Below are 61,534 nucleotides of genomic sequence, written 5' to 3'. Positions count from 1 at the left end.
GTCTTCAAAGGCCAGGTTGACGATCTGGTCACAGCAGGGGTTGCAGTAAAGGTGTCCGCAGGAGAGGCGCTTCAGACGCACCTCGTAGGAGACGCAGCACTGGCAGTGAGGAGTGTCTGGACACAGCGACAGGGAGCCCGTCAGGGAGCTGCTCTCCAGGCTCCCAGCCTGTATGGAGCTCTGCTTGGTGGGTGACCTGGAGAGAAACGTGCAGGACAGCTGAAAAGGTGTGATCAGGTACTTTGAAATTCAGCTTATTACAAGAAATGTTGGCTACACAATATGGATTCTGTGAATCTTATAATCATAAACTATTAGATTTCTCATCCATGTTATGTAATAATAGAAGATTACAAGTCTGACAGCCTGAAAATGTCTCAAAAAGGAATGTTTGGATCTCTTAAGCACATCTCCTGATCTGACAGGCTAAATGTTCCATGATTCCTCTTTTGTTCTCCTATGAAGATGAGAATCATGAAGAAAGCAGACAGATGTGAGTTCAAGTAAGGAAACCTTCGGATTAGTATCGGGGGAGTGGGCGACCTCCTGCTCTGCCTGCTGAATGCTCACCGTCTGTCAAGATGAGCTGCCCCAGGCACATCTGACAGGACGTCCATTTTTGATGAGGATGAGGATGATGATGACGATTGCATTTATTTTGTGGAGGATTTGGTTTTGATACACAGGCATGTCAATAGTTAAAAAAACAATTAATCCGTGAGTACAAATTATAAGGGGGGGGGGGGGGGGGTGAATATGAAAAATGTGTAAACAATGCGTCACACATATAAATACGTGTATAGATATATAAAATATATATGTGTGCGTGTGTGTGTGTCAGAAGGAGAGAAGAGAGAAAGATCCCTGAGTGAATTCACAGTATGAATCAAGGATTATACCCTGTTGATGTTAAAAGCGGCTTAATGAGCGCAGAATCACAGACACGCAGCTGCAATATTCTTGGAATATTCAGACCTGGAGGAAAATATCTTGATGTAATTGTCACTCACCTTGACGACGATGAATCTTTGAAGCAATCGATGCTGAGCGCAGCGAGGATCCTCCACAGCAGATCCATGCTGGGTCCTCTCATGATATAATCCACATTTCAGGGCTCTGAAATCTCAGTTGACTCATTCGGACATGACACCAGTGGGACCGAACAGCGTCTGCGGGAGGATTGGAGGGTGGGGGGGGGGGGGGACCAAAGCATGTATCCAACCTTCACCGCGTTTTTAAAATATGCAAATGAGAACAAATCATGACTATCATCACCGTCACTGTCTGCAAGAGCGCTCAGAAAGATAAAAACAGCATTTTAAATTCGTTTTCATTTTCCTTTTAGCCATTTCTTATATGTGAGGGTCCCATTGCAAATGAAAAAGGACACTTTCTAAGTCACTGGGAAATTTAAACACTAAATTATCTAAATGAGCGGATCTTATGTGTTTGTTTTTAGTTTGACTTTTGTGCCTCTGAGCGTCATAGTTTCACTTTTTTTGCACTGGAATAAATACAGTATATATTTTATTGGCCCCGAATCTGGTCCCTGAAATTTCAATGTCTTAATCAAACAAGGTATTTGTTTAAAAAATTAGATCTAAAAATTCGGTGCCTTTGTTTTTGAATGTTAAGATTATGAATAATAATTTTGTATAAAAGTATAAAATACCATCTCAAAAGATCCGACACAACATCCGGGAAACTCCCCCAGGATGACAAATCGAGTCTGAGCGAATCGAACCGTTATCCAATAACGGCAGGCCCTCGGCAGTCACGTGACAAGAGCGTCACTCGGTCAGTGGCGCAAAACTCGAATAGGTGTGTTTGAGTAGGAGGCGTTTATATGTACTTTTTAAGGGTAAAATTGAATTTAAGAAAGAAAGCAGTATTACACATTTTTCCGATGTTTATTACCACACAAAAGCGTGTGTTTAATCACTTCGTTCTTTGCCAGTAAGTTTCAATCTGCGACAACAAACATCTTGGGGCGCATTACCTTAAAATATCTGCCGCCACTTCATTAAGAATAGGTCTTATATTGAATAAAATGCGTGTTTTATATTATCCACTAATAAATCGGATTGTAAACGGTAATGGTATAAAAGAGGAACTCACCAAAACGCGACAATTCGAGTCGTGACTTGAGAACGTTTGTTCACGTGACCGACGGAAGCTGACGGACGCGTTCACAAGCGCTGCTGGTGAAGGCGGACCACTAATTAGTATAGAGACACTAATGGCGGCTTTAAAACGCCACAGAGTTCATTACACTTCAACAACCTCCTATTAGATCGCGTCTATTGAACACTGAAGCTCTAATCTTTACCTGCGCTGTTTTCACCATGACGTATTAACACTTAAAATAATTGTATCCTGGACGTTCCTCTGAACGCTGAAGACCGTTACACGCTACGCCTTAAAAGATTTTTGAAATGGTGACTCTTTTTTCACCTAAATGTCACATAATTGTTCTATATCTAGCTGGCACCGTCCAAAAATGCAGAGTTTTGTTTACTGTGTTGATAATGACGTAAAGTATCAAGGATACAGAATGCTCTCCTCATTCTTTTGGTCAACATCCTGCTTTGAAACATCATTGGCACCAAATTGAAGACGTTTTTCTTGTATAGTCATGTTCTCTTGGCATCAGGCACAATACCCCCATCCAGTTATGGATCCAGTTTAAATTTGGATGGGCTCCAAATACCCTTTCATTAAATCCATAATCACTGCAGCAGGTTTTTAGCCCCATTGCGCTTTTAGAATGCACGTTTGGCGTCCTGGTGCAGGTGCATGCTCACGCTGTGCATGCACACAACACAAACTTCACTTCTGTACGTCTTCACCTCATGTTTTATTCACCCTCACCACATTAAAGGTCTTTCCCAAATTGCTTCAGCATGTTTGTTGTAGGGGGAAATTCAACATTTTATTCCTTCAAAGTGCTAAAATCTTCTTCAAACTATCTCCACATTGTACACATGTGACAAACAAATCATAAACTGCTTCAGTCATTTCTGGAATGGGACCCAATGTCATTTTTAATTGGCCACAGTGACGCCATAGCAGGCAGCACAGACCCACTGTCTGTGCTTTTAATTGAGTGTAGCGGGAAACGGTCATTATCTGAATCCTTCCCAGTTGTCATGGTCCGTCTCTGCTTGTTTTTCTTTGAGGTCAGACGTCAGATGAACAGGAGGTGCTTGAGGTCTTTTCTCCAGATGGAGTGAATAAGAAATAGATTGGGAGGTGTGGAGGCCTACAGTGAGTAGAACCCAATGTAGAGCCTAGAGAAGACGCCCCAATAGGTGTTTTTACACGCCGAAGAACACGAACATGATAGGGAAAGATTTCCTTGGAGGTCTGACTGTGCCTTTGTTGTTTGCTCAGGTGGGCCTACAGCTACATAGTGAGTACTGGGGTCAGATACAACTTCTCCAGCTTTCAAAACCACCCTTTACAGACAGAATAGCTTCCATAACTGTCAAATGACCGAACCTCCCCTGAGTTTTTAATGGGACCTTTGTTTATGTTCCTGGTCTGCGCTGGTCACGTGGGTGCCTCCCGTCAGCGTGGCTGCTGCGTCATCGGTGACGTCACTGGCCAGAACCTCCTTGGATTACTCGACAGATGCTGGGAAACAGCTTGACAAACCAGCTACTCTGGAAAGACACAGAGGAATTCCGCAGCAGACGCCGCTGTAGATCCAGCGGGAGATGACAGATGTCGCTTTGGAAGGACGTAAAGATGCTCAGACCTACTGGAACAAACGCAAAATCTATTTACATAAATTTATTTTCGCCGGCAAATCGAAGCAATGTGGAAGCACTGCAAGGACGGTCTCCCTGTGATCCCCAAATATTGGAGAAAAAGGCAGTTTGTCGTTTCCCCATGCGCAACACATCTCCTTATTGACCACTAGGTGTCACTAAAGCGAACCTTTTGGTTCCGCGCTGTTTACAATAATTAGTTTACCGCAAAAACAGCTGCTCTATTAATTATGGGTTTATTGGGCAGAAGGGAAGGAGGCAGAAAAGATTCAGTTCTTCTTAGTTTCGCCCAGTAGGGCGAGCCTGAATGATTACAGACCGGCTTCTGCAAACTCCCCTTCATTCCTCATTCGTTAGAACGTTCTGACGTTCTGACGTATAGCATCACACAAATAAATAAAGGCACTAGTAAAATAAGTGATGCAATAAAAACATTGAATTCTCTCTTGAATGACCTTGTTTTTCGAATCTTTTTGGTGTTTGCGCACTAATATTAGCGAGAGGAATTTCTGAAATACAAATAAATTAAAAATAATAAAGTATTCAATTCCAGCACTGGTACATTTAACATTCACAAAGAAGCTGCGAACATGACTGGAACTAAAAATTACACGGCAGAAACTGAGATGTCGGCGTAATTTTACTGTAAGTGCGGCACATTTTTACTGTTAGTCCTGATAATCATTTTGCAACACGAGTCTAATAATTTGCCTCTATGAAAGGCATCATTTATTTATTAAATTTTATACGTTTCCCTTATTGCATATGACCAATATAAAGGACACACGCACGGGGAGTCTCTGGAGCAAACCACCGGGACGCGCAGCGGGAGGCTGGCAGCGTTTCTGTCTCAAGTAAAATAAGATTTTATCATTTCCGACAGCGAAACTGTGCGTGGCGCAGATAAAATGCGTGTGTTTTCAGAGGATGTCGCGCAAACAGCAACTGTCGTCCCCTTGTCTCCGGTCCCCTTCAACCCGAGAGGAATGGTGTCTGCTCAATGAGGACCAGGGAGGAGGGGAGGGGGGTGGAAGTACACGGAGAAGGCGGAGGAGCGGAAAGGTGCAGGTTCTGCTACTGTGCGCATCACTGGAACCCGGGACCTGTCTGCTTCATGGTATTTAAGGTGACTCCTCTGCACACACACGCGCACACACACAAATGGAGAGAGGGTCTTATCTTTTCGTGCTTAATTTGCTCATCTACTGCCATTACTGGTGGAAGGACCAGACCTTTATCGGCACACGATGGATTTCCAGCGCCGGTAACGAGATGCCTCCCGGAACCCTGTCGGCACAATATAAATGATAGAATATCTCTTTAAAAAATGACCATTTAGACTTTCTTTTACTCTCCGCGGATCGTCTTGTAGGGAGGTAAGAACGATCATCATCAACCTTCACTGGGGGAGGGGTTGGGGACAAGGTTAGGAGGTGGCGAATCTTGTATTTTATCTCATTAACAGCACACGCGGTCAGCGGCCAGCTGAGCCTCAACTGCGCCTAATTTGGGCTGAGATGCCCTTGGCCGCCCCATCGCCGCCTGCCCCTCTTTTCCCTTAAATCTAACGCATCGTTTGTAGAATCCACGTCAACCTGTGGTGAAAAAAGTGGGATTTGCGTGTTTTAGGGTATATGCGGGGGCTTCAGAATGCCGGTCCAGTGCGTGCTTGTTCTGCGTCGTGTGCTAAAATGACCTTGTAGAAGCCCATCGGGGAGAACGTGATGGAGGCAGAGACTGATGGAGAGCAGCGTCTCTGCTGCTCGCCTTTGTGCTCTGCGGTGATCACTGACAGGGACGTGGCTTTTTCACATTAAAGAAGCCCTTTGATGGAAACAGAGAGGTGAATACCTGCTGGACTGTGATCTGGCCCTGGTTTGTGCCTTCTGCATGATGAGGTGATGTGTTTTACACCCTGGTGCATCAGATGTCCTGCGCCTTTGGCAGCCATGACTGCAGCACATCCTTTGCATCCAAACTACATGAGGGGTGACAGTAACAGGAACAGCTACCTGCACAACTTTCCACACACTTCCAGGCTCTTTTGCTCTGCGTGAGGCTTGAACCAACACTCAGCTCAGCACTGTACAGCATCCCGAGGTCAGGAACTGTTATCTAAAGCCATCAACACTAAAAGGAAGTTATCCAGTGCAGCATTTGATCATTGTCCAATTAAGGCTCGCTCGGTTATTAATTGCACTTGTGTTATTGCTGCACAAGGCGAGACTCTAGATCTTCCTGATGGGGATTTTTTTCCTCCCTCGCCCACCGTTTAACACAGATCATGTAGCAAATATTATTTTAAATGTCCAGCAATGATTCCTTCGTGGTTATCCATACAATTTTAAATCATGGTGGAAAAGATAGCTTTTCCACCAGTTTGCTAGGACAACATTTGGGTCTTTGTGCCCCAGGTTTCAGCTCGGTGCTTCAAGGAAAACGTTGGTTCACTTCAGCTGCTTGCTCAGCCTAAGGCTCAGGTCACTGTTGAAGATTTTCTGAATCACTGAAAAATTCTTTCCTGTGTCCAGACGGGTGAGGGCAGGCAGTGATTAGTGTAAGTCTGAATGGTTCCTCAGGTGAGATCGCGACTGCTGATGCAGATTCAGAAGCTTGACTTGATATTTATCAACCTGTGTTTGTTCCTCGTGTACCAGAAGGGCAAACACACATGCCTTTGTTTGGATCCGGTGATTGTGTGTGAGTTAATAGTTGATCGGGTGTGTAGCTGTTACAGATTATACCTGTGTAAACCTGTAAACAGCACACTGCTGTCGACTGTAGCTGTAGCCACCCACCATCTTGTTTTTGCCCAGTATCCACTGGTATATTTGCATCTATAATTGAGGAAAGAAAAAAAATTCTTCCCACACAGTTGTCATGGTGATGATATGAAGTAAAACATATCAATCCTTTAATTATTGCTCTTATGAACGTTGACTGTTTTATTACCTTGGTGGGTGGAATTCTGCTCTCTTTTAGTGTCGGCGAGCATGAAATAAATACGTGAAATACAGTCGCTCTCCAAGAACCCAACATGTTGTTAATGCAGAGCTCAAGAGAAGATCAGGGTTCAGGTTCCTGATTACTGTTTCCATTGCTTCATTGTTCAAATATTGTCCGCTCTGCACAAACACTGTGGTCGGAGACTCATTTTAATTTGCCTTTGCAGGTTTGTCCTGGGGGGGTCTTATCAGCTGGTGCTGAGCAGCAACTACACATTCTAGACAAGTCAAATTAATTTGTGTCAAAATGGACTGAGGCTGTGTTTGTGCACGAGGCCCAGCCGTATCCCGGGAATTACTTTGTGCTGGTTCTAGCAGCACTACTCGGCTCCTCTCAGTCTGAGGCTTTTTCAGTCCATTTTGTACTGAGCAAAGCCAAAATGGATGCAGAGAGCTTACGTCAGAGTGTTTGGCACGGTGTTGCTAAGTGCCTTCGGTGCCACCAGGGTGACAGAACACACTGGGTGGAGAAGGAAGAATGACGTGACTAATGTACACTGCATATTTGTATGTATCAGCCTCTGGTTGTCATGATCTGCCCCCCACCCCACCCCACTTCCTGCTGAGCGGCGGCTGCACGTCGAAAGCTCCTCGCGCTCAGAATGACTTCTGTGTCAGATGCAGCTGGAGTCCTTCCCCAGCGACTCGCTATTTAGGGACCTGGTGTCTGCGTGGTCTCATCAGCATTTCCGTGTTGAGGCCAGTCCCAGTTTGGTTGGCAGGAGTTCAGATAAAAGGCCATTTAGGTGTTTGGTAGAACCCATTAGAGCAGGTCACCAGTCTGGGCGCATACATATTTACTCATTGGACCATAAATAATTGAATAAAGAACGTATAAAATCACAATTGCTTGTATCTGTGCTGGTGAACGGATGAAGGCCTGTCAGGAATCAAAGTGCTGAGCTGTCTCTAAATCCAACATGCAGAGAATACTGATGAGTCTGATGTGTTCTGCACCACTTTTGTTTCAGTCTTTGATTCAAAATGTGTTTTTGATAGATGCTGCCATTTCCTTTTTTATCGGGTCAAGGTTTTTATTGTAACCCCTTACAAAACCAGGGGGAAAAAAAGCACAAATGTGCAGTTTTATTCAATTTTACCATCACAATGACCTGTATCACACCTTAGTGCACGTCACACAGATGCATGAGCAGTCTGTCTCTTTGGTGTTGTGCGATTGTTTGTTCCAATATTACATCTTTTTAAAAAAAAAATCATTCTTCCAGGCGCAGGGACGGTAAAGTTGAGTTATATTGTGTTTGATGTTGCCACCATCATGAAGAGTGCTTATCTGTATGTGTGTGTGTGTGTGTGTGTGTGTGTGTGTGTGTGTGTGTGTGTGTGTGTGTGTGTGTGTGATTCTCCTCAGCATCAGGGTCTGACATCAAGGTGGTCAGAGTGTGACAGCAGCAGCCACTAAGTGACAACATTTACCGGCTTCCACAAAATCCCAGTGGCCACTCATGTACTGGGGCTGCTCCTGATATATCCGAGTCCAAGCAGCAACTGACCAGCACCTCCAGGCCTAAAGATGGATGATGATGGACGTTACAGAGACGGCCGCTCGGACTTCATCCGCGGTGCGAAGGACATTGCCAAAGTTGCAAAGAAGCAAGTTGGGAAAAAGGTTGGGCGTGGCGTGGACAAAATGGCCGACGAGTACACCAGACGCTCCTACAAACGCTTCGAGGAAGAGGACGATGACGATGACTATTCTGGCGCCCCGGGCAACGACGACGGATACTACCGCAACGACAGCCGGGCCAATGACGACGAAGGACACAGCGATTCCACTGAAGGACACGATGAGGATGATGAGATCTACGAGGGCGAGTATCAGGGAATCCCCCGGGCCGACTCGGGAAAAGCCCCTGGCATGGATGGAGTGATGACCGCTGAGGCGCAGCAGTTCCGGGATCTGTCCGCCTACGAGGGGGAGAGGAGGAAAGACCAGGAGGAGCTGGCCCAGCAGTACGAGAGCATTCTGCAGGAGTGCGGCCACGGAAAGTTCCAGTGGACTCTCTACTTTGTCCTGGGGCTGGCGCTGATGGCCGACGGTGTGGAGATCTTTGTGGTCGGCTTTGTCCTGCCCTTTGCAGAGAAAGACATGTGTCTGTCCGAGCCCAACAAAGGCATGCTGGGTAAGAGCCACACACTGCTGCACCTCTCATGTTAGCATCATTGGAACATTGTCAGGCTTGTTATCAGGGACGTCTGATTTCTGATGTCTCCATTGTCCTTTTCTGTTCACATCTAAGTCTTTACTTTGGGAGATAACATCTAAGACACATTTAAAGACAATAGCCATGAAAACAGACCCCCCCCCCAAATCTATTAAAGAAACGCACCTAAAATGAAAACATTCTCACCTTTCCAGCAGGTCCAGCCTTCAGTCCTGATGCTACTTGCTGTACATATCTGCATTTGGGAATGTTCCTCCTTTCATCTTCTCAGATCCTCCTCAGAGTTGCTCAGCTATTTAAGATTTAGAGCATTATTTAGCTTTTCATTAAAAGAATTGCGCCATTCATCTTTCCTTCCACCCCGACCTCCTCCATGTCCCACAGCATGATGCTGCCACCATGTTCCACCACAGGGATGGGATTGGAAAGGTGCTGTGCTTTCCTCACACAGTAGAGTGTTAAAAAAAGTGAAATATTGGGTTAATCGGACCAGAGAATGCTTCTTGGCAAACTCGGTGGGTTTTCATCATGTGTCTTTTACTTTCTGTTCAGCATCCGTGTCATAATCCCAGATTAGTGGGGTGCTGCAGTGACGGTTGACCTTCTGAAACGTTCTCCATTCTGTGCTCTTTGGAACCTTCAGTGCGGCAGAATTTATTTTTGTTGCCTTCCTTAAATCTGCGCTTTCTTGCAATCTGGCTCTGAGTTCTGCAGGCACTTCTTTCGACCTCATGGCTTCAATCAAGTTATGGGACTAGCTCAAAGCTGGTTGTAACTCTTTAAATGACAAAGAACCATGCCCATTTTTACATTGTTGGCAGAGACCTCATACACATTTCTGCTTTTAGGAAGCAATGTTGGTCCATAAAGCCCTGGTGCTGATCCTGATCACAGGAGTCCCGGCTGTATGGCCTGAGCCACAGCGGCCCAGCTCTACCGCAAAATTCTTGTCACCCAACAGTTCTTTTTGCATTCTCATCACACTGTTAGTGTTGCTTCAGTTTTTCCATTTTCCTAAAGGTTCTGAATATATGAATAAAGCAGAGCATCTACACAGCTGAAGCCCCCCCCTCCCCACACACACACACACCTTCTCAGGCAGGGTTTGCATCATGTCCATTGGGACGAGCAGGAAGACACAACTGGCTCTGATTCTCTCCTCTCACTGTTACACAACATGCCTGACTCATCCTGCAAAGACATGTTTGCTCATGCCTCCCTGCATCCCCTGATTCCCAGCGTGCCCCCCCCCCCTCCCCGCTGCTGACACCTTTGTTTTCTTTACATAATGGAGCTACACTGGCGCCATAATGCCACCCAATATGATCCAAGCCGTGTGAGCCTGGTGTGTGAGGAGTGATGCGTGGGATGTTTGAACAGGCGGCAGAGAGGTGCTGAGAGGCTGTCATTGCTTTGCCCTTGTTGAGGCCTTGTTGCACTGGGAAGAGGAAGCTGGCGTTTGCCAAAGTCACCGTATTACAGCTCGTACTCGCTGCATGACAGCAGACGGAGAAGCGGAAATATGAATATATTTGAGAGTTTTTACGAGACGGAACTGTGAGAATCCAAAATAACTGCTCTGCGCCCTTTGTGACTCATATTCAGATCAGGAAGTAGCGCCAATAACAATAAGCTGTTGTCGGCTGGTGCCGACTCCCCAGAGTTATCGCCATCTGGCCCACACCTTCAACTGCTCGGCCAGTTTCGGCAGCTTTTATGGCTTCTCTTGCTCAGCATCTGCAGTGCATCTCCTGCACGGCAACGGCTGTGCAGCACAGCTTGTGGTGTGTTTTGACCCGGGGCTGCCTTTTCTAAATCGGGGAGAAAATTACGAGCAGCGTCGCTTGTGTTGCGATGGTATCGTTGGTGCCGTCCAGGGGCTTCGGCTCTTCCTTCTGGATGAGCATATGCTGATGAGGATGGAATAGTCCAGTGATCCACAGCCCCAGCATCATGCAGACTGTTAAATTAACCCATCAGAGGTTGCTGATGAACTTTGTGGTATCATAAAGACCCTGGGCTGGAAAATCGCCTATTAATAGTGCCTCCCCGTGCATCCACCCCCTCCTCATCCTTGTACACATGTGCCTCTGGGAGCTGTGTTATCGCGTAGACAGTCAACCATCCTCACTCTTTCTTTTCCTCTCTCACTGTAGCACTCTTTACATACAGCCATGCTCTTCCTTCACCCCTCCCCCCACCTCCCTTCCAGAGGGCTCACGTGCTTCTCCATCTCTCCGGCCCTTTAACCCCTCATTCTGCTCTGTTTTTTTCTTCCATCATCCTCTTCATAAGCAATACATCCGTCCTTCAAATCCGCATTTTGATCGTATGGATGTTGATGAGAAGCAGGTTTTTAAGATTGAATTCAAACACAATGCAGAAACCCGCCAGGCTTCCAAACGCTGAAGAGCAAAATCACATGTAAAGAAGCGGTGCAAAGCAAGCATAAATCAATTACTAGGCACATGCACGTAGATGTGGAACAAACGTGACCGTGAATCCTATAATGAGCAGCTGTTTAGCAACAGCAGAGACGTCCAGCGAGATGGTAAACTGGGCCCCTGCTGCAGTGGGACAGCAATAGGTCGTAACTCTGCTCTAATTTGCTTATGAAGAAGAGTCTGTTAACAGGCTCATGTTCTTTAACTCCAGTGATCCAGTGATGAGTCCAAAACCAAATCACAGCCTAACCCGGTGGCAGCAACTCCCACAGAATCTAGAATCCTCCAGAATCCTCCAGAGTCAGACTGAATTCTGCTTTCTGTGGTAGAATACAGTCTGAATTTGTTGTTTATTCAGAAGTTCGGGTGGTGAATGTTTCTCTTCAAGGTGATTTTTGGTTTCAGAAAATGGTTGCTTTGATGTTTATGCTTTCATCAGTGTTGTATCCAAACAGCAAAATGACAGCAAAACTTTCACACTTTGCAAATTGCGCCTCACAATTTTTATATTTTCACTTCCAAACTGGCGTGAACTTGATTTTTCTCCCACATTGTCTGCATAGGTCTGATCGTGTACCTGGGGATGATGGTCGGGGCCTTCGTGTGGGGGGGGCTGGCTGATCGCATCGGCCGACGGCAGACGCTCCTCATCGCGCTCTCCATCAACAGCGTGTTTGCTTTCTTCTCGTCCTTTGTCCAGGGATACATCTCCTTCCTGTTCTGCCGTCTGACCTCTGGCGTGGGGTAAGAAGACAAACAAGTCATATGTTGGGGTAACAGCTAGGGTAAAGCTCAGGTTCAGGTCCAAGCAGAAATAAAACACCATATTTAAAAATGAGAAGCAATCTCTGTCTGCTGCAGCTGGGTTATTAGATAGATAGATAGATAGATAGATAGATAGCTAGATAGATAGATAGATAGATAGATAGATAGATAGATAGATAGATAGATAGATAGATAGATAGATAGATAGATAGATAGATAGATAGATAGATAGATATTGGGTCCACAGAGATTGCTCCCATCATCAATGATCTTTCTTATTAGTTAGAACTGTCTAACTAACTCACAGTTTACAACTGGAGGCTTCTAATAATCTATGCATTTACATCCCTGCTTCCCTCTTCCCTGTGCAGTATTGGTGGCTCCATCCCCATCGTGTTCTCCTATTACTCTGAGTTCCTGGCCCAGGAGAAGCGAGGGGAGCATCTGAGCTGGCTGTGCATGTTTTGGATGTTGGGCGGTATTTATGCTGCTGCGATGGCCTGGGCCATCATCCCACACTACGGTGAGAGTAATAAATCAGGACATTCGCGATGTGTAGTCAAAGCTTTTATGTCATCCTGGAAAGTCTGGAGCTCCCATTTCTACAGCGCTGGGTGGATAATATTGAAGCATTTTGTCCAATTAATAAACATTCTAAAGATTGGGCGCTACTGTGTCGGCATTAACAAGACATTTCTCCGCACATGTCAAAGGTTTGCCCCCAATTATCCTCTAATTACAAGAAAATTTGCTCTGTGATGATCACAGAAGGTCACTCGTCACGTCCTTGCAGAGCTACAGGTTGCTGCCTTCTGATGCCTCCTCCTCCTTGTGTCTGCTCGCACAGGCTGGAGTTTCCAGATGGGCTCAGCCTATCAGTTCCACAGCTGGCGCGTCTTTGTGTTGGTGTGTGCCTTCCCCGCCGTGGCAGCCATTTGTGCTCTCACCACCATGCCTGAGAGCCCCCGCTTCTTTCTGGAGGTCAGACAAAAAGGGCAACTTCCCAGAATGTTTTCAAGATAAGTGTCGGTGTTTTCACATCCTGTAGCAGGCAAACGTTCTGCCAGGCAGCTGACGTTAGTTCAGGCGAAGGTCACAACTTTCAGAGATGTCTAAGACTGTAAAAACTCGCCCTAATTTTCATTTCCAGGTACAGCATAATGACATTGCTAATGAATGCTAATAAGCCTTCTGCTTGTCTCTGAATTTCCCCCCAGAATGGAAAACATGATGAGGCGTGGATGATCCTCAAACAGGTCCATGACACCAACATGAGGGCGAAAGGGTACCCAGAGAGGGTCTTTTCTGTAAGTCACACAGTCTACTAGGATTTAAAAACACATTCTTCATAATAAAATATACATTTTTGCTAGCTCATGCAAAAAAATAAACATGAAATTTTCACATATCCAGCACTTAATCAGGTTACGGTGATAGTGTAGATCTAATGTAGATGCTATATGAGTGACACAGTAAAGGTTCTTGGGCAGCATCATCAGTGTTACTTTGGAAAAGACAGTCTGGCAATGATGTGAAGCAAAAAGTGTCTCAGTTGAATCTTCATTCAGAACAATTCGGCCACACAGTGGCTTAAATAACGTGTAAAATGAAGACATCTGTAATATTTTATTATGCTTTTGCAAACCATGGTGTGATTAAAATTTAAACAATAGTAAAAGATTGAAAAACATCATGGTTTATTTAAAATCTGCCCCACATATGGCAATCATTGCGTTAAAACACATCTTTTAATGCTCGCTGAGGGAGGTTGTGTGACAGCTGCCATTTGTTTGTCTGTTAGCAAAATAACTGGAAAAGCTTTGAACGAATTTTAATGAAATTTTCAGGAAATGTTGATAATGGGACAAGGAACAGATAATTACATTATTGTAATGTAGCAGATTCCAGAGAGACTTTGGCCTTTAATCTTCCAAAGATCAAAGTCAAGGGGCCTTTATCATAAAGAAACCTTCTATGTTCCATAACCCTGCGACTGCCTATAATACCGATTGTGGTTAACTTGTAGTTATTTTAACTATGAACAACCTTTTTTAAAGGATGATAACTCAGATCTCTCTCCCCAAGTGCCTGTTTGGCAGCCATCTGTGCTCTTTGGCTGCTTTTTTTATTTCTCTAGTTTCCTCCTGTGACTTTTAAAGATTTCAAATTCTATGCTGCATATCAAAATCAGTATAATTATTTAGGCATAATCATAACAGGTATTCATGAGACATGTCAGTACGAAAGGTTAAGAGCTGGTGAAATGTTTTTCCCAGTTATAACTGTTAGAATTGATGAAAAATTAGAAATACCACTGTTATGGCTGTTGAACTACAGTAAAAAGTCACAACATACTTTGGCTAATCTGCTTTTTTAAGCTTCCAATGAGTTCTTGGGAGTTGTATTGTCTTCGGACACAGTGAAAACCAGCCAAACATATTGACTCCCCTCATGGCCTCGAAAAAAAGCGTCTTCATAATGTCTTAATCCCAGATGCTTTCACTGAATGTTGAATGTGCAGGGTTGGTAAATAAAGTCTGCACAAGCAAGCAATCCAATAAGTTTAGTAAAACCGGCTTTACACACAGAAAGGATGCTGGAGGGTTCGTACACAACAGGAAGGATGAGGAAGCAGCTTTAAATAGACGAGGAAGAGGAAACCCAGAGCAAATAACCGCTTTCCCCAACCTCCAATTAAATGGACAAGAAAATAGGATGAACTTGATCAGGAAACCCGGGACTTTAATGCGTGCAGGATGGAATGAAATGAAGATTAATTTTCGGTTGTCTCCAGGTGACCACCATCAAAACAGTGAAGCAGATGGAGGACCTGGTGAACCTGGGCGATGGTGCCGCTTGGCATGAGAAATGGAGGATAAAGCTTACCACGCTTTTCCATCAGGTAATAAACTGTGAAATGTGCTGCTGCTCGTGGTCTTTTACACCTGATATGACACATTTTCTCCATTACCGTACCTGTAACATCAATCCAGGCCACAACTGAAGCATTTGTGGTGTGTTTAGTGACTGTTTGATGCTCCTGTCTTTGCTGTGCTGTTGATAACTTTTCTCTTTTGTTATGTCATATCTGGAAAGGCGACCCATATGCAGACCTTTCATTCAGGGGTGTCTGGTGCTGTCTTCATTTCAAGCTCTCTTTACATTGAACTTAAATTCAACCCACAGGACATGTTGAAGGTGCAACAAGTGAGTGCTTGTTGATGGAGGTTTCAAGGCTGAGGAATTTTTACAAAACCATCGCTGTAGAGACAGGAGGCAGGAGCGTCAACCTGGAAGCAGGAGATAGTGGGTGTTCATTGTGACCACTAGAAGATTCTGGTTTCCTCAGTCCTCAGTCTAACTGCCGTGAGTCACTCTGGAAGAGCTGATTTGAGGAGGAAAACGTGGGCGGGCCGATTTAAAGGTGCTGAGCACCTGATATTCCTGGGAAGGGAATAGTGTGTCCATAACCACACTGGTGGACATAATCATCCAAGGGCAGCTATACATTCAGGGAGGAGGAATTTACAGAAATCCGGCTCCAGTTCCTGGCTGCTATGTTGTGTTTCACCCCTACAGAGGCTCAATGTGCTTGACAGAAATCCTTCAGACCTGCAGGACTAACAGTGGTCCTGGGTCAGACTAGGTCTGATGGGATGTGACAGTGTCTAGTGACGTCTTTGTCAAGCAGGTTAGATGTTTCCCTGACTGAGGTGAGTTTTGGTAAAGCCATAAAATGCACACAGAAAATGACCTGTCGCAGTGTGTCTGCTTGAGTTACCTCTGGAAGGAGGTAAATCTAGACGACTGAGCACCCACCATCGACCAGAACCAAGCAGGAAGATGCTGAGAGGCATGCGGTTCTGCCAGAGACACAGAAATGAGTATCTCCAGATGTTCTGGACCACCAAAGGTGCCAACAGGGCAGCAGCTGGGTGTGGTATGAACAAGGATGACTGGGATTAATACCCCCGCTGCAGGACCTCAGACCTTGGGTCACACAGCTGGGTAGGAGCTGGCTGGACTTTCTGGAAAGCTAAATGGACTCGATCTCACATCACTGCTGCAAGCACACAAGATGATGAAGCATGGACAACTGGACATGAGTCATTTGGCTGACTCAGTCCTACTCTGTCCTGCTCTGTCCCACGGTGCCCCTGTCATCCATCTTATGCTACAGCAAGGACAGACAGGGCGGCAGTTGGACCTCAGCGGTGAGAGGACACTGCACCTTCCCTCTTAGACTTTTTGGTCTTCTGGAGGTACATGAGATGAATCTGGAGGTTTGTAGTCAGCCTGAGCTGAGAGGCTACAAGCAGGAGCAGCACTGGTTTCTCTTACTGGACCTGTTAATTTAGGGGCTGTACTGGGACCTGATGAGGTGCCTGATGAGATGTCACATGTTCACTTTTATATTGTTATTTTCTGGGCTGATTTCCATGTATTCTTTCAGGTATGGAGTAATTTTCAGGCTGTTTTCTCGCCGGAGTATCGTCGCACTACCTACATGATGATGGCTGTGTGGTTCTCCATGTCCTTCAGGTGAGACCGTCTCACAGGTGACCGTCAATGCTGATGTGGCACAAATGTTTGCCAACTTGTTTGGTGATTCTGAGGAATTGTTGGTGGAGAAGGAGCTAATGTGAGGGCGGAGAATCAGGTTTCTGTGTCACAGCCAGGACATAGTGTATAAATATTTGAATGATTCTAGGAGGAGAGAGTGAGGGAAACAGTTCAATTTAGGTTGAAGAGTATAAGATTAAGGTAATGAAAGACTTGCACGTTTAGGTGCGTTAGTCTTGTCTGGTGTAACAGCTGAAAATAGGAGCATGTAAAGAAACCTGCTGTAATCAAGCCCATTGTAATTCTAATCACACGTTAAAAAGCAGGTTATTTTACTGCAGCCTTCTCTCCTCCTCCAGCTATTATGGTCTGACCGTGTGGTTCCCCGACATGATCAAGTACCTGCAGAAGCAGGAGTACTCGTCACGTACCAAGGTATTCATCAAGGAGAAAGTAGAGCATGTCACCTTTAACTTCACCTTGGAAAATCAAGTCCACCGCCAAGGAGAGTACTTCAATGACAAGTGAGTCCCCGGTTGGGTGGTTGTATTGATCTGCTGAGTCCTGTCATGATGTGCAGACTGTGTTAACATGGATCCATGATGAGGCTTGATTGCATCACTAGGAGCAACTGGAGTCCTACAGCAATCATATCAGCTCTAAAATACAGAGGGGGTGGTTTTAAAAAGGAAAAATCTCAGACAAAACACCATTTTGCTCGAGTCGTTTTCTCCAATGTCGTGTCCAGATTCATGAACCTGAAGATGAGGTCGATGGTGTTCGAGGATTCCCTGTTCGAGGAGTGTTTCTTTGAAGATATCACCTCCAGCAACACCTTCTTCAAGAACTGCACCTTCATCGCCACCCTCTTCTACAACACAGGTAGGACTGAGCGTGCGTCTGACCAACGGAGACGAGGCTTCTGTCCCACAATCAGAACCACACGCTGACAACACAGATGCTAAACGCTCCATCCTCTGTACCCCCTCCCTTCCCCGTCATCATATTCCAGATCTTTTTAAGTACAGACTGGTCAACTGCAGACTGATCAACAGCACTTTCCTGCACAACAAAGAGGGCTGCATGCTCAGTGACGTCAGCGACGAGAACAACGCCTACATGGTCTATTTTGTCAGTTTTCTGGGAACTTTGGCCGTCTTACCTGGGAACATAGTCTCCGCGCTGCTCATGGACAAGATCGGGCGGCTCAGGATGTTGGGTAATCACAACACAATGTGGCAGCCAACTCTGGATTTTTATGTGTTTAAGATGATAATTATTTAAAGATATTTTGCTACTGATCCCGTCAAAGAGTAAAAATATTAGGTCAGATTCAAATCGATGACTGCCCATTTATCTTCTGTGGTTTAAATGGGTAATAAGGGTTTAATGAGTTTATATTTTTTAAATGTCTTTACTAAATAAGAGAAAAAGATATTTATGAAGAACTGAATAAAACCCAGTAAGGGGACATCAGGAGTAAACAAGTGGGTTTTAACTTTCTCCAGTTTCCATCAAATGTAGAATTTAATGGATTTACAACCAAAATTCCACACAAAACCAGATATAATGCACTGAAATTAGCAATAGTGCATCAGCCCCCCCCCATCTGCCCCTAAAATTAAACACAATTCAGTGATTATTTACCTGCGCTTTGGCTTTTATTGATGAAGTTTTTTTTAAAATATACAGTTAACTCGAAGAGGCTGGAGGAAATCACTGTCAAATCAAACCACATCATCATTTCAGTCCAAAAATTTGGTCTTTGAATTGAACTTGAATGGAAACTTTTTTACCTCATGCTTGTGATTTTCACCATCACCTTCCTCCTCGTCTCTTACTGACAGACAGGTGAAAGTAAAAGTCTTTCTGACTTCATCTTCATGTCTGTTCAGCAGCTTTTGCACAGTTTTCCACTCCTTTACTCACACGTTTTCATATCTGTCTTTTCTCCTCCTCCAGCGGGCTCCAGTGTTATCTCCTGCATCAGCTGTTTCTTCCTGTCCTTTGGCAACAGCGAGTCCGCCATGATTGCTCTGCTGTGCCTGTTTGGGGGAATCAGCATCGCCTCCTGGAATTCCCTGGACGTGTTGACGGTGGAGCTTTACCCCTCTGATAAGCGGTAGGTTGTTGTGGTATTCTGGGCTGGCATAACAACCTCTGATTTCTGACTTTGACATTTTTTCTAGCTCCCTCTTGTGGACTTTAGTGGTAAAAACATGTTGCGGTGGATGTGTTTTGACTCTTTCTTTTCTAATTTCTCTTTTCTCAGAACCACAGCCTTCGGCTTTCTCAACGCCCTCTGTAAACTAGCGGCTGTTTTAGGTATAAGCATCTTTACTTCCTTTGTGGGTATCACCAAGGCCGTGCCCATCCTGTTTGCCTCAGGGGCCCTGGCAGTCGGCAGCTTTCTGGCCCTCAAACTCCCAGAGACGCGGGGTCAAGTGCTGAAATAATGTGACGCCAGCAACTTTCCATTTGGAGGGTAGACGAAAAAATAATAAATCATTTTCTCACTCTGTGAATGAGCAGCTGAAGAGCCCCTCACATCCTACCGTACCCTTTAACCCCCTCAAATCCTCTAAATGTATTTATGCAGAAGAGTGAGGAAATGTGCTGTAAATATTCCGTTTGGATTGTTTTAAAGATGAACCTCCAAGAATAACCACACATTAGGATGCCTGTATGAGCCACTTCTGGAACATGAGGCTTATGTAAAAAGGTCAATAAGAGCATGATAATGCATTTCCCTTGGATATGATGTAAGGTATTCATGTAGATAGGGTCAGCTCTCCATATCAGCTGGTAGAGGTTGATAAAAGCCATGCGCAAAGACTTGTAGAAGAGGGCACCGGTCCATAGTCTTCCCCATTCCTCTAAGAACATCAGCTTACTTCAGGTCTTCAGTCATTCACTTTTGTTGGACTTCAAATCAAAAATGCAACAAGTCCGGATTGGAGGCATTTTTGATGGACCTCATTTGGCTTTTCCTTCTTTCTTTTTCTCCTGATGTCTGGTGTTGGTGAGCAGACTGGCTCTTTTTATTTATACAGTTTTATTCTTTTATTTTTTTTACGTTAACATGCCAAGTTCTGGCATGTTTTTCTTTGTTCCTAGAATATGACAAGGCCACCGATCCTCACTTATTCGCCTGTCATAAACCATATTTAACACTTTATTTCACAATAAAAACCTCATTTGTTGTCCCCTCGTAAGCGCAACCATTTGACAGTGTGACGGCCTCTAACATTTTTACCTGATAAAAGTGTTAGAAATGTCACACACAAATGATGCATCAAGTCTCTTTTCTCTTGTACCATGTCTTTCAGAGGATTTAGTGCATGCCCTAACGTACGTACATACGTACGTACGGCTGTGTTGTTGAGCGTTTAGACATTTTCTGGCCAAAGTGACTTTTATTCTGCTATTTCAGGAGGCTGATGATGCCCATTACATTCTTCGTGGAGACCACTCCATATAAATCCATTTATATATTTATTTTATTCAAAATGTGGGAGAAAAGCAGATAATCACAGGGCGATAAAAGGAAAACGATTCTTTGAGTTTGTGTTTTTAATACATTTGCAGTTTGTGCTGGATCTTTGTGTCTTTTTGTGTGTTAGCTGTAATACTGGACTGAAGGTGGTCAGGACTTGTACAGCCTGTTTGCTATTAATGGATCAAGAGTTCAGCACAAAAACTATTGGGAGTAAAATTAGAGGAATTAGTCTTGGCTGTGAATTAAGGTGATATGTTTAGTACTGAGGATTAAGCTGCAGTTGAGTGAGGATTTGAGCTTTGTAATATAAAGCACATGTAATGATATATTCATAGAAATTGAGATTATTCCATGAGAATCACTGCCAGTGGCTGATGTCATCCCATTCTGGTAAAAGCACAGCGTGTTGGTGGACATGTGTTGCATGGAAAACATTAAGTTGAACGCAGAAGGTTTCTAAACTGCCATTTTGTAGGATAGCAGCCATAAGAGGACGACAGCTGAGTAAACAGACTCCCATGTCCACTGAGCGTGCACTGTTGTACTGGCACAGATTTGTGACGCCTTCAGTTCCGACTGAAGTGAGAATTAAAGCACTAAGAATCAAATCAACCGGACTGTAGTGGCTTGTTTGACCTTTTCATTTGGCTTCGGCCTAACTCATCCACAGCCTGCCTGTAATCCATCAGTGTGCCATCTCATGAATTATTGCCAAATATTTTCTATGGCCTGATCACACCTAACTCCCATCAGTTCTATCATAAATATATATGACTAGTAGTTCTTATTATAGAACTAATCAGATAGAGCTTTGACCTTTCTGAGTAAGTTCTGGTTTTCAGCTGTTCAGCTGTTTAAAATATCCTTCTTTCGCGTGCTGAAACTGCAGGAAATGGTGGCTTCAGAATCCAGATTGGCTGTCACATCATGGAATACCTATAGATTATTCTCATGAAAGCACAACGATATTTGTATATGATCACTAATCAATAAAAATGTAAAGGTTAACAGTCAGCAGTCCCTCTCTCAAGTATGTGCTGTTGTGTGTTTCTGGCATTAATAGAGTGACGTGAGGTTATGAGGGTAATAGTTTTTAGAGCTCCATTCAGGTGATCAGATTTGTCTCTGGTATCCACATAATCTATGTTATGTATGTTTTTAAGAACGTGTTGCTTTTGCAACATTAAACAACGAGTGAAAAATAAAGCACTAAATCTTCGTCTCTTACGGTCTACAAACCTATTTGGAATTGGAGCAGGAAAATGCCCACTGACCTTTGCCTCGCCTGTGAAAATGCCGAGTGCTTGCTCATACGAACGTGAGACTGATGGCTGACATTCATGTGTACCCTCCAAGTCCTGAAGCTTCTGTCTGTGAGATTGCCATGAATCAATGTAACAAAGAATTTACCACGTTTGTCATTGTATTGTGCTGTAGCAACTGTAGTTGATTGTCAGTGTAGACACTGTGAAATGACACACAGACACACACACGTGTCTAAGAGATTTTGTGTATTTGTAAACAACAGTGAAATATAAATAAACACATTAATGTTAAATGCAGGTAATAAATACAATCATTTCCAATACAGTTTATCAATCATAGTTGATCACAGATATCATCAGTTGTGTTTCAGTGTATGTGAGAATTTGTTTTTTTCCGAGTGTTGATTGGCTGTACCCTAAGGTGTGCAATTGACTTTAAAATCCACAATGAACAACAATCATGAAGAATAAAACTGGAAAAAAATGAATATTACTTTTTGTCTTTCTGTCAGTTAAATATGTTCTACCTTAAACTGCCAGAATCTCAAATGACTGGTTAAAAAGCACAGTCCTGGCTGGTTAACACCGTTTCACTGCGTATGAGTGCATATTCGTGTTGGAATAAAAAATACATAGATATGAACAAGAAATGGTATCAATGCGGAACTGATGTGGCTATACAGTATATTAAGGTGTATGAGTTTATAACTGAAGAATGAAAGCAAAAGATATTTTATTATTGGTTTACTAATTATCAAAGTGCAAAGTGAGTGGTATGAAGAGAAGAAACTCTAAACACTTGTAAATTAATTAACATCAAAAAACAAAAGGGCTCAGGCGACCTCTGCTGGACAGTTTATGTAATTATTTAGTTTTGCTGCCGTTCATCAATCCTGCCACTGGTGGCGCAAGTGTGCGTTTCTAGTCCACGAAGAAGACGTTTCTTCTGTTATGATATTGAATTTGTTCCAATAGACGTAATGAAGAAAAGACGCATAATGTCTAGTGTTGTTTCTAGACGTACAGCCAATAATATAAAAACTTTGTAATGAGCAGTTATTATGTCATAAGGCCATATATACATGACACATAAAGATTGATCAAATGGGTTACAGCTTTAAGTTATTTGACGAATTTGCCGTAAGAGTCGCTGCTGTTGCGGTTGTGTGTAATACACATGTGCGTGCCAAACTGTCTAACAGCTACAATGTCTTCATGATTAAAAGTTATTAGTTGATTAATAATTTACTCTTCTCTAACGCATAAACGAACTACTTGATGGAGTTTGTCCCAGTGGAGCTCCCGTACCTTTTCAATGCGCATGCGTGAAGAAGTCGTTTGGGAAGCCTTGAAGTAAATATTGGCAAGGTTAGTAATTCACTATTTGTAAATATGCATTTGTTTATTGTAGACGGGTACACCGGATACGATTGTAAACGTAGAATTCTCAGTGTTTCTCAGTGATATTTAAAATTGTTCCCTAGCAAATACGCACATTAACACAGCTCCGATAATACGCCGTCACCTATTATGCAGTATTTATTCAATTCAGTTCAACTCAATTCAACTTAACTTTATTCACATAAATTTGCTTAACAGAAGCCCCGAGTCTGGGCAGCAATAGCAAAGCTAGAGGCTTAAATTTTGGACATATTACACGGTTCATGCGAGTAAAGTCATTTTGACGTTCAATCCTTCCACTGGAACTGCATTCTGTGATCTTTATGAAGTACCAGAAGGGACAATTGGTTTGTATTTAGTGTTGATCATTGTTGAGTTTGTATTTAATGCTATAGAATCTTCTGTATCACCATGTGTGACGGTGTACATACGGCTGAAATAACTCACACTGTTGACAAAGGGGAACATTCTTTTTTTGTCCTTTTAAGTTACTACTGTAGGTCAGGTGAGGAATGATGCTGACGTAACGGTGTAGAAGGTGATTGAACTCTCATAATTGTGTCTTTTGATCATCCCTTTTGTGTCTTAAGAGGTTTAGTGCCACGGCATCAAATGCTTTGCCGTGTTCGACCCACCTCCACCGCCCTCGCCTTAATTCGCCCTTTAAACTACGCCAGACGACACATGGAACTGGATTCCAGGAGACCCGTGGAGAACGCTATCCGACTCAAACTGACCAACGCTCTCCAGCCCGAATGCTTGGAGGTTCACAATGAAAGCCACATGCACGCCGTGCCCCCTGGGTCAGAATCGCATTTCCGCGTTCTGGTTGTAAGCTCTCAGTTTGAGGGACTGCCGCTGATCAAGTGCCACCGTCTGGTAAATGAGGCTTTAAAGGAGGAACTGAGTAGCTGCATTCATGCCCTGGCTATTCAGGCAAAGACCCCTGAGCAGTGGAAGAGGAACAGTACCCTGGCCAAGAGCCCTCCATGTCTTGGGGGCTCAAAGGGAGATCACACAGTGGATGAGAAGCTAAAGGCAGGAAGGGAGTAAAAATGACATTCTGAGCTGTGCACAGCAGGGGATGATGTGCAGGTGTAAATATATCCTGTCTTCTTATGCATTCTTGGTTCATGGGCTGTTAGAATTCGCCACAAGAACTGTTACCTTCCTCAATAATGAGCTGTAATCGGTGCAGTAAATACCAGCTTTATGGTTAGAAAGCTGATCACTGCTGCTTTTTCAAGTCAAAATAAACCATTATTATTGCAGAGCGAGAATGTTTTTGTATTTTTTTCTTCAGTTTTGAAGATCAACACGCTTTTAGTTCAATAATGGCCTTCAACATTTTAAGCCTATTTATTTCCATCTTGTTTATTGTAGGTGAACAAGATAGGATAAAGCTCAATGTGCTCCTCACTATACAATGAAAACATTCAAAAACCATTTTTTGGTTAAGTTAATTATCGCTAATAATTAGTGCGCATTAGTCTATGTTCGGAATATGAGTACATTTATTCAATTACGGTTTTAAATATGGCGCGTCCTATCGCGTGCAGTACACCTTTCTCCCCACATGGTGGCACTGTATACGCGCATTTCGCAATTGGCGTCATAAACGATCAGTACACGTTTGTTATTTTTTTAAGAATGAATCCAATGTTGATTTTAAGAAAAAAAACTTTAATTGCGTCGTTGCAAAATACTGTAATGAAATAAACGATACACGTGGTTCTGCAGATAGATAAATTATATTGGTTGAACAAAAGACGCAAATAATAATAATTTTTATTATTCATTGTTTCCTGGTGTCACTCATAGTCTTGATTTTCATCAATATTGAGGGTAAATGAAAAACTGAAAACCCCTTTAAACATCTGTTCTTTTAAATTTCACAATTAAATATGCTTCATGACTTTAAAATACAAATGCTGCAGCCCAAAGATGGCACACCGCTCCCAGTGTTTTGCTGCAGAGCTTTTCAGAGTGTTTGCTGGCTCATAAAAGCACGTCCTCAGTGGAATGTGGTGTCTCCTTAACGTGGAGCCTTTCCTCTTCTGCAATCATCTGCTTGGAACTGACAGCCTGTCAGCTCTACAAAAGGCTTTGGTGAAAAGGATGAACAACTGGTGTCAATGGTGTCACTGGTTGGTAAAAGAAAAACATATACCACTTTATGGCCCTTGCTGACCCATTAGAGCTGGGCCTCAGGGGGTCAAGAAGCAAAGCAATAAGCCAGGCGGTGTGACTCAGGGAGCTGCAGACTTGTCTCTGCTGATAAGATTTACACTTTACAATTCCAGGTGCTGTTATGATGGAGTGGGAAAAGCATGAATGCCGTGGTGGAACGCAGAGACTTGTTTGGACTTAAAAGGTCGGCTGGTTTGCATGAAAGCATTGTGCACTAACTCCTTGTGACAGTTAAAACAGGTCACATAAATACTGGCCTGTTTTGGCCTGAGGTGGACCTGTAGGTGCGTCAGTTGACCCAGCTTTTCCTTCATTAAAGGACCCTTCGCAGGCACCAAACTCATCAAGCAAATTACTTATTCAATCAGATTCCATTTAAATGTGGTTTTAACCAAAGATGCTTGCTATTTTCTGTGTTATGGCCTCAGTAATGTCTCCTGCAATGCTCAGTGTGTGTGTGTGTGTGTGTGTGCGTGTGTGTCTACTACTATTTCGAATCATTTGATCCACAGGTTTGTGCGGCTCTACACGAATCTGTGCATTTATTTATTTAGTTTTGAACAGCCAGCATGACGGAGGTGAGCAGACCTGGTCTCTCACGGGCCGCAGTGTGATGGATCAGCCTCCAGGGCCGCGTCTGGCCCCTGTGGCCCGGAGGCTGCGGCGCATCAGTGGGAACCCACCTTGGCAGCGCTGCGTCTGCGTCAGAGTCCCAGGACAGATGGTGCCAAACCGGGCTGAGATCCCCAGCAAAACAAGTTTCCCGCAATGAACAGACACTGATTTACGCCGCGGCTGGGCTGCTGGTAGGCAGTTGACCTCTGCTGGTTAGAAGGTCAGCTATCGGGGTGGGGGGAGCGGTGGTTATGACAAATGGTAGACTGAAAAAAGGCGAGCTTGCTCATCCCTGGGGATCGGCTTGGCTTTTGCCCCCTGCTTAGCTGTGGGGTCCATGCAGCATATGTGCGGAAAGCACAGCCTCTAGAGGGGACGCGCCGGGGCAAAAGTGTCAACAAAGTCTGTCAAATATTTCCTATTTCTTTGCATTACACAGATGACACAGCACTTATTTGCTAAAGTTGTCTATTGATTGATATGCTTATGTTATTGTGGCTTTAGTATATATGGCAACACAACTGTAATGATGATGGCAGTAGGCTATTAATGGCTTTTAATTGCCCCCCACTCCCCCCGCTCTGCCACCTAATAGATGAAGTTAAAAAAGAAAAGAGCCTGAAAAAGAAATACAAAGCAGAGACGTGGAAGACAATATCCTTGTGTGAGAGCATTAGTTACACCCACTGGTCTAAGTATTCAAAGCTCACAGCAGCCAAAGGTTTGGGAGCAGAGCTGGGGGTGAAGGGAGGCTGCACAGGTGGGCTGTTGCCAGGCTGTTCTGGGCCCAGCCAGCAGTGCTGGGAGACATCAACGTTCTACTACTACTACTACTGGTACTACTACTACTACTACTACTACTACTACTACTACTACTACTACTACTACTGCTGCTACTGCTAATGCTACTATCACTCTACTACTACGACTACTACTATTACTCCTACTCTACTACTACTACTCCAACTCTAGTACTACTACTACTACTACTACTACTCTACTACTACTACTACTACTACTACTCTACTACTACTACTACAGCATTTGAACAGTCTCAAAGTAGTATCGGGAGTATTGTGACTAAAGCCTTGACACCACTGTTAATTTACTTTTGTATACTACTACCACTGGTACTACTACTACTACTACTACTACTACTACTAGTACTACTACTACCAATGCATTTCAACATGGTCAGAGTAGCCTCGGTAGTATTGTGACTAAAGCCTTGACACCACTGTTAATTTACTTTTGTATACTACTACTACCACTGGTACTACTACTACTACTACTACTACTACTACTACTACTACTACTACTAGTACTACTACTACTACTACTACTACTACTACTACTACTACTCTACTACTACTACTACTACTACTACTCTACTACTACTACTACAGCATTTGAACAGTCTCAAAGTAGTATCGGGAGTATTGTGACTAAAACCTTGACACCACTGTTAATTTACTTTTGTATACTACTACTACTACTACTACTACTGGTACTACTGGTACTACTACTACTACTACTACTACTACTACTACTACTACCAATGCATTTCAACATGGTCAGAGTAGCATTGGTAGTATTGTGACTAAAGCCTCGACACCCTTGTTAATCTCCTTTTGTCGGCCCTGCACGGAGCAGCGGGTCACATGATGGGAGCAGTAAGTCGGGGAAGTTTTTCCTGGGGGTGTTGAGGCGCGGGGCAGGTTTGGCTGGTTTTTGGGCCAGAGTGCACAGGACAAGGCCTTTGCTGTGAGCGTGTCAGCCTGCTCACCTCCCCTCCAGGGCACAAACCAGAGAAGCTGCATGTCAAGACAGATGGATCACACTTCTTTTAAGGCCTAATGCTCTGCCGCCCCCCCCCATACCATCGTCCTTCTTCTCCTCTCTGATCTCTCAGCTCTGTGTCTCATTCCTTTTGCGCTTCATTTTTTTTCCTATCTGCTCCCTTTAATCTGGGACGCTGACCCTTGATCAACTTTAAGTTAACCCTCGTCCCATCAGGGGCTCCTTGACTCTCATGGCTTTCTCTTCACTACAGTTGGGGTTGTTTACAATGTTAGCCTCGTCAGCGTGAGAATAGTTAGAACCAATATGAACAAAGCTGTTAATGGAAAAGAATCCATGTTTACTCAAGATGAAACCCTGAAGTGTTAAAAAGTCTTTTAAAGTTTTTAATTCAATTTAAGGTCTCCTCTTTGGAAGTTAGCGGACCACAATGTAATAAACAGACTTGCTTTACACATCCTCTCACAACTTGTTTCTTACTAATTCATTTTAGTCTAAGAAGGCTAAAACCATGGATGAGACATATTTCCTGGCTTTATTCTTATTGATTAAGACTGAAACCTTAATCAGTCATGTCTTATCTACTGGATCATCCATTTCCAAATTTCCCAACCTTTTCCAGCCACATTTTTCTAGTTTACATATTTTACACAATTCCAGATAAATGTAGCTCATCCCTGATTTACTTTCAAGTCAAATACTTGTGTCTTATCAGTGTCTTTCGATAGTTTTGGAATTAATATTTCCACATTACCCCAATTGTCTCATTACTGCACCTACAAAGTTCAGACAGATACATGTGGACTTTCTTTTGTGCCAGAGGGACGTCAGATTTCTGCCCCGGGCTCACCATCTTTGCCCCCACAAGCCCCGGTTGGGTCTCCCCGGGGAAGGTTGTGTGGTTTTAGAATCTCAGAGACTCAACTCATGAGGACGGGCCCTTCAGTAGATGTATTATATCGTCCCCCATGAGGACCGCAACTGCAGCCCAGCACTACTGGCAGCTGTAACACTGTTAAAAACACAACGAAGGACCATTATCATTACAATAACACACGACAGTGTATTAATGAAACAGAGGTCAAAAAGAACTGATAGGTCTTCGGTTTCAACACGTACTGGTTGCGTTCTCGCTGCTTCTGAGACATCACTCAGGCACAATGTCTCAATTTTCCCGGACATCGTCCGTTCCCAAGTCCTATACGGGGCCATAAGTGATATTGTTGAAAGCTTGATTTGGGGGTCACGGGGGTCAGCCGCACACAAGGTCGTAAAAGCAGGGTCCAGATATGTCAGGCTCACTGAAAGAGCCGCGATGGCTCCAATCGGACGTCCACACAACGTGATGTCCTGTTCATATGTCAGCGACACTGTGATATATGGCATCCTTCACTTGTGGACAAAACAAACCCGCTGACTATAAAAGCGGGGCCATTCACTCTGCAACAACACCAGTCCAGTGACGGTGGACACTGGGCAGCTTGACCTCAGGGTCTCCCGCTCTTTTGTCTCCACTCACCTCTGCCTTTTTCTTTTTTTTACCCCCCCCCCCCCAAGCTAAAATCATTATCCTTCTCCACTCCCCCTCCTTTCCCTCTCCAAAAACTCTTTTAACGCGCACAGATAAAGAAACGGGCCCCCTCTTGTTTGCTTTGATGAAACTCTTGTCTTTTACGGGGATGCAGCGGGGAAAAGTAAGAGGACAGTTTGACGCAGGAGCGTTGTTGGAGTTTAGATAAATTAAAAGGGTCCAGCCAAAGAGCTGAGGAGGAGAGGAGCCCAGAACAGGCTCTTTTTGAACATTAACTGTGATAGATTGGGTTCTTCTCATCTGGAGGTTTCTGCTGGTTCATGTGAGGGCGCAACGTATGTGCCACATATGAACCCTGCAGGTCCAGCTGTGTGTCCGAGCAGACATCTGTATATTAAACCCACCTCTTCCTTTTGGCTGCCTGTGAATTATGACATGGAAGCTCCTGATTTTTCCTCCACTCATTACTGACTGTTGTACCTCCACGAGGAACCCCTGTCTGTTTACCCTCTCATGTTCCCTCCCGTCCAGAGTAGCCGCTCCCCTATGGCGTTCCTGCCATTTACCAAACACTCCCTTTGCCTCCTTCTCTTCCCTCTCGCCTGCATATGCATTTCTTTGCCTTGAATCATCTGAGTGGAAAATGGTTCCCAATTACCCGCTGGACTGCTGAATGAGACAGAAGGCCACAGGTGGTTCTAACCGGGGGGGGTGCACCAAATGCACCCAGTGCTTCATCCACCTCTTATGTGGGGTGTAAAAAGATAAAGGAGGAAGGATAATGGAGGGGAAAGAGAAAAGGAATCCCCAAAGACAAATAGTTTGAACTGATGACTCTACTCACAGGCTCGTCCAAATCCAGATTTGTGAGTTGTGTTGGGACGTCGTTAAGTTATTGAGGCTGAGAAGTTACATTAAAAACAAGTAAAGAGGGGGGTGTGGAAGTAAAAATATGTGTATTTATGATCTTTACTGCTCATTTTTGTCTCGTAAAAGAGGAACCGAGAAGCCAAAAGTGTGAGATAAACATTTGTGTCAGACAGACGTGATTATATAATATTCGCATCTCACCCAGCAACACATGTGTGTGTGTGTGTGTGTGTGTGTGTGTGTGTGTGTGTGTGTGTGTGTGTGTGTGTGTGTGTGGGACAGAGAGAGTGTCGGGGGGACGTGCTGGGTGAGATGTAAGTATTATAAGTGGTTTGTTCTAGGATGACCAAATAGGTCAAGAGAATCAAGGCAGAGAGTAAAGAGGCTCACAAGCTGTGAGGGGAGGGTCAAGCGTGAAATCCCTCCCCCCATATGACTGTGACTCCCTCAGGGGGGAGCACTGAGGAACACATGTAGCAGATTAGGGTGAAGAAAGTAGCATCATAATTAATTGGAATGAAGTTTATCTAAATGTATAAAACTACAACATTTATGTTGGGGGGGGGTGTTAAATAATCAGGTCTCCCTCAGCTCAGACAGTCAGGAGACAGACTGTACAAACACTAAACTACTGATCTGAGAGATGAGGCAGTTGCCACTGTAGTTCACACAAATGGAACCACTGACCTTTATAGGAACTTTGCTGAATTGATGATAAGAAGCCAGAAAACTGTAAATATCTGAGTCTGCTGTCATTGAGATTCTTTTCACATCATTAGCATTAGTGGTAGAAGGTGTCTAACCCCCCACCAATGATGGCAGCAGTGTTATTATACTGTTGGAGATATAAACATTTAGAAATATCCATACTGTATCTCAGTCAATAAGCCTGAAAACCAACATCAATCAATACAAAACAATGTTGTATCAGCTGGGGAAAGATCCATCCAACCGGCGACCAAAAGTTCTGCGTGAGGAGCGTTAGAACCCATCCCATTGTTCCCGAGGAGGGACTATACGCTGAATGAGCCCACACATCATTCACCTCGGTGTGATGCAGGCCGCTGCATTTCACTACAACAAGGGGAAATTGTGAGTTACTGTCACATCACGGATGTGTAAATATTTTATACGCTGTCGGCGGCGGGACGTCTGATGCTTCCTAAAATATTTAAATTTTAGAAGCCATATGCTGGCATGCTGACATATTTTGAAACATAATTTGATGCCTCACAAGTGGACCCTAAATAAGAGTTTGGGGGAGTTTAAAGCCTTATGGTGCTTCAGTCTGTGCTGCTCCACTTAAACTGTGGGGCGGGAAAAAAATCTGAATTATGAAAGTGGCATGAAGTTATGTTGCTCCTTCCAGCTTGTGCTCATCGTCTGTAGCAGCAGTGCTGACAGAGATGTATGAACCAGTCAGCGGTCAGACGGAGCTGGGAGCTGCAGCCCCTCCCGGGGGTCAGGGCAGAGAGGATGAAACCTGTCATTAGAAAGGTGAGGAGAAAAAAGTGTCAGTGGGGGTATCCATTGTTCCTGGGGCGGGAGGCTGGGAAGGCTCTTTAGTGCCTCAAATAACACGGCCCCTGGCAGCCATTGTTGCAGAGTGAAAGGAACCAATTGGGGGGTCACACGGGTGAGGGGACAATTCTGCACAGTGGTCAGTGGGAGAAAACATTCCATGTTTGAGTAGGAGCAGCGGAGTGGGTGGAGTGTTGGGGGGGTCTATACGGGTGTTTCCCACCGCTTTGTTGACAATTAACGTAGAAAGACGCAATAGCTGGGATCCTCTCAGCTTCAGGTTTGCGTACATACGTCCTGGTCACGTTTCCTTTTTGTTCCACGTGAGTTCTTTGGCAGGTTCCTGTCTGCGGCCGGAGCAAAGTCGGGACCTTTCACTCGTGCTAAGTGTTTGAAGGGTCACCAGATATGGGGAACAAAAGAGCAAATAATACTGGAGGTCACAGAGTCAGAGTTTGATGGCTGGAAGCTCCTCACTCACATTCGCGCATCTGAGCGGCAGATGGCAGATAGATATCTATCATACTGGTTTCGTTTAACTAAAGCTCAGGAAAAGTGACCAAAAGTCTTTTCAAAAGGAAACCTTAGGATGCAACATTTGAAAAATATTTGATGGAGGAAAAAAAGAGTAAATGATGACATCATAGTAATGAGGGTGAAGGCACCCTGAAACTTCTGAGGAACCGTCACCCTGACTGCCCTGCAGTCCTGCTCCTGTTGGTTGGACGGAGAGGCCACAGTTGTTTGCTAATGCCTAAAGTGTCAACGCTGTTCCCACAGCCACAGCAGCCTGATTACTGACTCCATTAGAGCCCTTTCATACAACCTCAATGTACTGATGACTTTAGAGGGCCCATAAAGCTGCTGGGCTGTGACCTTAATGCTGAGGCACCTGAAGAGAGCGAGAGGGGACAGACAGGGGTCAATGACGTCTCACACTTGTTTCGTGCTGCAGTGCAAGTCCAATATACCTCTTATCCCTCTCCAGTTCCCTTTAGCTCATTGAATCATTTTCCGCTCTTAAATAATTGAGATAAATCAAAAGTAATGTTCTCTCTTCCTGATTTTCCTTTGCACCGCTCTTCTCCCATGCACACATTAACATGTGCACGTATTGAAAAGGACAGTAAATAAATATTCTGTAAATAATTACTTGGCCATTATTTTTTTATTTATTTCAAATACTGGCTGACACATGCTGGATGAAAAGAGCTGCCAGTTGTGGTGATTTACAGGCGTCAGCGTTTGTGTACTGACTGGTGTAATTTACCGCAGTCACAACTTACAACCTGCACTTAAGTGCAACATGTAGGGAAGCAGAAGGAGAGAAAATCACTTTCCCTCCTATTTTCACAGGAACAAGGGAGTTAAAGATCACACCCACAGTTATCCTCTCCTCCCTTTCTCCTCCCTTTTCTCTTCTCAGCCTTTTGAAGAAGGAATTCCCTCCCTGGGCCCGCTGGCTTTCTGATTGAGTGATTGATGGCTTCATACGGAGACAACATCCATCATTCATTGACAAAATCTTTCAAATTGACTCTGTCCCCATCTTCCTTTCCCATATAATCCTTCACTGATGTCTGTGATGATGCTTTCTTTGTTCTGCTTGTGAATAAAATGTTTTTTTTTCCTTCATCTGAGGATTCGGACACACGTACGACCAGCCTATATTTCCCAGTATCCCGTGGGGAGGAGAGAGGCAGGTCTGAAAGAGAGGAGAAGCTTGAGGGAGAGAAGATTCAGCATCTTAAGTTTCATGTACTTGGGAGAAGTTAGCAGAGCCTCATTCAGCCTGATTTTAGAGGAAGAACTAACTGGATTCATATTTTGAAGATTGTAAAGTTCTGGGGACCATCACAGAGCAACAGAGCCGTCCAAAATAGATAAAGCAGCTAATTTTTACAAACTTGGAACTGGAAATTGAACATTGGATGAAGTTGATCCAAAAGTCTTGATGCAGACCTTTCTTTGGAAAACATCAAAGGTTATGGTACTATTGCGCTCATAGAGTGAAATATCACATATCCACTGATATTTGCAGGGCAGAAGGATTAGGATCTAACTATGATCTTAATCATACACTTAATCAGCTTCCCTGCTGGTTGTCAGTCAGTGACCTGCTGGTTATCTTCTCTGGGGCAAAGCACACCGTGGTCACACTCTGAGGAGCCTTTCAGACCTCACGGCTTTCACAGCACGGGCGTGAAAATCAGCTACATTTAATAAGCCGTGGTGGAGGATTTAAAGAAAAGGATCAAGAGAGCTTTGCCTTAATGGATTTGCTACAGTTTGGGGGACGGACACAAGTTGTACCTGTCTAGCACATCACTTACCGTATTAACAATCTGACTCAAGCTTTAAAGCCTTGTAACCTTATAAATGTGTTTAGCATAATTAGCACGAGCAGCCCTTAATATTTTAAACTCCATCACAATCAAAATTAGAGGCCTTACAACAAGAACTGTGTTCCTTCCCCGTGAGCCCTGAAAGGGATAAAGCGGTTAAGAAAATGAGACATCAAGTTCTACCAAAACTGCTACTAATGCTATTATTAATCATTTATTAAGTATTAACAATCAAACCCGGATAAGCGGGAGAAAACGAAACGAAACGAAACAATCAAACCCAAAACCAGTCACAAAGAGCCAAAGTTAGTTAGTTATACCATGACAACAAATCTCATCTCCTCAATATTTCACAGATTAAAGTGTTTAAAGCACCTGACTGTAAATAAACCTAGCGTGACTCCGCCCACCTGATGTGCTCATATGCTTCCAGACTCGGGGAGCTTGAACTGTGCTCAGCCCCAGCACTCAGGAATAAATAATAGAATAAATGTCAAGGATCTGAGCGGACAGAGTGACAAATGCTGCACAAACAGTTCAGGGAGGGAGGAGGAGGAGGAAGAGGGAGGAAGGGTGAAACACGACTCACAACACTCACAATCAGACCTAAAACATAGTAAGAACTACTGGAACAAAAGTAAAACAGATGTTAGGGAATGCTGACATTCCATTTGTTTTGTGAGCTGCTCTTAACTTGCTGGTCATTCAAGTGATTAGTCAACTAAAAACCAAAAAAAATTGAAATAATTTAGCTCAAATTTGAGAAAAATGTCTTGTTGGTATTGCTAAAGCTACCATTAAGAAAGGTCAGACTTCCAGAGTCTATGAAACGAGTTATTAAATCACTGTACCAGGGAGCAGTGAGAGGAAAATGTGACCTAATGCAAATTATTTTCATCCCAAGACAGAGCCCAGAGGTCCACCATATCCAACAAATACAAACATGACCTGTGCAACACACATGATTGTGCAAACTTCTATTAGTACTTTAGAGAAATTCTTCTAAAACTAATTAGAATCTCCTTTTTTTTAGTCTTTTGCGTAATAGAAGTCAGATAATTCTCTCTCTCACACACAGCCAATGGCCTTTCTATACATTAGAATTTCAAGCTTACAGTCATGGCAATTTCTGCCAGTACAGTGAGGTTATACAAGAAAGGACAGAAGCTTTGTGACAAGAAGTAAATCAAGTGGCTTGACACATGCTCACCAGACAGTTTGCCATTTGTCACAGAGCCTGAATGGAACTAAAACCAAAGTTGTGGACGCGTCATGGCAATGAGCATTGCTGAGATACTGCACAAGAGGCCTTTTCAGACAGCTGCAACACTGATTACATTGTGCAAAGGCCAATCAAAGGGGAAAATGATGAGAGCAGTCACAGTGGACACACAATGCACAAATGGTAGCGGTCAGATAGTGGAGGAGAGGGGCGGTGCTCCGAGGGGTTTACAGGCACATTTTGGGACACAGACATATGAGAAACTCTTGGACATGAATCGTGGACATCACAAAACAACACGCACAATCCAGAGACGCCTTAAACTGAGTCGATCTGGCACAATTGTTGGACGCTGTTGTGATTTCTGTAACTTTGCTTGTTTTATTCCGTTGTTTCTAGCAGACTAAAATTGTCTGTTTTATAATAGAATCAAACAACTTTATTAAATGTGTTCACTTTTCTCAGCTGTTCGTGCATGTCGTATGACTGGACGTTGAGTTTTAGGACTTGAATTCTTGTATTTTGCCTTCTACTATCCACGTCCTGATTTGCAGGAATTACGAATCAAATGTGTCATTTAAACTTCCACTCAACAGTATTTCGTCATGATTTAAGGAATGAATCACGCGTCGCGTTGTCTGTTGCCTTCTCCTTCTCCTTCCTGTTAGGCAACCAGCATGTCTCCAAACCCTGCAGGGATCAGTTGAATTGAATTCAATGTGGAGGCAATATTTTAACCAGCTTAGAACTGGCATGAATTGCATATGGAAGGACGACAACTAGACGTCTAGTTTAATGTATAAGAGGTGGCACTAAATTACAATGTGTGGCTTTTGTGGGCATTTTGGGCAATAAACTCATAACCTTCCCTGACCGTTGCCATTAAAAAGGGAATAAAGATGCCCAGTACAACTCATTCAATTCATTCTTGGAACTCTGAGTTGAAAATTACACATTTCATATCTTTTGGCCCAGTTATGGCCCAGACCCTAACTTAACATGGCAAGACAAATAATATATATTAAAGCTATTTTTTAGTCAGGCGGGATGGAGGTAGTTTAGAGTTAAAGCTGTTTGTGTCCATGAGAGGAATGGGCATCAGTTGGACACACAAAAAGAAATCAGTGTAGCCTGGAGAACTGTTTGTGTGTTGGTGCAGATGATAGGAAACAAGGGGTTGTGATTGAGGGGTGCACAGGGAGGCACGTGAGGCAGCCTCCAGTCGCTACAGGTGGTTAACGAAGTGATTAAGATGAGTAGCATGTCCCGGGTATGCTGACTCATCCTCTTCGGCAGTCCCCTTTCTTAGCAGGGTTAGCTCTTCCTCTTGGATTCTCTTCCCCTGCATTTACTGGAATTTACTAGTCAGCATATTTAGCACAGTGTGCTCCTCGGTCCAAAGCTATGGCAGCCTCCAGGTCCACGGGTTAACAGTTTAACGTCCATTTGTCCCACTGACAAAACCAATCCAACACAGATCACAAGGAACATAGTCATCTGCAGATGATCTTCATGATGAAGGTGGTGCACAGGAGGGGAGTTTGAACACTCAAAGAAGTGGAACGATCATGAGCAACTACACCTTTGCCAATACACTCGTGCTTTTTTATTTAACTTCTTAAGTTAATACCAGTGTGCAGGTAATTTCAAGATGCATTTTAAGACGCATTTGAATTTGAAAAAATTGCAATTCACATCCACATGATACACACACGCACACACACACACACACACGCATGCACTCTTTGTGTCTGATAGTTCTGTGCCAAGACTCATGTTAATAAAATGTGCAGCAAACACCGTTAATCCTCAATGTGTCTCCAATAAAAGTCCAAGAGGTAGAGTGTGTGTGGGGTGAGCAAGTGTGTGTGTTTATCCCTACCATGTTTGTGTGTGTGTGTGCATGGCCATTCATGTGTGGGAAGGCTGTTGGAACAGGGAATTTTTTGTGTTCTGGAAGAGAGAAACTTGGGCACTTCATCTTCTCTTGTGTGCGCTGCCAAAAAGGGCAAAGGTCAAAAGTCAGGGCGATTGGAGAATTCCGTGCTGCATGCCGACAGATCTGGTTTCAAGGGTGGGGGAGGGCCGGAGATTGCCCTGAAGGGATAGGTGCCTATGTAAGTGTACGGACATACATGTATGCATACATTCACGTTTGGCCCATGTGGGCAGCTATATGTGTTTATGCTTTATGCTTGTTTGGGCCTCTCTCTTTTACAACATTTGGTTGAGGCCTTGGAACTCTCTCTTGATGTTTACTGCTTAGCGGGAGTCACTGGGAGTTAACTCACCTATCACAAGAAAACACATTAACTCCCTGACCTCTGTGTCACATCGTCCACAGCTTGAAAACGTCTCTTCCAAAACTGCTCCAGATCCATTTTTGGTGTGTCGATTGACCTGAAGGAGAACTGAAATAAATCAAGGGTAAATTTTCATTTTACTTGTTTGAACATTCATTAGTAGGTAAAATGGAGCCTCGTTCTTATTAGACAGTAGCTTCATTGTGGAATGAAGCCCCTATGAAGTCTCAAGAAAAATAACAGTTAAAAGTAACACTTAATATAATCAATCAAATGACGGGAGGCACAATCTGTGTTCAAGCATTTAGCAGAAGGTGCAGCCATTCAAGGCTTCAAGGCATTGCAGAGAAGCAACTAGCAACTCTCATTGTGTTCTTTGCAAATGATCATTAATGAACATGTGCTCCGGGACACCAGTGGCTCCCGGGGTGTCCGGACTGATCACCACAGCTGTGTTACCATTGTGGTTACTCACAGCACTGAAAAATAACACAGCACCCTGGCTCCGCTGATGCCCTGGAATTTATTGTGTTTGTCTTCTAAAAGCACAAATAAGCAAATGGTTAAAAACACAAATATGCTGCCATGATCCATCCAAGTAAAGGAAACGTAGGAACCGTATTGGGTTAAATCTGTATTTCAAAATCACACTTTGTGCTTCTAGAATTCACAAGTTTTTCAGTTTATCTGCACGTTTGTACAAAATCATTCTTTCCCCTACTTTTTTGTTATTGGAACTCGGGGGAAATTGTTGTTTACGATATATGATCTTTTACCTCTGTGTTTATTTTGCCAGTTTATTTCCAAAAGTTTTAACAAGTGCAACAAAAAGGAGTTACCGATGAATAGAGCAGTCTAAATGTGCTGCTGGTCCTCTTGGCCCCTCTTTCTTCCACTCCCCAGGCTGAGTGTTTCAGATCAGAATACGTTCTGAAGTCCTAATAAAGGCAACTCAGTTTGAAGGGCCTTGAATCTTTGATGCTCGGCCCATTAACAATGCTTCCTTTCTGTGGCTGGGTAAAAATTGGCCAGCAGGGTTCCTGCGTAAGTGGGAAAATGTAAACGGGGGATTAGCTGGACTAATGGTCCCAACTTGTCATTGACGTTAATTAGCATTAATTAGGGCTACTCTCATTTAACGTGTTGGACGGAACAGCAGAGGCTAAAGGTTTTTTTTCCCCGTGGTTTATGTTTTTGCACACAAGGTCAAGTTCCCACATGCACTTTTTCCACACGTGTACACACCACAAAACGGTCTTATTAATTCATACTTATGTAATACTTATGTATTTTTATAGACTTCTTTGTTGTTTCTTTGTTTGTTGTCAAAAGCAGTTTGCAGATGACACTCAGACTCTCTGTCCCTGTGTAGCTATTGAGCTCCTCTTTTTACTGGGTAAGAGAAACAAAAGAAAACATAATTCCAGCCCAGCTCTTTGCATGGTTTCTAAAGTTGACTATTCCCTCTTCCCCTTCCCGTGTCTGTTCACTGACCCCGCAAAGTGAACAATAGGATTTGGGATCATTTTGCTTTCAAGGTTTCTCCGCTGAGACATAATCATCCACTTTGTTGCATTGGCTAACCTCTATACCATCAAGAGGCCCCTTACAGAACTAAGGCCCACAGTCTGATGTCTACACGTGCAACCTCACAAGCTGTTAGGAAATGCACGCCACTTACAAATGCACACATCTTGCATGCCACCTCAGGCTTGTTTATACTGTGACATGCATGGTCATCCCGTAAAGCAAACTCAAAATCAAGCTTGGAGTCCCAGCAGGATTTAGTAATGTGGGGCCCACAATTTGCTGCTGGTGAGATTTAAGAGGGAACTTTTCTCTCCGGCCAACACCTGGTATCACTTTATTAACCCTAGACTGCCTTGACCCCTTAGAACCAAGGAACAGTAAGGTCAAGGGGGGTTGCGAGGGATAGGGAGTGAGGAACAGAGCAGGGTGGAAGAGAAGAAGGGGTGCTTGGACGTCACCATGCAGGCTTTGAATGGGGATGTGATGCCTCTGTGGTGGTGCCCCTGCAATGACTTTAGCAGTTCTGTTGCCCTCTTTGACCCTGACACCCCCAAGCGGCCCTCCCAGCAGATACCGGTGCCCATTGGCCTGCTGAGGACCACTGTGACGGAGATATGGACAGGACGGACAGAGACAGAGAGAGTGAAAACAGAAGGGAGCGAGGTGTGGTGGTAGAGTAGGGGAGGTAGCATGCAAAAGGGGCTATGCAAAAGGTCAACTGTTGGTCAGAGGTTTTTATTGGCATGCAGAAGGGAGGGAACATAAGTGGGAGTATGCGGTAGAGACCACCATCTGAGATTTTAACTACAAGGAGGAGAATTTAGCCTTTTTCCACTGCTAAACATGTTCAGAGGAGAAGACGTGTATGATAACGATCTGATACCAGTCAAAGCCCTTAAACTCAGCAGAATCACTTCGACTACTATGAAATTATGACAACTGTGAATACAAACATACATCATTGTGTGTCGTGTATGTATACAGAGTGTGTACACGTAGACACGTGTGTGTGTACAGCATATATGGATACACCACCACAATATATATAAAAGATATAAAAAAATCATAACCTTTAGTCCAGACATACTGAAGTTGCAATGATGCCAGCTTGTCTAAAGGTAAAATGAACATAAAGATTACATATTCATGATTATTTTGAAATGAATTAAGAACTATCTGCGTAGCATCAATGTACAATGAGTCCTGCAACTACAGGAGACACGCAGACCGTTCAAACCACTCAACAGCCACTTGAAGATAAAACATAAATCTCGATACTATCTTAAATGTCTTCGCACTCACCTCTCAAGGGGCCTTTTGCTGTTGTCCTACTTATGATGAGCCAAAATGACATCTGCCTGCAGACAGATGGAATAATCTCTGTCACTGTCGTAACCTGAATGTTCGAAGGTCTGCAACCATCGCAGTTTGGCCCCAAGGCAGGATTTGATTGATTGATGATTGATTTGATTTATTTAAAAATGAGAAGAAATCTCAGTCTGCTGCAGCTGGGTTATTATACATATACACATATATATATACACACACACACACAACACACACACACACACACACACACACACACACACATATATATATATATATATATATATACACACACACATATATACATATACACATATATATATACACACACACATATATATATATATATACACACACACAAACACACCACAGACACACACACACACACACACACATATATATATATATATATATATATAGAGAGAGAGAGAGAGATAGATAGATAGATAGATAGATAGAGATAGATAGATAGATAGATAGATAGATAGATAGATAGATAGATAGATAGATCGATAGATAGATAGATAGATAGATAGATAGATAGATAGATAGATAGATAGATAGATAGATAGATAGATAGATTTGCACCTCTTTCTCTTTGTTTTCATTCTCTCCCTTTGTCTCTTTCGCACCGAAGGCATCTTTTTTTATGGAACTGACATTCCTGGAGTGGTTAAAACAGAAGCCCTTGTTTAGAGGCAACCCCCCCACTTTATCCCCTTTTTTTTCATCTTCCTAGTTTTGGAGCCCCGGGTCACAGGTCAAGACCCCCTCCAGCTTCAGAGACATGCCAGGTCATGCAAGTCACATAGCATTCCCTGTATAGCCCACACTGCCCCATCCCACCTCCCCTCTGCCTCCCAACAGCAAAGCGCCCATCCACCCTTACACAGGAGGTGTGAGAGCATGTGCCTCCAAATAAGCAGAAGTGTGACATTTGGAGAGATGGCAGGGGCCAGCAACCACTTAAGACCTTTAGCTTCCTGAAGACGAACACGTTTGACTTCTAAATAGTATTTAGACAAAAGAATAATTTTAATATATGGATCTGATTAAGCCATCATTGATTATGGTAGTAGACATTTTATTTAAATTTATTTTAATATTGGTTTAGTAATTTCTTTAAAATAATCATTGGAGCTAGAGACTAAATTATTATTATTATTATTATATTATTATTATTATTATTATTATTATTGCATCTAATTGCTGTACATATGATAACTTTATTGGCTTAATATTTTGGGGATATCTTGAAGACCAAAAGTGTATTTAATTCTTAGTTATTGGTGCCTTTTACAATATTATAGAAAAGACTAAATTATTACTTCAGCAGGACTTAGGAAGTTAAATTTGTGATATTGCTGATTTCTTCTCCCAAAACAACTGGTGCTGTTTCATGACTAATTTCTTGCAGGAAGAAATGATTTGATAAATGAATAAAAAAATACACATCATAAACTCATTTAAATGGCCTCCAGTTCACTGACTTGAATTTATTTCTGTTGAATCCCAAAGTAAATGAATACAAAGGTCAGGAGCAATGTTCTTTTTTTAAAAGGCAGGAACAGGCATTTGCCTGGAATGACAAAATTGAAGTCTGCTCTTGGAAAACCATTGTTTCCTGCTTCTGTATGACAATTAAGTCAAATATTGCAAAGATAGGAAATAAAAGCTCATAAGTTAAAATGGGGCTGAATTAAAACTGTCAGGGAGGAATTAGAAAAACACCATAATTCTTCCAAATAGGGGCCAAAGTTTAACAGATGGTAAAATATGTGCTAAATGAAAATAACCAATTTTGGGAGTGTTTTGCTGCCAAATGTCAGAGGTCATGAGACTTGATGGGGCCTTCACTTTCATGCAGAGTCAGCGAATGGATCTCACACTATAATCCCACACGAGAAGCAGAATGAAAATAAGGCACAAGCAGCACTGGGATGTGGTTCAAGACCCTGTCCAGCAGATAAACAAATAACTAAATAAATCCTGGGGACACCGGGGGTGAGGGAAGCTACCTCAGAGGGGTCAGAGCAAAAACCGATAAATCTCCGCTGAAGACGCCGTGCCTCCCTGCAGTTAACCTCTTAATCAACCCCAATCGGCCAAAGGAAACAGCAAAAAATTGGCTCTGTGCTGCAGACAATATTCTCACACATCTGCACAGTCAACGAGTGCATTAAAGATGCGACACTTTTACCTGAGTTCAGTGTGCTTTAGTCTAAACTAAAGAGCAGGAGACACCCTTTAGAGACCCTTCAGAGACACCCTTCAGCCACTGGTGTCCACCAAGTCTTTGGACACCGCTTTTGCTGAACTACAAATTACTTGTTCTTTGTCCATCTGTCAGTGAATGTTTCTATAGCAGCTCTTGCAATTAACTCCAGAGTGAGTCTAGATAGCGTTCTAAGGGTCAAACAAGACACAGGCATGTCAAGCTCAGCTTTGAATCCCTATTTTTGTGCATGCTCAGATTACATACCTGATCACTGGATGGACTCCTTTCCTCGGTGGTGTCATATTCAGTGCAGGTTGAAATGGAACGTTGCATTATGGGTCCTGGCGTAGACAGGCTCAACGTAAATTAACAAAACAAACCACAACAGAGGTCTCTGCATTTGATAGGCCATCGAGAGAGGTCATGTTTACCACCCCTGTCCCCCCCATGGAGGCACTCGTGTGTGTCAGAGGTTTCGCTACCAGTTGTTCCAGCAATCTGTCTGGAGGATTGTAAAGTTTCGTAAGGTTGGGAAAGATTTACCATTGGCGTTTTTTTCCCCCCCCACACTTTATGTCAAAAAGATTACATTTGTTTTGTTTTCTGCCTTTTCAGAAGGAGCGAGTTCAGACAGACGCTGCTAACAAGTGATAATAACACATGCCACTACGTTAATTTAGAATTCCTTTGTTTTCCTTTATTAATCATATAGAATAGTTTAGCAAGTCGAGTAATTCATTTTTAATCTTCACTTTTGAGTCTGAGGAAAGGCTGACACATCATTTTGGATTCAATTAGATGAATCTAACATACAGGATTAACAACTGCCAAAGATAAACTCAATTTAATTAACCCTAATTTTGTCACAAATCTGATTACATTTGTCTTGGCAGTATACAATTACACTTTTGGCCTACAGATTATCGACTCTCCTCTAGAGTCACATGGCTAATTGGGAAACAGGTAAGGTTACATGTGACAACAATTAAAGCCAATGCAGGGCCAGGCTCATGGCCTGGGGCCAGCAGGCCGCCTAACTGGGAAGAGCTGTCTTTGCTGGGCTCTTGGTCATTTTGTGAACTGCAAAGAAACATCTCATATATATTTCTATTAATAGTAATAGTATTTGTAGTAGTAGTAGAAGTAGTGGTATGGAAAGTAGTAGTTTTACTTGCACTATGCTGAGCCTATTTGGGAAAATATCAAGATTCCCTCTGTGACCAGAGCAGAAAGAAAGTTGTTAGGGAACAACACTTTTCGCTGTTAATTACCACAAATGGCATTTACGCAGTAGCAGGGACAGCATAAACCAACAAACCCAACACACCAGTAAATGTTTAAAGCGGTACCTTTTGTTTTCCCAGACTGTTCTGCTGAAACTGGGAAAAGGGATCATGATATGTAGCTATGAGAGCTGAAGAGCTAAAATGTAGTGAGAGTAGATACATGTACCATATCTACCAGTTATAAATTAAATAAATGATCTATACTAATGAATGTTACTTTGTTCATACATACATACATACATACATGCATACATAGATATATATGTTTTGTCTGTACATCATTAATATACATCTGTACAAAATACAAGAATTACAAGAATTAGACTTTTCTAAAGCACTTACCCTAAACTGTTTCCAGCTTTAGAGGCTGTCTAATACCTCATTGAGCCTATTGTTGCCACTCTGCAGATTATAGACTCAAACATTGTGACTTTTGGATATTCATAATCATGATTATTATTACAATTAAAAATATTTCTGGACTCGAACAAAGTCAAAGCGAATTTAATCGAACTCTAGCCAATCCGAGCTCTTCTTATATTTGCACGACTTTAGTAGCCAATCAGCAGTCGCCGTTTTTTTTATTTCATTTCGTCTCCTCGTTCAGAGGCGGGTTTATGCCCTTATATGGCATTCATTTCCTTATATGGACCGGGGGCGGGGCAGCCGGACGGGGCTGCGTGCTGGTGACACTTTCCCTAAACTGTAGCTTTGACTTTCAGAGGGAGAACAGCCCGTCGGAGGGTGAAGGAACACAGCGAGGCGACGACTGGCAGGTTTAAACCGGCCACAGTCCGCGCAGACACCCGCCCAGGACCCGCAGCTCAGTGTCGGACAAACCGACGTCCTCCCGCTCCACCTGAGTGTGGCATAGACAGGATGATCCCCGACTCCTCTGGAGTGTGATTCCGCCAACTATCTGAGACCCGATAGATCCTCCTGCGACGTGCGGAGACGCGGTCAGTATCGAGCCAGGACGCAGAGCCGATCTGCGGTGTGTCTGAATGCGGTTTGGGGTCAGGCTGAAGTCACGGCGACAGGCGACAGACTTTCCATTTACTGAAGGCATTACGTCCTTTGACAAATTCCTCAAGGCGAGTAAGGACTTAACTAAAGCAGCCTCGTATTTCCTGCGTACCTTGACTCGTTGCTCTGACTTTTCCATGAAGGTTCACCGCACAGCAGCGTGTTTATGGAGCGCTAAGCAGCAAGGAATCCCGGGAGTTGTAGGCTCTGCTCGTATCAGCCGTCGGCTTCTGTCGTAAACCTCGTTAGATGTTTACCTAAATAAATAAGTCATTTTAACGAACTGCTTGTATTGCTTTACGCCGAGGGTCTCAGATCGAACTCTTCGGGAAGTGGAAAGCGCCCTTTTACCCTCCCGCGGCCTCCCACCAGGACGTCAAGACGGATTTGTATTATTGAGGCAGACTTCTCTCTGTGATCAATAAAAGGTTCGAGGATAGCATGGCAATGGTAGTAAGCCCGTGGCCAGAGAACATTTCAGCAGATCCGGGGTCCCAGCTCCAGATTTGTGGGCAGGAGCCCGGCGGTGCACCGGGGACGCCCAATGGTTCCACCTCAGGGAACGACGCTCTATCCGGGGACAAAATCCCCAATGTGGACTGCATGGTGTGTGGGGACAGGTCCAGTGGGAAACATTACGGCCAGTTCACCTGTGAAGGCTGCAAGAGCTTCTTTAAGCGCTCGGTGAGGCGGAACCTAACCTACACCTGCCGGGGGAACCGAGACTGCCCCATCGACCAGCACCACCGGAACCAGTGTCAGTACTGCCGGCTGAAGAAGTGCCTCAAAGTCGGGATGAGAAGAGAAGGTAGGAGCCTGTCCTCTGTAGCGGTGTGCGTGCGTGCGTGCGTGTGTTTGGGATGAGCGACTTTTGTTTACAAAACGAAAAGCTTGTTTGTGAGTAAACGTGCATGAAAGAGTCACAGTGAAATATCAGGTTTAAATAGTTGGAGGCTGGTAAACACTTTATTTTGGCATCAAAGGGATTAAATGTAAAGGTGTTTCCTCATACATACATATAGGTATGAGGAATAAATCTACCTATCTATATAGGTATATACAAATATACTATCCTTCCAGTTACATGAATTAATTATAAAGTGGACAAAAAGGCCTGCATGGGTCTCCTTTGAAATAATTAATTTGTGCCATTTCTCGGCTTCGCTAGGGTCAAACAGACGCGTGCGTGAGCGATCCGTGCGTCAGGAAAGCGCGCCTCCGCTGCTGGGTTTGACCGTTGTTATGGGTAAATAATCAGCCAGCACCTGCAGCAGCACAATGCCCATTTCCCATTCATTTAGCAAATCTGTGCCATTCTCCCGGTGCGCTCTGTCCGATCAAATCCCCTCTTTGTCCCCCCGTTTTAATTATGCTGTTTGCTCACCGACACCCAGAGCCGCCATAAGAGGATGCCGCAGCATTTGTTGTATTGTGTTGGATTAACAACGGGTCAGTTAGTACAAAAGGGGAACAGTCGAAGCGTGTTTGTGGAAAAAAAAAAAGCGCTTCCCTGGGCTGGCTGTCATTCAGCGGCTTCTCTCTCTCCCCCTCCCTATCTCTCTTTCTCTCTCTCTCTCTCTCTCTCTCTCTCTCTCTCTCTCTCTCTGTCTCGCACGCAAACACACGTACACGGAGGCAGAGTCTAGTGATCAAAAGACAGGGTGATAAACCCTAAAGTCCTGAGATGGTTTGATGATGCAGCAGGAAACTTCAGACAGGAATGTGGAAGGATGGATGGCTTTTGTTCTCCATCAGCCAGAAAACCATTTATCCTCTTTGTACCCTGGAATAAGATGATCCCTTCAGGATTATCACAATGCTCAGCTATTAGGCTACAGTAAACACCCCCCTGCCTCATGTGAAGCACCTGCCCTGACAGAATGTATCTTATATGCATCTGTTGTATCCAGTCAGTCAGTTTTATTTTAGGAGACAATGTGTTTTGTCCTCCGTGGTTTCTAATCAACCATTCAGATCTGTGAAAATATCTTTTTTTTCTTTTCAGAAAGTTCTTCCAGCAGGCCTAAAGTAACATGAAAAATCATTCTGTGGTAGTTTTCACTCCGTTCGTCATGATATTCAAATATTTTGATTTAGCCTGCGAACATCAACCGACAACATTGATTCAGAAAATTGAATTTAGTTGCTTGAATACATTTTCCTAGGGATAAAAACATATTTATTTATTACATTTAAATGCTAGTTGTCAGATCAGCTGACAAGTAAATCACTAAAAGACAGATTTTTTACAACAATTCAACTGCTGGCCTCTACATGCAAACGAGGTCAGCTCACATTTGCTGACTACATCTGGTGGTGCATTTGAGGTCAGCCAGATTAAATGTGTTTTTAAATCCTCTTTTCAACGTAACTTCTGTTTATCAGATCACTTAGCGACGGTGCTGACGGCAACAGAAATGACTAGAGGCATGGAATACACGTTGTGGCCAGGGGTACTTTACAGCAGCAGCCTGACAAAGTTAATACATTTACTGCATTAATAACAATAATGTTATTGTGTTATTATTGCTGTTTTTGTGAGTCATTAAGGAACTTGCTCTTACATTCTCATTTCACTGGAAGAGTCAAAGTGAAAGTAACAGCGCTGCTCCGTCCTGGAACGTGCAGATTGTGTGAGGTATAAAAAAAAAAAGAGGCAGGCGTGTTGAAGCAGACAGCTGCTCTCTGGAGGACATGCATTAGTCATGTTTGACTGTACATTATTCAGCACACTCACCTAACGTTGTCATTTTCTCTGCTAGGTTCCAGAAAAAAATGCATTTCACATGTTCTGTTTCCACCACAGCGATGATGCTAATGTTAGCTCCTCAGCTTCACTTGCCCTGACACACGCTCCAGCATAGCCTCCAGGTTGGACTCTACCTCACAAAGGCCAGAGATGCTCTTGGAGAGCAGATCCCCATTAACCACCTCCTCTAACACCGACAAATCAACCAGAGAAATCTGACTGTAGCAGTAGCAGTTAAACAGCGGGGTGGTTTTCTGCTAATGCATACATATTTATATTGAGATCAAAGCTGTGCAGAACGTGATAGAAATCTGTAACCGCCTTCGCCCACCATCCACCACCATGATGCCAACCACCCCTGCACTACTCTTGCGCCCCTGTCTGTGTACTGACTGGATCGAAACTGCTGCCTCAGTGCGAGCAGGACGCAGCGAAAATCTTCCGCGTTTTGACCTCAGTCAGTAGTAAATACTCTCAACAATTGTGCTGCCAGGGTTTTAAAACTTAAGCCTTCATAGTTTGGAAGCCTGCTGCCTGTTCTGCCCGATGTGAGCAAACAGAAAGAGAAGGAAAACAGCTGAGTGGAGGTCAACCAAAACGTAAACATTAATAACAGACAGGCTCAAGTCAAAGTCCACACATGTGGACCGGTCAAACAGCTGCTGAGTAAACTGGATGTCTAAAGTCAAAGTGTATTGATTCACCAACACCACATAATGGAATATTTAACACCAAAAATGCCACAATTTTGCTGCCTTTTGCATTTGAAACCCTTGTAACAATCAAGTTGTTGGTAGTTATAAATGCATAACAGGGGTCCCTCGCAGGAAAGTGACCCCATTCACCGGTGACGTTCCTTATGTTGCTCCAGTAACGCTGTCCTGTCGATGTTTATGACGCATCAGGGTGAGATTGTGAATGTAAATCCCAGTCACCTCGCCCCTTGGAGGTTCCTGCGCCCACCCTCCTGTAATGTGAGCTTCAGGGTGGGATCAATCAGTCAGCGACTTGACCACTGCGGACTCGGGGCGCTCCGCTCCGTGACCGGAGCAGCTCGGCCTGTTTCCCTGTGTCAGATGTAAAAGCAGGATTCTTCGTTCTCTGCCCGTAGAGTTCCCTAACGAGGCTCCTCCGACGCTCTGCCGCACTCGGACGCTCCCTGATGCAGCTGCGGGAGCCTGCGCACATTTATATTTTAAGGCTTCAGTTGATGATCTTATGCCGCCCGTGGGAATGCGCGACGGGGCAAGTGATGGAGAAGTTGTGTTTTTGATTGGTTCCTGTTCATCCTCTCAAAGGTTTTCTCAGTACAATGAATTTCTGCCATGTTTAAACACTTGATTAGCATACAAGCGTGTGTATTTACCTGCCTGCAGATGCCGATTAAACCTAATGGTGGTGTGTGTGGCCCGCATTGTGACCTCCACAGTCAGAATCTTGATGGGGCTTAACTGCTTTTAGCTGCTGTAATTCCTCACGCCGTCTGACCCGGGGCAGCAAGGAAGTCAACTGTGCACTCTGCTGGTGACCATTTGCTGAAGTGGCGTTTTGAGAATCCCTGCTGAAACGTCCTGTAGCACCTCTCATCGTGCCCTAGTTTTAGTGCTCCGCCAACAACAAATGCCATCCAGAGTGTGTAGCTTTTTATTTTGGAAGAAAAATAAAGGTGCAAAAGAAAGAAAGAATAATTGCATGAATAATTTTATTGCATGTAAGCTAATACTCACTGTTACATTGAGCTGAGCCCTGTGCACCCATGAAAACATGCAAAATTGACTTCTGGCCGCCATTTAATTCTGATGCTCCTGCTCCCTCCATCTGTCTCTGACCCTGGCTTTTTTATCCCCGGGCATCTGTTTCTCCCTAACGTCATGTCTGCCTCTTTTACCCCCCTCCCTCTGCTCCCAGATATGACATCCCTCTGACTGCACTGTGTCTTCCTCTCTGTCTCTTCAGACTTCCGGTTTTCTCTCTCTGTCCCCTTTTCTGCAGCTCTCTGTTGCTCTGTTCCTCTGCCTTGTCAGCCACCCTGCAGGCCAGGAAAAAATAAAAACAGCGATGCGTCTCAGACGTACTCAAGTGCTCTGCCTCTCGGTGAGAAGTGACCCCCTGCCAGAAGAGGCATTTCAAGAAGTCAAGTGGAAGTAGTAAATTCTCCACTGTCATTGGATTAAACTCTAGATCAAGTCACCTTTGAGTTAATGTTTTTGACTCACTCTGTGACACAAATTGGAGCAGCGCTTCAACAATGACACCAAAATTTGAATGTTAGATTATTGAAGTTCTTGGATAAATTTTCATGCATAAAACAGCACTATTATAGTCTGATATAAAGGTTTTTAGTCTGGTCTTGTCTATCAAAACAGCAGGTTCTTAGCTGACACAATTTAAGTGTAGTTTAGCAGGAATTCAGGGAGGACGTTTGATTAATAATCGCGGTTGCTGCGAGTTTCCTACTCACCCCAGTGGAAATAGCGACATCCAGTGGTAAATGTTTTAACTGCACGCACTTTAAACCCTGACTGACTACAAAGATAATCTTTAATTCACTGTGTACATTGTTTTGGGTTTATTAATCGTTTATTTGATTTTATAAAAACCGGCCCTCCCTTTGTGGACTGTCAGTTTTACTTAATTGTTGCAGCAACAAAATAACATTTGTGATATTTTCTTAAAAATTAAATCAATGTTCCACATACGCTGTGGAAACGGTGAACTTTGTACATATCCCAATTTTAAGGGAAGACAAAGAGACAGGTCTACGAGCATGTCTTTGTGAATACCACGACGATGACATAACAGTTCTGGACACAAAGCACCATGCTTTCTGCCGTTCTGTCCCTTCTGGGATTTTACAGGATTTTTGGGTCGGGCAGCTTCTTTGAGGTCTTAGTTTCTTCATTAACAATGCAGAAGCTGTTAATCCTACAAAAAATGCAGTGATGCAGCGCAGCAGCTGTGTGTGAGGCAACAGGTGATTCCCCCCCCCCCTTCCCCCTGCTCCAACACCCACTGCTCCTCCCCCACACCTCCACCTGTCTCTATCTGAACTGCTTTCCTCTATCAGGAATGTAACTCATTCAACTCTGCCTCATCACTCTCCCCTCCCCTAATGGATCAACTGCCACACCTTTGTTCTCCATCTTATCTCGGCTCCCCCACCTTTTGCATGACGTGCGTCGCCCAGTCACACGGCGCTCTTTTGCAATCTCCTTGACTTTTCCGTTGTCTGTGTGTGACGGCAGCATGTAGATTTACAATTGGGATGGTTGAACAGGTGTTTTTCCAAATGGACCTTTGGGTGTTTGCTTCATCATCATCATCATCACTCCACGGTGGGGAAGGGGCGGGGGGGGAGTTGTGTTTGCCATGTTGTGATGGAGTGCTCGGCCTCTGTGTGCCCTTTTAACCTGAGGCTGAGCCATTTGGTAGTACATGGTCAGGGAAGGTGTGTGTGTGTGTGTGTGTGTGTGTGAGAGAGAGAGAGACAACTCTATGTCTGCTATTTTTAGCACTGCACATGGTTCACATGATTTCTACCTACTGATGACCTACATCTATCTGTCTAATAAAATATTGCTGGTTAAGGAGAATGTATTTATTTCTTTTTATATGTTGGGGAATATGACTTTAGCCAATGAAAACAACAGATAATGACGGCTTTCATCTATTGGATTACATAGATTAAAATACCGTAGGCGGTGCAGTGAAAACAGATCCTCTGCACGTTGTGAGGAGAGTCGACGAGCGGTTACAGAGGGGGCTGAAAAAGACTCCTGGCCCTCACCTGAAAATATATTGTTGTGAAATCAACGTTTGGACATTTCAACAATTCATTTGGATTAAAACGCATCCATCTGTGAATCAAAACTTTTAAACTTTTCATAACCTCATCACATGATCACTCTTTACCTTGAGTATTGTTTGTTATTCAAAGAAGGGGAACAAAACCAGTAGTATTATCAGTATCAGCCACAGGTGCATCACCAGGCACCAGTCAGCAGGTTCAGTTCTAGAAGTCCTAAAAGTGCCTGAAACACCACATGATGCTTTTATAGCTGCCGCCGCTGCTCCTAATGCTGCACATTTATGTTATACCCAAAGAGACCCATTGAATCTGTTATTTTTCATTTTAGCTGTACAACGAGGACGCACTTCAAATTCCCAGAGCAGCCCGGGGCAGTACCTGACAAACGGCACCGACCCGTACAACGGTCAGCCCTACCTGTCCGGCTTCATATCTCTGCTGCTGCGTGCTGAGCCCTACCCAACATCACGCTACGGGGCCCAGTGCATGCAGGGAAACAACCTGATGGGCATCGAGAACATCTGTGAGCTGGCGGCCAGGCTGCTCTTCAGTGCAGTGGAATGGGCTAAAAACATCCCATTTTTCCCAGACCTGCAGCTCATGGATCAGGTGAGTGAGCAAACCATCATTCACACGCAAGCAACCAAACACCAAGGGGATTTAATTTAATTCGAGGTTAATGTGAAGCCTGTTGCAGTTATTGTTAATGCAAATATGTCACCTAATGGCTTCCCTATATAATAAATACTGTATATCTTAACTGTGAGCACAAACACTTCCAGATTGTTATGTCTATTATTGATCACTTTTAAGATGAATTTGTGACTAATAAACCCTTTGATCTGTGTTTTATTGGTACTCTTAATGTTCTAATTATGAATTTACAGTTCATTTGGATCAGGGGTGTCCAGATCCAGTCCTCTCCAGCTGTAATCCAGCAGGGTTTTCCGTCCTACCAGACACAAAATGTGTTGTCGACCTGGTAGAACAGAAATCCCGACTGGATTGTGGACCGGGTCCCCGATTTAGATAACCATTAATGAGCTTTTTAATGACAACCTAATGTTACACCTCTTACCCAAAAGGCTCCTTTCATTCACAAACAATAGTTTCTTAGTCTGAAGGGCCACTATGACCTGGATGATTGGAAATTTCAACTAACCTGAACTATTTTAAGGAATGAGCGAGCTGAAATGACTGTGACCCCCCTGTACAGTTGGTAAAAGCACTTAAAAATTATAAAATTAGGATTCAGAATTCTGAGTGTTAAAATCAAGTCAGGATTCAGACAATAGCAGCAGTCTTTGGAATTTTATTTCATTCATTCAAAAAATGTAATCCCAAATCTAAATCTTTGAAGTGATTCTGTCGTTGAATGGGTGGAGGGAAGCGTGTTTCGGCCCAATATTCACGTCACTTTGTCTGCGTCTCAGGTGGCGCTGCTGCGTATGTCGTGGAGCGAGCTTTTCGTCCTCAACGCTGCCCAGTGCTCCATGCCGCTTCACGTGGCTCCTCTGCTGGCAGCTGCGGGCCTGCACGCGTCGCCCATGTCGGCAGAGCGAGTGGTGGCTTTCATGGACCACATCCGCGTCTTCCAAGAGCAGGTGGAGAAGCTGAAGGCTCTGCAGGTCGACACGGCCGAATATTCCTGCCTCAAGTCCATTGTGCTCTTCACTTCTGGTAAGCTGGCATAAAGGGAATTTCACCTGAAAAGACCACAAAGGGACAATGGGTCATGCGATTGTTAGCGAGTGCCAGTTAGCCTCTACCACCCATCTCTCCTTCCTGTCTTCCCCCCCTCCTCCCACACTCTCCCCATAAACCGACTCACGGCCAGGCCTGGACCCCATCACCACAGGAGCTGAATTATATATGATGGGGTCCAGGGAGACAAAGATTCACCACCAACCCATCCGTGACCTACATAACCCTGTCCTCAGCATCCCACCTAGTGTGTGGGATGGGTGTTCCCAAACGTGTGTGAACCCTTTATACAGTAACCGAAATGACATTAATGCCTGCATGATCACATGATCTCTGGCAGAATGGACTAAAAACAATCCTCTCCCATTTCTTCCCCACAGTCCCATGAATTCAAATTACAAAACAGGCCTCTGCCCGTTGCCACCGTCATAGTTTAGCCCCAGTGACCCGTAAAAGTCGTCGAGGGCAAAGCCGAGAGAATAGAGACGATTCCTGTCTTCCCTGAAAAGTGACTGGTCTGGCAGGAATTTGTAGGGAGCCAGGACTTCCTCTAAAAGCCTGTCGTCTATATGAGGTTCACGCAGGGGGCATCAGTGGAGACGACCCCGGGTGAACGCGCGGTGCATGAAGTGCAGTAAGATGTAACTTTGTCTTCAATTAACACCTCTTTGACCTCCTTTGCTACTTCCCCCATGCTTGTCCCAACACGGGGTGTGAAAACCGCACAGTGTTACACGCTCTCAGTGTGGACTGAGCCCAAGGTGGGAGCCGGTGGGGGGGGAGAGGGTGGGGTTGAGAAGTCAGCAGGCAGATCATGACCCCCAGCTGAAAGGGGAAGTGATTTTCTGTTCTACAAACACAAACCACAGAGATGCAGAACACACTTCTCTCTGTCAAGAATGTGTTTTCTGGTTTCTTCAGAAATGTTTCTGCCAATATTATCTTCCCTTCCACTTCATTCCACGTTTAACCTCCCGCCGCCTTTCCTGTTTTCAGAATCGGATATTGAACCCACAGATTATTGATCTATTTGTTCCATATTGTAGTTGTTACACGGCGTGGTCTCCAGGAACGAACCCTTCTCCAGTCTCGGTGTTTTGGCCTGAGGAGCTCGGCCCTTTAGCCCAGAGGGCGGACATTAGCGATGCTGCTTGTCTGCTTCCTGCTCCTCAAGGTGCAGCAGCACTTTTTTACAGGTCCCAGTGGGCACATGTTCTCTTTGCAGAGCTTTAGTGCAGGTGTGGGATGCAGAGGGGAGAGTGGAGGAGGATTAAAGGGATCAGGCTGACCGATGTGGTGAGTGTGTGGTGGTTACAGGAGGTTCAGATCCTGAGCCAGGGGCTGGTCTTCTGCTGTTGGTGATGTGCAAAAGCTGCTGCCAGATGTCCCAGGGTGAGAAAGTTCTTAAAGGCCAGTGGTTGCAGCTTTCCAGATGCTCCAGCCAGTAAAATAACAGCAGGCCTCCTAAACCTGCACCAACTCGTCTGTCCCCTTCATAGTTGTCCCTTCCCTTGCGGATGTGATGTGTCGTTCCAACTGTGGCTGCACGTTCCTTACAACTCTGCATTTTCCTCCCGCTTCATCTTCCTAAAAAGTCCTGAAAAGCCTACGTGGAGGGTCCTTGCTGCTCCTCAGCAGGAGACACTAACTCATCCGTGGACAAGCGTGGACATTCGCCAGGCGGATAGATGGGAGCAGAGTGTTTACTGAGCTCCTGCTTTTTGACGGTTTAGGATGGGGTGTTCCTCATTTGTGTCTGCCACAGCATAAATGTCCAGTTTGCTTCAATCCCAACCTTCCCTGTCTCCCTAGATGCCATGGGGCTGTCAGACGTCGCCCACGTTGAAAGCATCCAGGAAAAATCCCAGTGCGCCTTGGAGGAATACGTAAGGAACCAGTACCCCAGCCAGCCAAACCGGTTTGGGAGGCTCCTCCTGCGACTGCCATCTTTGCGCATCGTCTCCTCTCCAGTCATCGAGCAGCTGTTCTTCGTCCGCCTGGTGGGCAAGACGCCCATCGAAACGTTGCTCCGCGACATGCTGCTGTCGGGCTCCAGCTACAACTGGCCCTACATGCCCGCGGTGCAGCGCGAGCGCCCGCTCTCCCTCCACTACAATGAGAATGGACCCTGAGAGGCGGCGTGGACGCACCTGGACCAATTCAGGGTCGTAGTCCACTTGACCCTTTCGTTCATACTTCTTTTACCTTCTTTGCGCCTCACTCTCCATTCCAAAAACAAAGTGTTACAATACACAAGCCAGCAAGTCACTCATTTTGACCATTTCAGAGAGCCGGTGGCTCAGCGCTGTCCCGCAGCCACCGGCTCAGCCTACAGGGGGGGTGTGGAGCGAGATGAACTGGTTGGTCGAACAGGTTGTTGCACAGTTCACCAGCAGGTCTGTTGGACTCATTTCAGATGTCACTCTCAACGTCGACGACGCTGATTTTTGGGTGCTATGCACACATTTTCAGAGGCTGACTGCAACAACGCCAGTATAGCGAATATTGTGATCGGACCTTGCCAGGAGTCCGCTGTATACATATGTACCAATTCAAATAAAAGCCAGAAGCCATTAAAATTAAGACAAATACCAAAATGTCTTGGACTTTTAAAGATGACATGTTTTCATTTGTGTGTTTGTATTAACTATTACATGTTTAGCGTTCTGTGGAAAAAGCTCAGGTTTGGTAGATGGACACTCACACTCACACACATACACACACACGCGCGCGCACGCTTATGTGTGTCTGTGCCAAAGCTAACAAGTGAATAGTGAAGTCTTGGTTCGGAAAATTACATGTTCGGTTTGTGTATTATTTCAATACATAATTTTGGGGGTCTAAGGGGGAGAGAGAGTACAGTAATTACAATTATGCACTTGTTTTATAATCTAGCTGGATTCTACAGGCATTCACTTCTTTGAAATCAGAGTACTGGTAGACTTTTCTGCCGCTCTGCCATTTCTTTTTCCTCATGCAGAATGCTCCCAGAAGGGCACCTCTGTGAGGACTCATCCTTCATTTTGATTTTAGCCATTTTTGTCAACATTGGACCTTTGGCACCCTGTTGGGTAGGGGTCATTTTTCCAAATTAGGTGTACTTGCTGTAGAACAATGATTTTGACACTGAGCATTCATTTTATGACTGTGCCATAATATCTTGTTACCTGTTATAACAGGTATTATGTCTTGTCAGGACAGGAAAAGAACTTGCTTGATGTGGGGAAAAGCAAAGAGTGAAATTTATTAGCGCTCTTGGTAAATTAAAGCAAAGCATTTTTCCTATTTTCAAAGACTTCTTGCAAGTTTTTTTTTCCTCTTCCTGATGATATTGTCATGTAGGGTAAAATCCCTTCGACTCATGTCATATGAGCTAATTATCCTGTTACCATACTGTATCGCTAACATGAAAAAAACCCTGTCTGTGTTATTTTTTGTTTGTTTTTTCCTTCAGCAAGCGTTTGGTTTTTTTTGGCGAATATTTCCAACACGGCACTGTCATATCGACATCAAGTATTTGTATTGGAAAAAAACCATCTGGGACCCGAAAGCTGCCTGGTGACAAATGAACTAATAGAAGGTTTCTATTACTTCGTTTTTATCCCCTCTACCTTTGTTTGGAAATATCCACTAATAAATGAAATAAAATTCTGTTCACAGAAAAGTTTCTGCTTTCTGCTTGTATGATCATGCACACACACACAAACACACACGTGCACATCAGTTAACTTTCTTTAAACCTCTTTCATCTTACTGCTTTGACTTTTAGGAGGTTAATTTACTGTTTTGCAGCCTTTTGGAATAAAGTGCCTATAACATCAGAATTAATCATTGTTATTGATGGTTCTGTTCTCTCTTGACCTTCATGACTGCTTTGGTTGTGACGCAATTGCACTTCTCTTTTTTTAATTTACCATAAAAATTCTTTAACATGAGCTCTTCGCTGTGGTCTGGGGCTTCCGTCACCATCACCCCTCTGACATCCAGTAATTCAGCTAACTGTCTGGGTGACGAACTCGGTTAGCCAGAACTAGTTTCACTAGACTGGAAGTAAGACAAATTTGTCTTACCTCATTAATTATGTCTGCAGAACAGATCGCCGTGGCGATTATTGTTTCATCACTGAAGCGTTTTAGCCGTGATGCTTCTGGAATTGAATCAGTCTTACCCTCTTGTCAGGTGACACGATACATATTTAGCCTTTCGGGAAATTCTAATGATGAAGTTATTAAACTACTGTTATTGAGCATTAAACACCAGTGTCAACGGATGCAATAAACAATCAATTAATGGTTTCTAAATGATTCTGGGTCTCCCTCTCCCTACGCTGGACGTTGATACTGGCCCACTAGGTGTGTGACAGTTGTGTGACTGTGTGTGTGTGCTTGCGAGAGAGAGAGAGATGGTTATTGACCTTTAGGTTAAATGCGTGTCAGTCGGTGTGTACATGTTATAGCTGTTGGCTCTGAGTGTCACCGCTAAACTACAGACACGTACAGTCACATTTACGTGGGAGTGGGTGTTAGTGGGCAGTCAGGGTTGAGGAGGGGGGGAGGGTGGGTGAAAAGGGACACAAAGTTCCCAAGTGTGTGTGTGTGTGTGCGTGCGTGCTCTGAGAGTAGCTGTTTGACTTATGCCTTCATTTCAGAGCTGTCACTCCTGGCCAAACACCATGACCCCCCCAATCTCCATTCTGAAGGTGCACAATTTTTCTTCCCTTTGCCACATGAATATAGAACATGTAGCCAACCGTGTGTGTGTGTGTGTGGGTGTGTAAATCGAACTCCTTTGAATGGGAGGAGCTGAATTACTGCGACGCATCAATTTTGCAAACCTGCCTTCTACAGCAAACAATGAAGCCGAGCATCAAGCATTAATGCAGTATGTACGTCGCTCTGAGGTAAAAAAAGCAGCTGCAGCAATCACCACATCTTTTTGGAAAATCACTTTGCATTAAATATTTACAGGCATTCCCACAGATTTTACATATTCGTTCATGTAATTCGACCATTACGACTCTGCTCGTGTGTGGCCAGGATGCATCAATATGCACATAATTATATTCACACATGGAAATTATACATTCCCAAACATATGCAACAGTAATATATCTGCACATATACAGTAATGCAGCATATATTCAATATATTTCCAAGATTTACATTACACATGCTGTTTATGAGACAGGGGTGAGGGATTTTGTCAAATATGAATATCCGATTTTATTTTGCTGGCATATGTGAATATAAGTGCAGAGGGTCAGGGCGATGTCATCTCTAGGGAGGAAACGACAGATTAATGGTGGGATGTCAGATTAAACTGAGCTAACGTCACGCCTCCCCAAAGGGGGCCCCTCACCACGACCACATGTGAAGCGTTTATCTGATCTGAAAACAAGCACATTGTGAGTGTTGCTGATTTCCAGTAATCCATTTCTCTTTTATCTCCCAACGGCGAGCGCCAGACCTGCTGCTACCAAAACACCATTTTAGCATTTGATATATATGATGCATCCGTAAGCTCGTGGTGTGATGAGTAGAATCAGTGTTTACACACACACACACCACTGCACCCTTAGTAAAAGAGAAAATCTCCGCTTTCAGAATCAACAGGCCTTCATTTAACATTCCCACATCCCCTGAAATGAAACTTTTTTTTGTCATTGCCAATGCATTGCAGGCAAATTGGATGTGTCCCTGAGCAGCACCCCACCCCCCAACATACACACCATCCCATTTCATCAAGCCCAGGTGGGAACCATCCCGCTCCTCCATCACTGATCTGTTGACCAAAAATGCCATTGGCCCCCTTCTCCCAATCTGCTCGCCAGCCATTCCTACCATAAATCCTTAAAGAGGGCCCCTGACTTTAATGCATGGCAGCGCCATCAATATTGATGTGGGAGAAAGGTCTCCCAAAGCCGCCTCAGTCACAGAACATTAATATTAATAGTGTTGTGCACCAGCCTGGACATTTGGTGTCGCTCTAAAATTGTAATAGCACTCAGCCGGGTGGGGGTTAAAGGGCAATATTGTTGCTGAATGTGGACACGGCTGTTGAGCAGTAAACAGGACACGAGTCCTCGTGTCCTCTACATGGACCATGACAAACCAAGGACGTATCTGGAGTTTGGACATTAAGGCTGCTCAACATCAGAGAACGGATTCAAATGTATTTTCAGTATCGAGAGCCAAAGTGTTTTCGTTTTCCCTCGATTTTCGATAAATGTCTTCTACACGTGCATTTTAATCCATTAGATTTCTAATTTTGACCATTGGGGGAAGCACAGAGGCGCGAGGGTTTGCACTGTCGCCTCACAGCCTGTTTGAATGAATTTTCCACAGTTTCACAAAGAAAAAGACCAAAGGTGGGAGAAAAGGCTCAAATACACAAGCAATAAAGGCACCAGATGACCTGGCACTGAGGGGAGGGGAAGAGGACTCAAAAATAAAAGGTGGAGACAATCAGACGCCAAGAGAGGATGCAACGAGTGGGGAAACACGCAGAGAGTAACAAACACACACACACACACACACACACACACAGGGGCAACCAACAAACAAGTGCATCAAGGAAATATTGGGAAAAATAAAACTGATCTTCAACAGCTTGGGTCTGAGTGGAGGTGGGAGGGGGAGGAGGTGTCAGAGGATTAAATATAGATGCGATTAGGGACTGATTAGTTAATCACCAGCAGGCCGAGGCCCCTCTGTAGTTCCCCTTTAATAGCAGTTACAAGCAGGCCTAATGATATCATGCTCCAGCATCATGATGTTCTCTATTCATGCAAACATATGCTGTCGCACCCAGGCTGTTTTTCTGGGTCAGTAAGTTAAATATTTTAGATGGTTTATTTTTAGAACCTTCTGCTTCCACTGTGTGTGTGTGTGGGTGTGTGCATGTTTGAGCGCACGCTATTCCGACTCTTCCGCTATTTGCAGAAAATGCAGGCTTTGACCTACAAAGTCATCGTCTCACTGCCCCGGGGCTCATCTGCAGCACGCTGTGGGATAAAAGAGGTCATCATAATTACAGACTCGCAGTTTTACACATCCAACAACGCACAGCAGCACATAAAGGAGCATGTATGTCAAATTTAAACAATCCATTTATGGAAAGTGAAAATCCGTTTGTCCTCACATTTAAATTTAAACATGTAAATTTGGTGTTTTGTTCCAAACCAATAGGTCTGCTACTCATTTCATCAATATTCCATTGTCAGCATTTATATTAGGAGGCATTTAAGGTATCAACTGTTCATTCGTTACATTTGAATAACTTAATAAAGCACCGTGTTTTAAAAAGGTCTCTCTGCTCAAGCCGTGGAAATGACCTCACATTAGATCGGTTGTATGTGGCATTGAGCTGTGAGGGTGCAAACAGGGTGGTGTAATTGCTGCAAGATGAGTGATCATTGAACTGTGAAAAGCAGACGAGTTTTCCACCGATTATGGCTGGAAACTGCCCGGGCAAAGGTCTCATGATAGTTTATGACCTTACTATGCAAGCGGAATCAATGCGACGCTCTGTTGTTGACCTTAGCTGTGCTAGTGCTAGTCTGAGCTCCAACATGTCTCTTCTCATTCCTTCCTTCTTGAACTACAGCAATAGTAACTATGCACTTGGATTATATGCTAGAATATACAGACAGATGACTTCTTTAATCCCAGAGGGAAATTAACTTGTCACAGCACACAAAGTATAAAAATCTGTGCATATACAGTAGACACCCATATCTGCTCAAACACAATAAACAGTAAATGTGATTAAGAAAATCTCTAAAAAGGTGCAGCAAACTGAAGTTTACTTGCTGTGTGGGGTAAATGTGCAACCTGGAAATGTTGTGAAATAATGGAAATGAGGATGTGTTGTCCATGAGGGCCTGCATCCTCTGCTGCACCTCCTCCTCCAGGGAGACCCTCTGAGAGCTGACCCAGCTTCTCTGATGAGTCTACTCAGTCTGGTGGCATCCTTCACTGAGCCCCGACACACCCCAGCAAAGCAGGTGTGATAAAGGGGGGGCCACAGGTCTTTGGGAGACTCCGGCACCACAGCTCTGAGGTCTGACTGTCAGATATTCTGTAAACCATGTGATTAGGGTGGTGTCACCTCTCATGTTCAGAAGCCTGGGTGTGTTCTCTACTCCCCCATTCTGCCCCACCTTGTCCACTTCCCCTCCCTTCCCTGCCTGTGTCTCTCTGTCTCCCCCTTCGTTTGCACCCACATCCTCTTCCTGTCTTGTTTCCATGCAGCATTAATGTCTGGTCTGTTCCTGGAAAAGATTTCTTGTGTTTAGATTCTTAACAGGTTTTATGTGTGTCATTTAAATGCAGTAGCCTCAGAATTGGGGCTGAGGCCCCAGACTCACCTGGTCTACACCTGATCTTGCTTGTGGACGCTTGAAACTGTTGCTCTTGGAATCACTGGATCACCAACTGCACCAGTATGGACCTCATGGTATCGTCCAAACCCCAGGTTGATGTTTAAGGCTGATGTGGGAAGAAGATGAGGATACCTGAATCCAAGAAATAGGGTCACACAAAAGCCAGCAAACGTCTTCCTGTGCACATAGATGAGGCCTAGAGGTCTCAG

The 61,534-nt window shown here is 44.0% G+C and overlaps 3 protein-coding genes across 7 annotated transcripts; all 3 read left to right on the top strand.

The window, feature by feature from the left end:
- Positions 1–4,590: 4,590 nt before the first annotated feature.
- On the top strand, positions 4,591–21,985 carry sv2a (synaptic vesicle glycoprotein 2A). Of its 4 annotated transcripts, none has more exons than XM_057045250.1 (13): positions 4,594–4,890; positions 8,148–8,919; positions 11,969–12,149; positions 12,542–12,693; positions 13,018–13,151; positions 13,388–13,477; positions 14,965–15,072; positions 16,624–16,712; positions 17,093–17,257; positions 17,482–17,615; positions 17,746–17,952; positions 18,696–18,855; positions 19,006–21,985. In XM_057045250.1, the coding sequence occupies exons 2-13, from the start codon at positions 8,310–8,312 to the stop codon at positions 19,187–19,189; spliced, it is 2,214 nt and encodes a 737-aa protein (XP_056901230.1). In that variant the 5' UTR covers positions 4,594–4,890; positions 8,148–8,309; the 3' UTR covers positions 19,190–21,985. The 4 variants fall into 4 exon arrangements, with proteins under 4 accessions (XP_056901231.1, XP_056901230.1, XP_056901228.1 ...); XM_057045248.1 differs by having other exon boundaries at positions 4,594–4,899; XM_057045249.1 differs by having other exon boundaries at positions 4,889–5,149.
- Positions 21,986–23,582: 1,597 nt separating this feature from the next.
- On the top strand, positions 23,583–23,951 carry bola1 (bolA family member 1). The gene has a single exon (XM_057045132.1). The coding sequence runs from the start codon at positions 23,583–23,585 to the stop codon at positions 23,949–23,951; it is 369 nt and encodes a 122-aa protein (XP_056901112.1).
- A 20,401-nt stretch (positions 23,952–44,352) lies between these two features.
- nr2f5 (nuclear receptor subfamily 2, group F, member 5) lies at positions 44,353–56,606 on the top strand. 2 transcript variants are annotated; one of them, XM_057045301.1, is made up of 5 exons: positions 44,353–45,489; positions 45,850–45,927; positions 51,567–51,847; positions 52,672–52,918; positions 54,755–56,606. In XM_057045301.1, exons 1-5 carry the CDS (start codon positions 45,123–45,125, stop codon positions 55,072–55,074), a joined length of 1,293 nt encoding a protein of 430 aa, XP_056901281.1. In that variant the 5' UTR covers positions 44,353–45,122; the 3' UTR covers positions 55,075–56,606. The 2 variants fall into 2 exon arrangements, with proteins under 2 accessions (XP_056901281.1, XP_056901282.1); XM_057045302.1 differs by lacking the exon at positions 45,850–45,927 and having other exon boundaries at positions 44,356–45,489.
- The last annotated feature ends 4,928 nt before the right edge of the window (positions 56,607–61,534 follow it).

The sequence above is a fragment of the Takifugu flavidus genome, chromosome 10 (assembly GCF_003711565.1).
Source record: "Takifugu flavidus isolate HTHZ2018 chromosome 10, ASM371156v2, whole genome shotgun sequence".
In the NCBI taxonomy this organism is placed as follows: Eukaryota; Metazoa; Chordata; class Actinopteri; order Tetraodontiformes; family Tetraodontidae; genus Takifugu; species Takifugu flavidus.
The sequence above is the reverse complement of the archived record's forward strand: the minus strand, read 5'-3'. Positions and strand labels throughout refer to the sequence as shown.

Coding starts and splice junctions, on each gene's coding strand:
- sv2a (XM_057045250.1), top strand. CDS start 8,310: ATGGATGATGATGGACGTTACAGAGACGGCCGCTCGGACTTCATCCGC. Junction 12,150..12,541: donor CGTCTGACCTCTGGCGTGGG/GTAAGAAGACAA, acceptor TTCCCTGTGCAG/TATTGGTGGCTCCATCCCCA. Junction 13,478..14,964: donor ACCCAGAGAGGGTCTTTTCT/GTAAGTCACACA, acceptor GGTTGTCTCCAG/GTGACCACCATCAAAACAGT.
- bola1 (XM_057045132.1), top strand. CDS start 23,583: ATGGAACTGGATTCCAGGAGACCCGTGGAGAACGCTATCCGACTCAAA.
- nr2f5 (XM_057045301.1), top strand. CDS start 45,123: ATGGCAATGGTAGTAAGCCCGTGGCCAGAGAACATTTCAGCAGATCCG. Junction 45,490..45,849: donor AGTCGGGATGAGAAGAGAAG/GTAGGAGCCTGT, acceptor CGGCTTCGCTAG/GGTCAAACAGACGCGTGCGT. Junction 51,848..52,671: donor ACCTGCAGCTCATGGATCAG/GTGAGTGAGCAA, acceptor TCTGCGTCTCAG/GTGGCGCTGCTGCGTATGTC.